Genomic DNA, 72,089 nt, shown 5'->3' with positions numbered 1-72,089 from the left:
GTGGCTCGAAGTTTGGGGTGTAGTCTTTCATGGTGTCCTGAACTTGAGGTAACATTGCATTCAGAAAACAGAAAGCCAAGAATGCTGCTGCTCACTTCTCTGGGCTTCCAGCCCAGTCAACTGTGCTGACTACATGTAGGGTGGGATTTTCTACTTCAATTATCCTAATCTACTAACTCCACATGGGCATCCTCAGCAGGTTGCTTCCATTGTGATTCTAAATGCTGTCTAGTCGACAGTCAAGATCAACCATCACACCCAACTTCAGGCAGAATTCCTCCATTTGCATCTGTGATCTACCAAGGATGGATTGAAGAGGTGATGTGTGTTCTTCTCCGCCACCTTTGTGAAATGGCCATCCTGCCCCCTCCTGCTTATCAGAGTCAAACACTAGTGTCCTGAGAGGATGGCTCCTTTCTTGGTCCCTGGACATGGGACTTCAGACTTTCAAGGCAGTTGCTTTCTCTTGAGACTGGACATATTAACCCTGAATGAGACGGAACGCTGTGGAGGAGAAGGACAAAGATTCTCAAGAAGTCACAGGGAAAGCTGGTTACATGCCTTGGTTCCCAAACAGCACCAGCAACAGCATCATGGTGTGTGTGTGTGTGTGTGTGTGTGTGTGTGTGTGTGTAGGGTGCCTTGTTCTCTGTGTATGTCTAGATTTATGAACCAGATCCTACATGGAGCATCCTTATATGTCCAAAGGGAAAGGATTCCTTTGGGCATTCCCAAGCTTGTGTTAGTCTAGAATAGCTAATTCTAAAAGATTTTTTAGGGGATACAGTCCCTTTCCTCCTTTATCAGGCAGTATGTCTCCGGATAGATTATTCTCAGTCTTAAGCCTGGCAGCCAAGACAGGAAGTAGGGTGGATTTTTGAGGATAAAAGGAACAGAGGGACACAGTGATCTTATTATGGAAAGTCTCTGTCATTTTGTGTCACAAGGAGGAAATGATAACACTATGGAGAGGAGTAAGGCATCTCTGTAAGTTCTACAGGGCGGGAGCCCAGACAGCCAAACTGTTAGGGCTTCCACCAGGTGTCTGGGCTCTCCCAACTAGGACCACACGCTGAGTCTCCATCTATTAAAATGTGAACAAGCTCTTCAGGCCCCTTTTGACCTACTTGATTTCTTGTTGTAGAAGATAAAGGCCCCTTGTAAGATAGTAAGGAGGTTCCTGGGTTTCACACCTAGGTTATAGCTGTTTACCAAGTGCCCTTACCTGTCCATTATCCTGCTGTGCAAATGAAAGACCCACAATGCTCTCAGGAGAGGTGACACCCCAAATCACTCCCAAAAAACAGTCTTGATGCAAACTGCATCAAGAGCGCTCTGGGGCCCACAGTCGTACAGGGGTAGAGGACTGTGTGAACCCCGAGTAGCTGGGTAAGGGGGTATTTAAAGGAAGAAACCACAACTCAGGGGGTGGGGAGGGCATTGTTGGAAAATACCAAAAATACCAGTTAAGAGTCACGAGGAAGTCACAAGTCACAAGGAAAAATACCTGATAATTGTGCGGTTATTTCTCTATGACCAACAATAGCATATTTGCATAGCGGGTTCCAGCAATGGTCAGGGTGGTCCTTTTTGAACAAACACTCCCTGAACCCAGGAAACAGGTGGGTGAAGGAATGTCACTATCTGTTTTATGATTAGCATACCTTGGAGCATTGAGTCACAAAGGTCACATTCTTAAGCCTGGGCCTAAAGGCCTAGTTTTTTGTTGTTGTTGTTTTTATGTTATGTTTTTTCACAATACTGCTTGGTATCAAGCAAGACACAGCAAGCTTGTATGCACTGTACACCCTAACTCCAGCCTTATCACATTCTACGATTAAATATCTGAACTGTGGTACCAGCCAGGATGTTTATATATGCTGGAATATTCTTCAAAAATCTCCCTGTGATTATCACGAAGAATTTAGATGTTGGGCCACCACCTTAAGTCAGATTATTGAAGACCTACATCCAGAAAAGATGGAAGGTTCACTGCTAATTAATTATGAGAGACATGGATCTCACACCCAGTATTTCTGGTTGGAGCAAAATACACCTAACATGAAACTCATCTTACTGTTGCAATGTGCAGCATCCAGTGGCACTGGGCTCACTTTAAATGTTTATGTATCCTGATTGTTATCCAAAACTACAGCTCTGCACCCATCAAACAGCAGAGCCCATTTCCCCATCCAGCGTCAGCCCTCAGTTACCATGGTTCTGATCCGTTTCTGAGCTTTGCTTTCCCAGATTCCATACTAAGGGAGTTCACAAAATATCTTATTGTGAAGGATATCCTCGTGGTTCATCCGTACTGAAGCACACAGAGGACAGAGTAACAATTCACTGCATGTATACACTGTAGTTTCTCTCTCCATTCATAGACACTTGGTTTAAACCTTCCCTCACCATCTGCTTTCTTGGTGTGCTACTGGGTTCTCCCTATCAATATATTAAATACCATGTTCCAAGGATGTATCCCCAAGTCTGTGTGCTCCCCGAGCCAGCCTCATGTTCTAACCTTTGCTGGAATATGCTTAGAGTTTTGTCCCCATGATGTTCCCAAAGAGCTGTTGTCACAGGTCATATATATATATTCTTTCCTTCTTTGTCAGATCCAGTGTGTTCTCAGCTGGATGCTGCGTGCAGGCATAACCCCAGCTGGGAGCTTGGCAGCCAGATGCTCAGGTAGAAAGAGTAATGAACAACTTCCGAGTAAGGGAAAGAGGAGAGCAGGGCCGGGCAGTGGTTCTGTGAGATTCCCAGGTGCATCTCTCACTGCCTTCAAGCCAAAGAGGGGTTTGGAGCAAAGACACCCTGTTACAGGAATCCCACTCAGTCATGGCTGGGGCCACTGTGAGAGGAGCCCAGCCTCGGCTTGCAAATATGGCAAATCGTAAGAGTGAATAACTGAGGGATAATGAGAATATTCTGGTTTTGTTCTGGTGCACACACATGTCTATGCGGACACATGTATGTGTGTTTTTATGTGCAGAGTCCAGAGATGAACCTCAGATATAATTTCTCAGAAGCCTTGGTTTTGGAGACATGGTCTCTCTCTCTCTCTCTCTCTCTCTCTCTCTCTATCTATCTCTCGGACCCATGACTTATTGATTAGGCTAGGTTGGCTGCCAGTGAGCCCTGTTGATTTTTCTGTCTTGACCTCTCTGGGATTGCAAGCACATTTCATCACTCCCAACTTTCTTTCTTTCTTCTTTTTTGTTTTTGTTTTTGTTTTGGTTTTTGTTTTTGTTTTGGTTTTGGTTTTGGTTTTATGAGACAGGGTTTCTCCGTGTAGCCCTGGCTGTCCTGGAACTCAGAAATCCGCCTGGCTCTGCCTCCCAACTTTCTATCATGGCCACCAAGGATTGAACTCATGCTTGATCCTCATGCTTGCACAACAAACATTTTTACCAACTGAGTCATCTGCCCCGAGGGCTGCTTAGATCAGCAAATCTCTGTGTCTGCCTCAAAAGGGTTATGAACATTGATAAAGCGTGAATTGATAAACATCTTCGATGTGTCAAAGAACTAGCCACTGGTTGAATTCTTTCCTCTCTTCCTGAAACGCACCCTAGTACTCTAAACCACCACCTTACCAGTTGACATCTTAGGTCAGGCCCCAGTGGTCTAGCTCCTGCCCATAATGTCATCTTCAGAGCCCACCATTAGCCAACTTGACTTCCTTCACCCCAAATCCCAGTTATTAACAGGAGAAAAACTGAAAATACTACCCAGGTTACCAAATCCTTTGGAGTCTTTATTCATATTTCAGAACTCTTAAAACTGTATCTCTAGTCACTTTAGATGGTTTTATTTGTACCCTTGAGACCAGTAAAGATAGATAGAATTGTTGAGTTTATAATCCTGTAATTTGAGGTCACTGGGTAGGTTTCCCATATGGGCTTGATCTCTGACAGTGTTGCTCCAGCTTGGAAACAGAGGTCGAGCAACAAGGTTTGCCCACGTCTTAAGATAGCAGACTCTCTCACAGTCTCTAGTGATTGGCCAGACCCTTCACCATCCCTCTTTTCCCACATGTGTAAGCCTTTCATTCCCTGGACCAGCCTCATATTACCTGTCCCTCTTCTAGTCTCCCCGTTTTGATTTTGGCTTTAATTACCAGACTGTTTGTGACTGTTCTGGGTTCCTTTCTCCTTTAACATCTGCCATCTCCCACACCTCTTTAATACACAACATAGAGAGAGACTTCGGACTTTTTAGTGTTGGATTCTCTTCCTCCTGGCTAGGGTTTAGAATCTAAAAGGAAACATTTGGATCCTTTGGTTCTCTGTAACTTCCTTGACTATATAATAAAGTTGATACTCCAAGCCATTGCTAGACCTTGTTCCCAGGACCATGTTTCATAGCTGAGCCTGTTACCCCGAATCTCTCAGGATTCTCCCCAGCTAGACAGAGCCAGTGATTCTGCCCCGTCAAGTAACTACCAATTATAAATGTTTGCTTAATGTTTATTAAATTGTCAATAATTGACGCCACTCGGCTGCAGCCACCAGATTGCAAAATGCTGAGACGCCAGAAGAAAAAGCTCTGAGGGATTCAGTAATTCATCCACCTCCCCCCTCATGCCAACCTCTGCTGCCCTGTCAGATTTCATTTCTGTCTCCTTGGGCTTAGGCCAGCAAGAAAAAAAAAATCCCTCTAAATTGACTATCTCCACATGCAAAAATGGGATCAACATTTTTGTCCGAGTTGAACAATCAATTCTTACCAAAAAAAAAAAAAAAAGTAAAAACAATCAGTTTGACTCTTTTTCCCACTTAATTGTGGGGCTGAATTGAAAGATCAACCAGCGACAGATTGTGAAGTAATGAAAAATAGGGCAGGCACCTCATCTCTGAATGCGAGAGGCTCTTCCACAAGACCTGTCAGACTCTTTATTAGCCTGCTGAGGCTACAGGGTCTTTGAATACTTCTGGTCAGGGGAGACTGCAGCTTCATCTTGCACTCTACTGAGTCCATTCCTGATAATTAATCTGGGTCAAGTTTCCCTGTGGAGACACTTAATGGACACATATCTTAGCCTCACCCCCAAAAAATGTTTCTTCTGATTCGGGACCAGAACAGCACTGGTAAAATACAGTGTTGCAGCCACTCAGGAAGATTTCTTTGGTGTCCATTTTCCCTGGAGTTCCCCATATCAACAATTCTTAGGACCTTCTGCTATACTCTCGAGGCACTGTCTTGGCACCATAGATGTGTCCTAGAAACAAACTCTTGGGAGTGTCCACTATCTGGGTAAGGGTCCGTTGGCTATTCCTATAAGCCATTTTTCTTTTTTGCTGTCACAAAATATCTGGCAAAAACAACTTAAGGAAGGAGGTTTTCCATTTGGTTCAGAGTTTAAAGGCACAGCCCATCTTAGGATGTCATCCAGGGCAGTAAGAGAGGCTTTTGCTACAGCAACAGTCACCAGTCCGCTGACATCATTGGAAACCTCTCACTGGCTTTCCTTTCTGATTCAGTGAAGAGGTCTGGCTCACAGTCAGCATGGGTCTTCCAACTCTCAGCTAAAAATGCCATTACAAGCACATCCAGAGTTATGTTTTAACTGTGATTCTCAATGAGGTAGATAGTCAGGACCAACCATCACGGATATGATCCCCCAAACACTCTCTCCCTAGGAGAAAAGTAAGCCCCAGGGACTGACACTATATTTATGGCTTAGTAGGGGCTGGTCAACTGCCCCAGCATGGTGTCAACATCCAACCAACTTGCCCCAGCATGATGTCAACATCCAACCAACTTTCCTTGCTGATGCTTCCATCCACCCTTCCATTCTCTATCTTAGGATTCATGACAACATACATGATGCATACAATAAGAAAAGATAAATATCAATTAACTGATTAAAAAAATTAAAGTAGTTAGTAGCAGATGTTAAGGGAAAAAAAATACAAGATGAGACTGAAGTCTAAGCAGGCAACAGTCTGTGTCCTGTCCGACCGTTGTTGCTGACAGGCATCTGAGCATCTTCTGAAAGAAGCAATCTCAAAGGAAGAACAGGTTATTTTATGACACATAGTTTCAGAGGTTCCTGGAATGTACCAGGCCATTCTCTCTTCTGCTGTGTGCGGGAGGCAACATCCAAACGTGGAGTTTCTCCACAGCTTATGGAGAAAGGAATCAGATACAGCTCCTAAGGACACAACTGCAGTGGCCGTCCAGCTTCTTCCAACTAAGTCCCATCTTCTGAAGTTCCCCAACACAGTGCCAGCCTTGGGGACCAAGCTTTTTAAGGCACGATCCAGGGGTGGCAGGACAGTTCATTTTTCAATCACAACAGAAACTAAGAAAACATCTCAAGGGTAACAGCCTAGACTTTTTCTTATAACTATAGCCCAAGTTCGTTTCTAAGCTCTCCCGCAGACACTCAGTTTGCTTATTAATTGAGCTCATAAAAATTAATGACTACTTACTACACACCAAGTATTTGCTAAGCCTCGTAGAAGGCAACAAATAACATTTGAATTACAAGATTCAATTACCAAACAATTACAAAAGCAAAATTCAATTAGTAAAGCAAAAGTCCTTGTTTTTCAACCATTTGATTGGCAAAGTTTAAAAAAAAAAAAAGCCGATTGATGCCTCGGACATTTTACAGCTCTGACACAGGCTTGCCATGTCACAGATGACGATGCAGAGAAATGTACTCCGTGATTCTGGAGGCCGGGAAGACTGGGAGCATCCGGCAAGCAGAAAACCAGGCTCCAGTTGCTGCTTCATCACGTGGTTCCGCATCATCACGTGACGACGCGGAGTCCTGTAGCAGGATGCAGATGGCACGCAGAGAAAGCGCTGGAGCTTCCAGATTAGCATCCTTTCACAAGAGCATCTGTGCGGTCCCGAGGCTAGAACCCTCCTGACCTGACCATCCCTTACGAGATCTACCCACCAGCACTTACATATTGATGGTTAGTGACTTGACACGTTCAAAGCATAGCAAATGGTTGCGCCCAGGTTCACCAAGCACGCTGGAGAATGTCACGGGCTTTCTGAGAGTTCTGTTTCACATCTATTCTCTCCCTCTTCCTTTCAGAACCTTATTCTTTTCCCTCAGTCTTCTGAGTCCTTCCTTCTCCAAAAGAAAGATGGCGCCCCCAGCCTCCTGTCTCTAAAGGGTAAGCTAGTCACCACTTGCTGCAGTGTGGCGGGGCTTCAACCCTTACTGTCTCTCACAACGCACATGACAACCAGGAAATTGTTTCTCCTTTTAAAAATCAGCCTGCCACCTGCTTGGGCTTTGGCAAACGCACTTTCGATTTGTCTGTGACTCATCTCGGGAGCCCAAATGGCGGGATGGAGAGAGAAGGCCTTGTCCTCTTCTCTTTCCAAGTCTTCTATTAGAACCAGGGTCCTGAGAGAGTTCTCACGCAGACTTCCTCCCTGGTGGTGTGTGTAGCATTTCTCCTTGCAACAAATGAGCGAATCAGTCATCGTAGGCACCGCATGGCTGGGGACCGCACAGAAACGATCTGAGCCCAGCACATACAATGAAGTTGCAGGGATGGATCGTGGTGAACGTGTAGTTTTCAATTGCACCAAATGCCTCATTAACTCCATTTCCAAAAACACATTTCAAAGACGTGCTTGACTACACGAGTAGATGTCAAATAATACTTACTGCTGTCTTATTTTCAATAGTGAAGACCTAAATGTCTGATCTATTGAAGATGTACTGAGTAGAAAGCTATGTCATTGCTCAAAATGAGATGGAACCACAGTTGTCCTAACCTTAGCGGCAATCCACAAGGTATCTAGTGTTTTTAGCAATCTCTCTCTCTCTCTCCCTCTCTCCCTTCCTTCGTCCCTTCTCTCTCTTCTTCTCTCCCGCCCTTTCTTTCTCCCTCCCTCCTTCCCTCCCTCTCTCTCTCTCCCTCCTCTCTCTCTCTCTCTCTCTCTCTCTCTCACACACACACACACACATCTGTCTCTCTGTGAATGAAAGTCCACATATGTCATGTGCCAGGATGTCAGAAGACAGCTTTTAGGAGTTGGTTCTGTCCTTCTACCTAGAGTTCTGGAGAGCAAACTCATGTCCCCAAGGCTAGTGACAAGTGCTAAGTAGCAAGTGATAAGCCACCTCACGTTCATGGGATCTGATTTTTAAAAGGTTAATAGATCATGCCTACTGCACTCAAATTTCTTTAAAAAAATAAGAAAACTAAAAAAAACCCTTAAAAGATACAGATATCAAAGATAACGGTGGCTGTTTCTAGATAGTAGGAATGGAATCATTATCTCTATTTTATTCATAATTTCCTAGATTAATTACTTTACAATTAAATTTTGCATTATTTTTGTTAGTAAAAGCAAGAAAAAGAACCTTGTTCATGCCTCTAAGAAATAATAGCACTTCTCCAGCCCAGTCTCTTTGTTTGTACAGACAAAGAAATTGTGGCCCAGGGAGGCCATCCTAAGATTTTAATAAACCTTTAATGTGTGTATAATTACCATTTTCAATATCTGCTTAATGGTCTAAATATACACAGTAAGGGGGAGTGCTGAATTCTAATCACCAGCTTCACACAACTGTTGGTTTTCCTTGACCTTGGCTTTGTGTTTGGTACAGGAAGAAGACCTGACCGGGGGGGGGGGTAGTTTTTCTCTTTTGCTTCTTAGTCTCAGCCTAATAACCAACAACTACAGCAGTGTAGTCTCCCCCAACAGTGACTCCACATAGACTTCAATTTTGCTCATGGCCCCTTCCACTCATCTGGAACCATCACTGTCCATAAGGTTGCTATCTATGTCTGGTTGGACTTCTGTCACTCCCTCTACAATGTAATGTCCCAAAGGAACCAGCCCAATATGTCTCTGTCCTCAGCTTCTTGCAGGAACAAATGGCTGGTACACCATTTCTCGTGAACATGAGATGAAAGCCAGTATTGAATGTGTATGTGAAGCATAGTGAAGCTGGCTTCACTGCCCTCCTCATGAACTAGCATGATTCTGATTCCATAAACAGGGAGCTTGCATGAAGGAGAGAGACAGATGAAAGCGATTCTCTTTAACCACGGAGATACAAGCAATTCCTTCTTTTCCCTTTTACAACATGGCTGGGCCGTTTATTGAGGGTGCCTTTTCATTTTCCTCCCCTATAAAAGATCAGATCTCCATAAAACATTTATGAGTAAACCATTCTGGATGGACTCAAGTATTACACTGGGCGCCACGACTCAGCCATTGTCCGGGGAAACCCCAGAGCTAAGGAGACTGGGGAGGGGAGTGGTGTTGCTAAAGACTCATTGGAACAAATGTTCTGAGAAACTGACCTAGTCTCTTCAGGCACGAGGACGGGGCTTCTGGGTGGAAGCATGGGGAGCTGGGACAGGTTAGAACTGACATGTCACACCTAGTCCTGGGATGCATAGAGGGACTCCAACAGAACACTGCTCACCGCGGATCTTGTTGGGTGCCAGTGAATGGGAGCTGGCTGTGTACAATATCCAAAATTAAAGGAAATGATCAGACAAGGCCTCTGAGTTTGTTTAGACTCCCTAAAGACTGGAGTCCATTCCCTTCCCCTGTACCCCTAGAATGGTTTAAGAATAGACAGAGACTTGGCCAGCTGGTTTGCTTCTTTGCCTGTATCCATCTCATGCCTAGGATCTAGAAGAATTGTCGCTGCTTTCACAAATAGCCTTATGAACCATCTCTCACTAGGACGCATGCAAGAGCTAGGACTCCAGTGGAATAGTAGGGTCCCCTCGAGGGGAAGGGAAGATACCCCCTCCCGTAGCTCTCAACACCCCCTATATCTAGAATCATTGTCCCGAGATATTTTTCTTCTCCTACCAAGATGTTGCATGTCCCTCTGTGTCTGCTCATCCATTCACATGTCATCTTAGGCATCATATGGCTGAGGATTGGATGGAAACAGCTGAGCCCATCCCCCTATCCCAACCTCAAGGACATACATGTGCCAGTGGAGTTGCAGGTGTTTAAGAACTGCAGCAATGAATTGATGGTTGGGATGCTGGCCTCTTCGTGGTGGTCCAGAAATGGCCTCATTCAGCATTAGTAGCTGCTCCTCTTCATTCATGAAACAGATTCCGTAGAATCTCTGGGACCCGGCTGAGGCTCTCTGATGGACCCAGGGGACTCATGCCAGGCCCTTCACACACCACCGTCGGATTCTCTAAGAGTTCCCCGATGTTGGGCCCTCATCTCTGACTGGCAAGTGGTTGAGACCTGATTTCATCAAGGCTCAGTGACCTGGTGGGCATGTGCTTTGTGAGCATAAGAGCAGGGGAGGAAGCCTCAGGGAGCCATCTTTCTTTTAGAAGAAGGAAGAGAACTGGGAAAGCTGAGGGTGAGGGAAGAGAACAGAGTTCCTGAAGAAGGAAGGGGAAGAGAAAGGGCGGAGAGCTCTACCCTAGTCAAGGAGAGTAAGCCATGGTTCCTTCTGCCCTGTGTCCCGACACCCAGCAGTGACCAGAATCGAGAGATGAAGTCGAAAGGACTGGAAGGCTTTTCCAGTGACATCCGTTGGTTCTAAGGAAGCCAGTGGAGGTGGCTTTCATCTCAGGGGGCACTGAGAGGACAGAGGTGACTTTCAAGCTTGTCCTATCTAGAAAGGGCCTTCCTATGGTGAGGCTTCCTGGAAGCTGCACTGTAACATTGCCTGCCTTTAAGGGTTGAAAAGCGTCAGGCAGGGCCACCCTTCTGAACCTGAGGTCTAGTCATCCACAAAGTTCATGCTAGAGAACTGTGCAACTGAGTCACACACACACACACACACACACACACACACACACACGTTTTGAGAAAGTTTCTGATTGCATATTGTGTTGTGTTCAAAGCTATCCTGGTTATAGCCCACAGGCTACAAGCTGAACATGCCTGCTAGTCAATTAGAAACATACAGATCTCTGTCTGTCTCTCTCCTAGTCTCTCCTCTCTTCTCTCATCTCATCTCTTCTCCCTCTCTCTTTCTCTTTCTTCCTCCCTCCTTCCCTTTCTCCCACCCCTCCCTCTCTTCCTGTCTCTCTTAGATAGTTTTACATTGTAGGCCCAGGCCTACATCGAAATTGCTATGTTGCAGAGGAACAGAGGATGGCTTTAAGCCTCTGGTCCTTTTGCCTCTACCACTTGAGTTCTGGGATTACAGATGTGTTGCCACCACGCCTGGTTTTATGTAGTGTCAGAGTTTGAAATCAGGGCTTCGAAGATATATGGTAGTTTAAGCCCTCTGTGGACTGAGGTATATCCCCAGACTCCCCCTGCCCTGTGTGTGTGTCTGTGTCTGTCTGTCTCTTTGTCTCTCCATCTCTCTCCGTCTCTCTCTCCATCTCTCTCTCTCTCTTTCCCTTTATTTGTTCTCCCTTTGTTTCTCTAACACCCTTCATTTACAGAACTCCTTTCTGAGCATTCGTCATCCCCACAGTTGTATTGGGGTTGAGGTCATTTTCATCCACAAGTAGAGTATGAGCCCAGAAAAGTGACCTAGCAGGTACAACCGGACAGATATCTCTTGACTCTAAGATTTTAATGCCCATCTGGCAGGGACAGATTTTAAATCCAGACCTTGTGATTAATCCAACACCCCTCTTCTTATTCCCTCTCAGGTTGGAAGAGAATGGAGAGACCTTGAACTTCAACCCTCCACTCAGTAATTTCTCTTGGCACACCCTGGCATTGAGGGGAATGGGTGCTTACACGCCAGCTCATTGTTTTTTTCTTTGTCACTTTGTGTTTTTTTGGTTTTTTTTGTTTGTTTTGTTTTAAGTTTCTTATTCGTTTACAGCCTCTCATTGCTCGCTCATAGGGCTCATATGAATGGAAGAGACGACGGCACTGCCGTGGATGATCCACAATCCGGCGATAGCGCCATCTACTCTATGTTAGCATGGTGAGTGGGATCCTTAGATTATGGCCACTCTGGGGTTATCTGAGAGGCCCCGAAGGTGAAGCTGTTGGTTAGAGGTGTGTGATGCTTCAGGTAATTGTGATTTCCCTTAAGACAGACAGACAGACAGACAGATAGATAGATAGATAGATAGATAGGTAGGTAGGTAGATAGACAGAGTGCCTTTGTGTGAGTGTAGTGTTGGGAACAGAACTAGGCTGTCTCTCTGCATGCCAGAAAAGCTGTTCCACCATGGAGCTATACATCCCCAGCCCACACGTGACTCCTTTGGAAGTCACCCCCAGAAATCTAGGAAAAGTCCACAAGAAGAAAATGCCACTTGAATCACTCCACCAGAGGCCAGTGAGCCACACTAAAATTAGTCATGGCAGTAGAAGACTGACTGGGGTAGGGGGTGGGGGTTAGGAGGAGGGCGTAAATTAGTGTTGGCCACGTGAGGGACTTCTGCTCTGGAGCAGGAGCAGCTGTGGAGTCCCCAGGGAGTTGTCTGGCGACATGTGATTTTACATATCTGACAGCTAAATCAGAGATCCAAATGCCAAGTCCTGCACTCGGGAACATTACGTGGATTTGTGACAGTCCCAAGGGGGACTCCCGGATCCATAAAGCAATGAGCGGATCACAATGAGGCGTAAATACAACATTTTCATCTGTGACATACAATCTTACCCTGTTATTTCTCACATTGTTACATAAAGGAAACCTCTAAGCACAGTCTTAGATCTGCTCTCAGAAATTAAAAGGGGGAAAAAGGTGGCTTAGTTTCTTCCGTCCTTCCTTTCTTTCTTTCTTCCTTTCTTTCTTTCTTTCTTTCTTTCTTACAAAGCATCTCAATGCATCAATAAATAGACTAGACAGTGTGATAATTGCACTGTGGTTCTTTGCAACTCGGGTGACCCTGGGAGTCACACCTGGGTCAGGAAGTAACCATGTTAGATGAGTTTATAAACTGAGTCACCAGCTGGCTGTGTGACTTTGAGGAAATCATTTATTTCATCTCTTCAGGTCTCAGTTCTCCGATTTTGTCTGGAAGATTCCACACCCTTGGACACACATTCCCATGAGTGCATGAGACTGTGGCCTTTTGCCTTGACGAAGGAAAACAAAACTTCTTTGTACTTTTGAGTTGTCTACCGGTGTGCATGCTTTTACAAACTCTTCATATATTCCTACCCATCTATGGTTTAGAAGTGAGAATATGTGTTCTGCAAGGTTCCTTTCTCATCCACATCCCTGCTTCAAGTTTGTGGTTGAGTCCGTCCTGATGGTCCCACAGATAGTGACCAGATTTAGCAGTCTATGGCTCTACAGATCTGAGAAGAATTCTTGGTTGTTTTTCTTTCCCCCTTTTAGGCTTAAGTGCCTCAGCTGTCCAAAAACAAAAGTCTGTGCCCATTTGTGTTGGGCCCCAGCTGTGTAGACTGAGAAACCACAAGATGCAATTAATGGCCCCCTTTGCACAGTTCCCCTATATCAGTACAGTGCGGCTCTATTTTGCAAATAGTTACAATCGTCTCTATTTGCCTCATGCTGGAGAGTTCCCAAATCAATTTCAAAAGTAATTTTATACCTGTATCCGGGAGTCAGGACAGGTAGTTTTCTCCTTTTTTTTTTTTTTTTTTTTTTTTTTTTTTTTTTTTTTACATAGGATGAAAAGAGATGCAAGCCTAATGACTTCCCTATGGTCACCCAGCTAGTAAGAGACAGAAATGCCACCAAAACACTGTTCTCTTGACACACCAGGGCTCCTTGCAGTGATAAGCCAAGTGCAAATGTGCTTCCCGGGTGCCAGGGAAAAGTTGACAGCAGTGTGTATGTAGGCCAATGGAAAAGCAACCCCTAGTCACTTAAAAATAATGCCACACTTAGAGCCCACTGTTGGAGGGCCAATAGCATTGTTCGTGAATACACAAGACCCCATATTATTCAGAGAGGCCTGGCAAGGAGAGAAAAGCAGACACACGGGTCCTTCGAGCCACCAGCTGTCATGGCTGGCTACGCCACAGCTCCCAAGAAGTGCAATGTGACAGTCTTTCTACACAGTTGCACAGAGCAGTTGATGGGATAGGAGCAGAAAGCCTTGTTCAGGGAGGTGTGAAAGAACATGAGGCACAGGGTGTGGTTTTAATAAGGACTTGGTTCTGCCAGGTTCCTTAGCCCTGGGAGGCAACAGGTGAGGCCACAGCCTGGGCTGGTCCTGCCTTGTACTGGCTGGTTTCATGGGTCAACTGGACCCAGGCTGGAGTTATCTCGGACAAAGGAGTTCAGTTGGGGAAGTGCCTCCATGAGATCCAGCTGTAAGACATTTTCTCAATTAGTGATCAGGGGGAAAGGCCCATTGTGGGTGGTGCCATCCCTGGGCTGGTAGTCTTGGGTTCTATAAGAGAGCAGGCTGAGTAAGCCAGGGGAAGCAAGCCAGTAAGTAACATCCTTCCATGGCCTCTGCATCAGCTCCTGCTTCCTGACCTGCTTGAGTTCCAGTCCTGACTTCCTTTAGTGATGAACAGCAATGTGGAAGTGAAACCTGAATAAACCCTATCGTCCCCAACTTGCTTCTTGGTCCTGATGTCTGTGCAGGAATAGAACCCCTGACTGAGACAGACCTTGGATGGGGACCAAGGCTTAGGTCAGCGGCCCTCTTCACCATCCCTCCTGTCCCAGGAAAAGTCACAGAAGCATCTTGCCATCCTGAAGTGGTGAAGTCGCTGTGGCTAAACACGTGGCTAGTTACAATGGCACTTAGAAGGCTGTAACTGAATGTAAATAGCTGTCTCCTTTCTTCTAGAAGTAGCAGCTCCCTTAAAGGCATACAGCTCTCTGTTACCTCTCCAGTTGCCTGCCTTCTCCCACTGTCTAATTCACAGGAGATGCTCAGTACCTATCCACTGAATGGATGCAGTGCAACCAACGTAACTGCCCCTTACAAAAATCTGTCTCCTTTTCATCCTTCCCCTCCCCCACTTCTTACATAGGACTCAGCACATCTTAAAATTCATAGTAAAGGGTCTTTCAAATACATTAATTATCTAAAAAAATTTTAAAATCACATTTATTATTCGTTTATTTCACTGTCAGGGACAGCGCATGTGTGCCACAGTATCTGTGTGCAGGTCAGAGGACACCTTTTGGAACTTGTTTCTCTCCTTCTTCCAGTTCCAGGGATGGAGCTCAGGTGGCCAGACTTGTGGACAAGCTCCCCTCCCCCAACACACACACACACACACACACACACACACACAGCCATTTTGCAGGCTCTTATTTTATTCATTAGCCATTCAGATCAACATCAGAGTGTGTGATAAGTAGCTGCTTCTTAGGGGCTGAAACATTGCTTTGTGGAAGAGGGCAGAGCACCACAGCTCAGGGAGCCTCACAGGGAAGATCCAGGAAATTAGGAAGCCAGTAAGACTCACCAGGATCCACAACTGCTGGGTAAGAGGAGACCCTTGAGTGATGTAGCTGTCTGCATGTTGCACAGGAAGCTCTGATGCAGATTGCGTGAGCTGGTATGGGGAGGTTTTTTTTTTTTGTGACGCAGCTGCCTGAGTCATTCTTAGTCCAGCAAGTCACTCTTCACACTACTCTCGTAAGTTAGCCCAGTAGACTCGGATGGAATCATCTCTTTGGTCTCTTGTTGCTCTTTCTCTCTCGGGTGAACAGGCCTCTCAATACAATTCTCAGGAAAAGAAAGTCAACAAGGTGTAAAGAGTGTCTACCACCCGACACTAGACAGACAAATAATCAAATAGAGGTATGTTGGCCGGAGAAGGGATTAGATAGGAAATCCAGGCAGAGAAACCCAAATATTGTCATCTATAAAAATATAAAACATAGAATTCCGTGCTAGGCACTACAGGAAAGCAACATTCTAGTTCAACAGCCTAGAAGCTGTGTTACTACTTCTGAGCAACATGCAGTTCCCAAGTCTGAGTGGCCCGCCCCCTTTCTGCCCCACCCTGTTGGCTCACAGTTGTATGGAGCTCTGGTCTCTGTAACATGGAGTCCACACTGAGTCTACATCTACAGCTTTTTGGTACCTCCAGGTAAAAGAGCCACTGTGCACAGCCATCCTACCTGCCACCTCTAAGAGGGATCACAAAGTCCCTCATGTTTTATGTTTGTTTGGTTTTGGTAAGGGGTTCAGCTCTCTCTCCTAAGGCAGTCATCACAGGAAGTGGATAAGGCTCTCCACTTCCTGAAAGAAGTTTCAGCATCTTTTAAATCCAATTACTCAGTTATCCGCCTTCATAGAAGGCACTCTAGTTAAGAAGGGCCCTGCTCATGGCCCGAACACAAGAAGACATGGAGAGCAACATTGAGAATAGCCCCATGGTAGTGTTTACAGCGGCAACATTGTAAAAGCAAACTAAGTAAAAGAAAAAACAAATGAGGGAATGCAAAGATTGGAATAGCAGTGAAGAGATAGATACTGCATGCACCAAAAATAATATCAATTATATATATTGATATATATAATTATATCTATATATATATAGACAGTGAAATAAGAACCAATTTGCAGTGAAGTGCACATGTTACAATTCTATTTCTATGAAATTTTAACACTGCTAACACACCATTGTTTATTGTTCTACTGAATTTAAAAAAAAAAATCAGTAGAAATATGAAAAACCGCAGGAGATGGATGGACTCCAGACAAAATTGGATCCTTTTATAGTCTTCGTTGCATTATTAGATAGTATGTTATAAATATAATTATATTGTTTATAATATATCTCTAGAACATGGACATATTAGGTACATTATCCTTCATATCATTTCCTATATATTATAGGAATATATATATGGTGCATCATGTAAAAACCAAACCAGGTAGGAAGCCCTTCCCCTCCCAGGTTGGTGCTGAAGTGGCTACAATGGAGAATCATGAGAAACGGAATTTCTCGTGAGGAAATTATTTTAGACAGAATTTGGTCACCTCCCTCCCACGTTCAAAAGCATGTGCAAGGATTTGAGTGTCACTTGACAATGTCTGCGATCCCTAGTCTGGCATTCTGATCATTCCTACTCTTGGGGCTGGCCACTTGAGAGCTAGCTCTTCAGGCCCTGGCCCTCAAGCACTGAGTGTTCCATTCATCTGGAGTGTTTGCTATTTTCCAACATCCATTTCCTTTCCATCATCTTGTGCTTCGGATGATCACATTTCCATTTCCCGAGAACTCCTTCCCTCATCCCTGCAATTTGACAGGATGTACCCAAAGCCTTAATAACACACGCACTCTAACACAGATTCTCCCAGAAGAACTCTATGCAGGAGGTGCACACTTAGCTAAAGGAAGCTTACGGCAGCACCCCTAATGGTTAGCTATTAAACATCGTCATAACATCAACGTGCACCGGGAACAGCACACACGAACCCACAGTCTCTGAAGGCGGACTACGTGGGTCTCGCCCTGGCTCTGGAACACTGTGAGACCTTTCAGCTATGTGAGCCTATACTTTCTGTGCCTCTGTTCTCTAACCTGTAACATGATAATAAACTGATGTGTTCTTCATAAAATTGTTACGGAGATTACATGTGTAGCAAGCACATTCTAATTTCTGGATATATCTATCTGAAATTCTTTCATTTAAAAATTTTTTTAAAGCACAGTTTTGCTAGGTAGCCCAGGCTGGCCTTGAGTTGCTGACCAGTTTTCCAGACACTGGGATTTATAGACACTTTGGTCTCTGCAAACTCTTGAAAGGAAAGAAGTCCACGGTCTATTTTGGTCTTCTGATTGAGACTTGTGAGGTCCTTGATGCAGTAAGGATTTAAGACATGTATTAAATGTTAGGCATCAATACCATGGTAGTCAAAAGTATTTGAATTTAGGGTTTGAAAGTAGTGAACTAGAATTTGAGTAATTTGTGTGTGGTGGGGTGTCATATAGAAGAACCCAAGGGTTATATGGACTCTACAAAGGAACTAGATGAAGACAGAAACCTTGTAGCCCTTGGATGTGTGAAGTAATGGGCTAAGGAGGAAGTACACAGACTCTGGAACCGAAGGGACCCTGCCTAGATCCCACCTTCCCACTGACTAGTTTGGTGGCCTTAGTCCATTTACCATAGCCTGTAGCCTAGGTTCCGCGCTGTCAAAGAAATACAGTGATATGTGTCTACTCCATTGACGTTGTTACAAAGTTTAGAAATGTAACCCCCCCCCCAAATATTGAAATTCTACTTTTGGGTGGTGGTATTCAGAGATGGTGTCTTAGCAGATAGAGTTAGTTAAATTAAGATGCAATCCTATGGATTACTATGGACCCTAAATCCAACACACTAGTGTCCTCATAAGAGAGGCCCTGGGACTGGAGACACAGTATCTGAAAGCCAGAGGAAACCAGGATCCTTAGCTACTCCTCAATTCTGGAAGACATAAGAGGTCAGCTCAAGTGAAAAAGAGAGCCGCCCCTTCCTGACCTCTTGATTTCAGAACTCTGCCTTCTAGTACTAGGAAAGAACATGCCTGCCGTTTAAGCCACATAGTTTGTGCTAACTTACCATGATGAGGAACTAACAGAGGTACCCTTATGTTCCTTATTGTATGAGTGCAGAAACTGAGGCACAGAACCAATGTTGTCCCTTCACCAGTAAATGAGCTAGGATTTGAACCCTGACCTGGCTATAGGGTGTGCAGTCTTAACTATTAGGTGACATTGCATCGGGTCTCTGGTGGTTCCATCATTTTCTTGAGAAACACACACACACACATTTTTATAGTCAAATTTTAAATTTTGTAGATTTTACCATCTCCTATCCCCACTGAGGTGGTAGTCTGCAGTAGAAGAGGGATGTTGTCACAGGGTTGTGTTAATAATTCCTGCCCTCCTTACCCAGTTGAATTTGTGCCCAACTCATCCAGTGTCCACAAACTTTGTCCCATACTCCTCTTTGCTCCAGCTCAGTTGGGTCTCAGCAGGTTGATGACTGAGGCTCTTCTATTGGAGAGCTCAAATGGCTTAGTCCAGTGATGTCAGAGAGCAGCACGACTCCTCAGGCGCTCTGTGTTCCCGCTGATAACTCTCCCACCGTAACCTGCTGCATACTGAATTTTTGATAGTTATTATTCTAGCTAGGATCTAGATGGCTCAAAGGGAGGGTGGGAATGTGAATGCATGAAGTCTGAATTACCCTCAGACTCCAATTTGCCCAAAAGCTGCTTCTTCCAACTGAAGCCCTTAGAGAGGTCTTCAGATTTAAAAAGTCCCCTTCACTTTCCATTCTGCTCATCCCCCACTCTAGAAGAGAGTCGGGAAGATGCACGTTTGGAAGAGAAGTGAAGAACAGAGGCAATCCCAGACAAGATTTCCAGCCCCAAATGGCGTAGTCATTGATTGTTTAGTTTTCGCTCTCTAAGGGCATGAAGCCTCACAGGGTGGCAGTATCTGTCTCTCTGCTTCTCTCTGCCTGGTGACCTAAACCTTCATCAAGATTCTTCCCAGCCTGATTCCCCTTGGGAAATGAGCACCAGGATCCTTTGCACAGGAGCTCCAGTTCGTGGCTGCTTGCAAGTGGGCTGAGAAACCTATTCACTGCCCTCTGCGGGCTCCAGGGTGTAGCGGGGCTAATTGTGTGTGTTGATAAAAGCATCCATTCCTAGAGGGTGGGGGAGGAGGCTCTTCTACCCCAGCAACTGTGACCTTGACTCCAGGGGTGTAAGCTGAGCCCAAGCACACCTGTACACCTGACAGAGGAGCTGGGCTTTGAAAACAGCTCCTGCTGACAAGCTTATCAGGGACAGACACCTGCAGAAGGCCCCCACCTGCCCCCACCTCGAGCAATCAAACAACAGCCTTGATCCCACCGGTCTGTGTACACGGTCACGGGGAGGTTACCTGGAAATTCACAAAGGGGTTGGATTATGGCGGGTTCACACGCCACGCTTGGAAGGAAATGCAGCCTATTCATATCACGCCTGCTTAGTGGAATTCGTTGCTTGGTGCTCACTGGTTTTATTCCAGATAAAAACCTGTGCCTGTCTAAAGGATAGGGTCAAAACAATTCAGATGGAGCGAACCCAGCAGGGGCCTCATGGGGTGGGGGGGATAGGAATTGAATATTTAACATCCTGTCTAATTCTCCCCAGATCCTATGTTATGGATTTTAGAGATAACACTAAACCTCAGAGAGTTTACATCACTTTTGGAGAGTACACATCTAACTGATGGCCAGGCAGGGTTTTATGGCCACTGGCCCTGTTTCCAAGCAAGTCAACCCAGGAAACATGAGACTTAGGGTCGTGCACTTGGCTTTTGACCTCTGTGAGTTGGGCGTATATTCAGATGCATCGGCTTATGGAGGGTCAATCCTACTGCTCATAACTTCAAGTGGTGGGGTAGCATATCCTGGAATAACCCAATAATAATAATAATAATAATGATAATGATAATAATAAATCAAAGACTGCTTTTAGATACAGTGTCATCCTGAACTAGAGGCAAGTGGTCCCAACGTGTTGCTATGGAAGCATGTCAGATTAGAGTTAGAAGCAATGAGTGGTCCTCATGTGGGGCAATGTCTGGAGAGGGGTTTTGGCATCTCATGGGTAGAAGTCAGAATGCTGCTTAGCATCTTACTGATGCCCAGGAAAGCTCTCTATGAGAAACAGCTTTCTGGCACAGACTGTCAATAGTGCTCAGAATGACATGGCCTGTGATGAACCATCATCTCAACAAATGTGTGAAATTCGTGCTATATGGAGATCAATGAATACCTTACCACTCAGCATGCCCTCCTACCTGAGGTCTGAGCTGGCAGCTCTTGGCAGGTGATGCTGGGGCCCTCCCTGGGGAAGCATGGGGGACTGGGCATCTTCCTCTGAGCATCAAGCACACCCCAGATGTAGCCCACCTGCTGGCTGTGCCCACCAGCTCAAGGGCTTTCATTCCTTATGAATCAATACACGCATTGAAGATGGTTTGTTTTTATTTTTCAAATAGAGGAGGCGAGACCTGTGGCTAGCCGTGGGTGGTGTGGGCTGATCCCTGGAAAAATGTTTGTGGAGTCTATACTCCAAGCCTTTGGTGGGAAAGGGCTCAGAGGCAGCCTTGACAAGGGTTAGGGTACAGACATGGGGGGCAGACTTAGCTTTGGGCATTTATTTTTCAGTTTTAAATTAATATTTTTATCTAATTCTAGTTTTAGTAAGCGGTTTGATTTATTAGATTGTCCTCCCAACCCCCATTTTTTTTTCTGGGTAAATACTTTAAATTTACAAGAGTCATTGCTCTGAAATTACCTTGATGCTAACAAAAGAGAATCCAAAACTCTGCAAAAATGGCTACAGTTGGCAATAAGAAGCAGAACTGAATACCATTATGGAAGGAATTAGAGTTCTTAGGAATTCCATATTCCCGAGCTAGGTGGTATAGGCATGAAATCCCATGACTTGGGAGGCTACTGCAGGAGGATCGCTCCATGGAAACAGACCAACCTGGAACACAAGGTAAGACTTCATCTCTAAATTAAACAAACAACTCCTCCCCCAACCCCCAAATCAACCACACTCACCTTGAGAAAACACAAACACCAAGGCAGCGTGGCTTCCAAAGGCTTGGTGTGTGAACCAGACTGAACCATAGCTCAGTTTCCTTTCCAAGTTGCTACTTCTTAATGCTGAAAAAATAAAAATATTCCTTTTCTTTATCTTTTCTTCCTCCCTCCCTCCCTCCCTCCCGTCCTCCCTCCCCTTCACAGTACCTGTCAGAAGGAGAAGATGAGGGCAGGCTGGCTGCTAGGAACTGAGTGTGTTCCCCTAGTAAGTTCGGTCCTCAGTGTGATAATCTTGAGCCGGTGAACCTTCCCAGAGTTCCAGCAGACCAGCAGAAGGCAGTTTGGTGAGAGAGGCATTGTCCTTGGAAGGGAACAGTAATAGTCTTACAGGAGAGAGCTCTTGGGAGAGCAGGTTTTTATAAAGTGGTAGTAATGTCCTTGGATCCTCTGAACACAGCCAGTTCTTCTGCATCTTGGGCAAATTGTTCCCTCACCAGGATGCTGGCACCATGATCATGAACCAAACAGATCTCTTTTCTTGATAAAGTACCTACTCTCTGGTGTTTTGTTATAGTACCCACTCTCGGGTGTTTTGTTATAGCAGTATAAAGCAGGTTAAAACACTGGCCCTGGAGACTTGTGTGGGGCACAGACTATTCATAAAGAACTCTGAATGCTTCTTGGTGAGCTCTGTTTACCCTCCCACTCATTAGCACCTAGGCACTTTCTTTGATTAGCACTATGGCTTGGGATAGCCTCTCTAAGACATCCAGAGATTAAGGCAGACTTTGCTGAGCTGTGTCTTGAAGATTGGAAAAATAATTCGATTGCCCGAGTGACTCAATAAGAGGGTATATTACATAGTCTATGACTCTGACCTTGAATGTGTCTTGGGAGATAGGCATGATGTGGGAGATGCTGTGTCATGAGTTGTGCAAACCCAGTGAGTGATTTACACCATGTGAACTTTGCTTTTCTTCTGTCTAAAATGGATCAAATTACCCACTTTGCTGTAGTTTTGTGCAATGGTGATGATGATGATGATGATGGTGGTGTTGGCCATGATTATGATAGTGGTGATGATAATAATAGTGATGATGGTGATGATGGTGGTGGTCATGATGATGGTGATGTGGTAATGGCTCATACTACTAGGAGTCAGATATAGCACAGCCACTTGGACAATGAATGAACGGGTTTGTTCTAACAAGTTTCTTTCCCCCCACCAAACTACTCAATGCCTCACCACCTGAAGATTTACTGAGTTGGCTGAAGGTACAGGTAAGTGGCGACCCCTGGTTTTCCACAGAGCTCCTTGGCACTACATGGGACTCTCTCAGATCAATGGTCGATTCTTGTGAAACCTAGTTATAGGTACATTCGCATTTGTCCAAGACGATGAGGACGGGACTCATTTTTCTCCTCTCTTCTTGAGCACTGACAACTCTATTGATGTTTCTGACAAAAAAAGGTACCACCCACTCTAGCTACTTCCTAGTGTTTGCCCAAATTAAGTATCCCCAACCCCTCTGATTCCCAAGAGGATTGTTATGGCTACCTTATGTACATATCGTTGTCTTCTACTATATTCACTTTAGGACTTCATGCTGCCTCTGCTGTCTTTGGGTCACTTCTCCTTTTGCTCTGCTCCCCACCTTTTGCTTTTGTTTTTAAGAGTTTTCTTCCTCTTGGGTATTTTGCTTAAGTGGCACTTACATCTTGGAGAGGGTGGAGGCTAAGAGCTATATAGTTGGGCTTATGGCCTGCTCACTAGGAGGGAATTCATGCCTGGTATTGCAATGCTAGCCAACTACCTGTGGCTCATGAGGCCATGGAGCCCAGGGATGAGCCTACTGTGGCCAGTTCCCCAAAACAGTATAATTTCTAACTGCACCCTAAATACTGATCCTTATACCCACATATACGTGTAGCTCCCATCCCTAACCAAAGAAGCATCTTTCTGCAGCGAATGGAGACCTTTAGAGAAGTCACAGCAGGTCACAAGTCAGGGGAACAGCTAACTATGGGTGCCCCGCCTCAACACAACTCTTACATCAAAGGCTCAGAGAACATCTCAGAAGAGTTTACAGGAAGTGATAAAAGCCAGAGGACCAGGGCACTCGATACAATATAGTGTCTTCTCTATCTGACATGGAAACTGTACCCATCAACTCTCAAAGATATGGCTGCCCAAAATAGACCTCAACAATGATACCATTTGATGTGCCAATGTAAATTTCACAGGGCCCCACCCCTAGACGAAGAGCTATAGGCAATTGATGGCTGCTGAAGGAGAGGTAATTATCAGTCTGCTCCCAGAAGAGCCCTGATAGGTTATTCAATCCCAAGTGGTCAGCCCTAAACTGATAGACACAAAGCTATAGTAAAAGGACTCACCATAAATGAACTCAGCAGGCAGCACTTAGATTTGCATATGTAGATTAAAGAGGGCGAGGTCACGTGGGGGAGGTGAGCGTCACATGGGAGGAGTCTCAGGAGGGGGAAGGAGATGTTGTAAATATACCACTTGTGTAAGAAATCCTTAAGAGAGAGAGAGAAAAAGAAGAGTGTTCTTCATGGTTGGGCTTAAGTTCTCCAAAGGCGCCCGATTTTCTCCTGCCTTGCTGCATCCAGGCCTCGACGTATATCAGATGCTCAATACATGGTCAATGCATGCAGTGGAGTTAAATGAAATCCTATCCTTCCAATTCATCGTCCTCTAAGCCTGTCCTTGGGAATAAGACCATGATACAGCCAGATAACCCTCGGTGGGGACTTTCAAAGGAGGACAAACCTCCAGGTAAATGAGGAGATAAAAAAAAAAATAGAAGAGGGAACAGGAAGAAGATTAAAAATACCAAGACTGACAACTGCCCACCTGGCCCTCAGTCCCTGATGAAAAAAAAAGAAAAAAAAAAAATGAAACCCAAACCATCGGATTCACTTCAATTGCTCCTGGACCGGAAATGACTCCCTCCCCCAGGCCTGTGGGAAAATTCAATTAAAGGGTCCATCTGTGAGGCAGGCGCTGAAGAGGAAAGGCTTTGGGAAGGCCCATATTTTCATTAAAAAAGAGCCCTGCTCCTCCCCCTCTTCCGCATCCTGCTCCTCCCTCTTCGCCCCCCCCCCCAACTTATTAGCTGCAGCCCTTACCTCTAAACTGCAATTCTCTCCAATTAGACTGGCTCCAGCAGCAGCTTTCATCTGCTAGTCGCAAATGCATGCAGAGTAAGGACTGTTACACTCCCACCCCAGCCCCGGCACTTGCTGGGAGAGAAGCAAGAGAAAAATCCACAAAGACCAGCCACAGAAGAAGCCAGGGGACCAGCGGCCTCCTGGCCCAATTAATTCCAACACGTCAGCTGGCTTCAGTTTTGTGCTGATGTGAGCGAGCTCCTTCCCGTGTGCCCTCCAAATTAATGCAACCTGATACAAATTAATAATAATAAGTAATATATCCACTGCCTGTAGGGATGGCTTAGCGGGTAAAGGGTTCACACGGAGGCCTGAATTTGGATGCCCAGTAAAATGTGTGGTACATGCTGTAACACCAGCTCTAGAGACAAAGACAGGAGGATTTGGGGAACTTACTAGCCAACTGGTCCAGGCAAATCTGTGAGCTCCAGCCTCAATGAGAGACTCTGTCTCAAAAAATTAGGTGGAGAGCAATAAAGGAAGACACCCAGTGTTGATTTCTAGACACACACACACAGAGGCACATGCATATGTGCACACACCCCAAATAGTAACAAGTCAATATTATTCACAGCCAGGTAAGCTTTCTGGACTCTGGCAAGAAGCAAAGAGAACAGTGAGGAAGGTTTAAAAGTGTTGATCTCCAAAGCAGACCTGCACCCTTCAAAATCTCCCGGCTTGGGGCTGTCTCCCTGCATCCATGTCTGTGTGGGATGGAGGAATTGGGCTGAGTTTCTGGCAGAGAGTGGAGCTTAGTTGTTCTGGCCAAGGGGTAGGTTAAACAAACAAACAAAACAATACCTGCTATCCCTTCACCAAATGTCAACTGCTGGTATTTGAGGGGGAGCTATGTTAGGAGTAAAGGCCTTTGCAGAGCCCTGCTTCCTCCGCCCTCTCTTCACACGTCCTTTATATTAACCAAAGTGCAGTGTCTGTGGGTGAGACTCCAGCAGTATCTGCCAAGGCCTCTCCCCGACACCCATGGCACCCCCAGACTCCTCAAGTGATGTCCTGTCTATTCTGAAGACTCCCCTTCTTGCTTCCTTCTGCTCTCCTGTGGTGATTTTCAGTCCGAGAAGGATAGGAAGAGGCAGCTCGCTGCCTTCCTTGACTACCACAAGTGAGAGAGAGAGAGAGAGAGAGAGAGAGAGAGAGAGAGAGAGAGAGAGAGAAGCCTTTTGGTTTGTGAAGGGGAAACTTAGTAAGATTGGTCCAGTGGGAAGTTCTGATGCAGTGTGTGTGTGTGTGTGTGTGTGTGTGTGTGTGTGTGTGTGTGTGTGTTGGAGGTAAAATGGCAGGCAGATTCCACAGTTATAGCTGCCACACCAGAGTACTGCAGGCTGGGTGCCTTCAACATGGAACATTTGTTCTCTTACAGGCTCTGGATGTGGTATCCGGTGAAGGTGTCCTCTGTGATGGTTTCTTCCAGATAGCTATTCTTTCCCTGTGCTTCTCCATGGCCTCCACTATGTGTATTTGTTCTTCCTAAGGACATCTGTCATATTGAGGGGTGAGGCTTGAGGGGGGGGGTAAAGTTCCTTCAGGCGACATCACTTAAACTTGCTCATGGATTGGGTGACTATGAGTAAAATACAATAATATACATTGTATGAAAATGTTATAACTAGACCCACTGCTGTGCATACCACATCAACAAAATCTGTCCCCACATGGCCATCTTCTGAGGGACTGAGTGTGAGAACTGTGACATGTGAAACTCAGCTCATAACAACATGCCTTATGGGTCTACCTAGCAGCAGATCCATTCTTGGTGGCTTTATCATGTCACCTTGGAGACTGGCCGTCATTGAGGAGACATCAGGTCTACAGAGGACAGGCACCTTCTAGGGAAAGACCTTTTCCAGCTGGTCTTAATGCACTTGTATTTCATTATGTGTAAAACAGGGATGGGGACATTCCTTGTGACGTATATGTCAAATTGGCTAGGTGAGATACTAATGTGTGGCCACCACAAATGTAATGAAGATGGAATCCCCCAAACCTGTTTCTCTCATACTTATGAATGGGGAGACCTCAGACCCCATTCAGGTCCTTTCAGAACCCACCCATATCACAAAACCAACCCCTCATCTCCATTCCTTTCCTTGAACCTTTGTGCACGTGCACACACATACACACACACACACTTTCTGAAAGGCCCTTTGCCTTCTTGTAAAACGGTGGAATACTCCAGAAGGAAAACAAAGAATGAATTCATTTTATACACCCTCTGCTTTCTCTCCTGAGAGAAATGGTATAAGGATAAACAGACATTGAATCCGGCTGCCTCAGGTCTGCTCGCCCGGCTTGCAGTTACTGGTGACTCATTGGAAGGTGTTATCACCAGGAACACGTTGTGAAGCTTTGCATCCATACAGCTCCATGCAGAGCATGCTCACTGCCATGGATCTCAGAAGCACCAGAAAAGTGCTCTGTTTCCAGCTGCTTTTCAGAGCACAAATGGCACACATATTGAGTCCAAGTAAGGATGCTTGTCTTGTTGCCTACTGTATCAACATTTTGACATTGGACGTACAGATAACCTTCCATTTCTCTAAGCTTGTTGGTGTCGAACTGTTCCAGGGAGTATCAGTCCCTACCTCCACATTTAAATCTTCTGCTCTTCGAAGGAGCAGTTTATGATGACCATGAATTCCACTATCTTACTTACCTCCTCTTCCCGGCCTTGGCCATACTTTGAACTTTATTCCTCTTGGAGAATAGCCAAAGATCTGGGCTTTCTTTCAGATGAGTTAAGTTCAAACTTGATTTTGCCCTTTTTAAATCATAGGACCTTATCCATTTCCTTAACTTCCCCGGGTCTGTTTTCCTCACATGCAAGAAGACGATAATGAGGGACTAGAGGAGGGTGTGCGAGGAGGCTGGTATACTGAGAGGTGACCAACCCAAGCAGACAAATGTGGGTGAGCAAGAGCAAGTACTGGATAACAATCCTATCAGCTCTGATCGTCCTGTGCAAGCATGTCAGAGTTTTCAGTTACCACAGCTTACCATGATGTATTTTGTACCCAGGAGCCCTGGAATGTTTGGGATTAATGGAGTTGCATGTATTTCTGGCAAAAACGATGCCCCCTTTTCAGCCTCCAGTATGGCGACATTCTGCATAGAGAGCCCTTGGTGACTGATGATCCAGACTAGAAAATGAGCTGGGATGTGCTGGCCCTTCCTTTCTCACCCAGGAATGGGACCCTCAGATGCTTCTCGTCTGTTCTGTGACCGTCAATGTCCTCACTGTCACTCTGAACCTTGCTGATCCCTGTTACTTCCACACAAACATATCACAGGGCAAGGCTGTTTGGAGCCGACGTTCCAAGTGAGAGGTAGGATTGTTCCTAGTTTGCCTTCAGTTTCTGTTTACGCAAACAAACATTAAAGTGCCGTGGGTACGCACACGTGGGTTTATACCCAAAGCACATTTGATTAAAGGACTTCAAATCTTGCATGCAGCCTTCACCCATCAGTTCTGCTCTTGACTTTCAGGCCCTTCATCTCAGGAAGCACAAAACCAGAGCCTTCTGGGGGCGTGAAAATGTGCTGAGCTGGCTTCTGTGACAGGTCATTTACTTTGGAGGTTTTCCAGTGACCTTTTTAGCAAGAGTCACATCTGAGACTATGACAATATATGAGCTAACACAAGAAGAAAACGTTGAGGGGATGTTCTCCTCATCCGTGTAAAGTGACATGGACAGTGACGCCGGAAGCCTCCGAGACGAACCAATGACAAATGGCACTGTGGATGACATAATCGGTTGTTTCTATCTTACCTTGTGAGTGCATAGTGTGTTCAGCAGTGGAACTAATTATACTGAAAGGCGTAAGAAGCTAATTATCTGATAAAATATTAACAATAAGGTTCCACACTTTAAAGTACATTGCACTATAACCCCATGCATGCACACATGCACACGTTCACTTGTGCACTTCCCCCCCTCCCCCCCACGTAGAGCAAAATTTACTCTGGATCTGGGTCTGCACAGGTGAAAAACTCAGAGCTGCTAGAATCTCATTCCCAGTGATAAATTGACCATCCTGCCTCCATGTCCCTTTTTGGTCCCTCATTCTAGAAGATAAATTTCCTTTTGATGGGGGCCTAGCATGCATTTGAGGGTTAGAAAGAGCCAAATTTCATCCAAGTCATTAAACCGGACAACTCCCAGCTGGTACTAAATGCCATACTGATTGTGTTTCAGGCGCTGGACGTGTCAATCACTCTACCTTTCCCCCAGGGATAGGAAAGGGGTCTGTTAGGGTCACCAAAGGGTGATAGGAGGAGGATTGGATCTGGTCCCCTATAGCATAATGAAGGCGAACTTTAGTCTACAATGTAGTTAAAAATAGCTGGAAGCGTCTAGTTACCAATATATAGAAATGATTAATGTTTGAGGAGTTAGAAATGCTAATTGCTCAGATTTGTTCGTTATATATTGTATACATGCATTAGATTGTTCAACATACCCTATCCTATAAATATGTACAAACATTTTTGTCTCAACCAAAGAAATTTAAAATTATTTTGGGAAGTCAGCTGGTAAAAACCTTCAAAATAGAGCACTAACCCACTAGGATTCAGAAAATTTTCTAGAAATGTCTGATAAAAATACTTATGTATACACTCAAAGGTAAATGTGCGAGGATGCTCACAGCAATACTTCATACAGAACCAGAAACAAGAAGAGCTTTAAGTGGCTTTCAGTGGAGGGGTAATTGTAACTTCACGGGCTGCTTCTGTTATACGCTATTATGTAGCTCATTAGTCGGCGAAAACTGTTAGTGGTCCTGGGAAGGAAAGGTGTCAGGGATAATTTTGGTGGGGATTCAGTTGCTCTAATTTTTGTTGAGTTTTTAGTTAGCATACAAACAAATGAGTTTCACTATGGCAATTTTACATGTGTGCTGTGTGTGTGTACATGTGCGCATGTGCATGTGTGTACGATGATATAATTCTTTACCCGTGTTTTATCTTTTTCCTTCTCCTGCGTTCTCCCTCCTTATACTATCCTCTCTTTTCATGACATATAAAACTACCAGTTAGATAACATTCAATAAAGCTCTAAGTGATCTCTATAATCTATAGTTATATCAAATCTATATCCATCTATCTATATCTCTCTCTCTACATATATCTTGTTTTTACCCAAGACAAATCTCTGTGTGTTCTTACAGGCATGAAAGCACACACGTGGTACACAGAAATTCAAAAAAGAGCCAGGGAGAGAAGGATAGTAGTGAAGGATAAAGGACGACAGTCACTTCTCGCTTTGAAAATTCTGCATTGTTTGAAACTTTCATAAGGGCCCCACAATACCTTTGTGAGCTTAAAAATAACTTTAAAAAAAGAAAGAAAGAACGAAAGAAAGAAAAACATCAGACAATGTGAAATCTTACAGGGTTCATAAAGATCATATTCTCATCTTATGAAGATCATATACTTGTCTTTTATTTAAGAAGAAGAAGAAAACAGCTCTGCCTGGGCCGAGAACATCAATGTCCTCCTCACTCCCCCCACCCCCTTTGGCTTTTCCCTCACTGTGTTCCTTTCAGATCACCGGGCTTTGTGCTGTTTCCTTTCAGCCATTTGTCAAGGCTGTTTTCTTAGGGATAGCGATGCCTTATTTGACAAGTGCAGTACCTTACGATGTATCTAGCTGATAGAGTTCACAGACAAGCACATCTGACAAAGTATTAGATATTACAAATTATGAAAAAGGTCTGTCTGCTGTTTGTTTCCCCAAACTAGCAGCTTCCAAACATTTCCCATCCAGGTTCCCCTGCAGCAGGTGTAACAGTGCATGCATACTGGTGATGAGTGTGCTCACGGTCAGGGTGAAAGAGGCACTTGGAAAGCATTGCACCATGAAGGGACTCTGAAAAAGGAGCTGTGTCCCTCATGCTTTAGGGGGCACCACACTGTCTTTAGAGGTTGTGCCCTAGCAAACATGAACAAGATGTGCACTTAATTCCTATAAACCAAAGGACAAACCCGATCCTGAGGATGTTCGAGAAAAGGGCAAACCAGGGAAGACTCAATTAGAAGGTATAACTTTGATTTTTTTTAAAACCTATTTTTAACAATGGTTCTTTAATGCTCTAACCACCCTTTTAGCCCATCACCCACCAGAGGTAACAGAAAAGTAAAGGATACGGGAGAGGTGGACCTGTTTAGAAATGGTTCATTGGAGCAACTTCCATCTATGTTGTCTGGAAATTGGCTGGTCAGTTCACATCAGCAGTTTCGTGCACAGTCACTGCCCATCTTTGTGAACATGAAAGTGGGAGGGGAATGTATGCACAGGCCTCAGATCCATGGAGTGCCGTCCCTGATAGACAGAACGCCATATTCACTTCTACTGAACAAATGGACAACACTGGTCTACACTCCAATCCAAAGTTTTCATCTGAGCACACACCCGGGGGCATTCTGGGGGTTGCAGTCTGCAGATGCATGGGATCTTGTGATGGCTGCCACCATCTTGAACATCCTACTGATTGTTTTACAGAGAACACACAGCCCTCTCATATCCTGGTGGTAAGGAATAGCTGTCTAATTGGATTTTAGGCTTGCTCAGCAGAAATCATGACTGGTCCTGGAAACCTAGCTAACTACTGGGGCTAGTGAGGCTATAAACCTTGTAGGAGGTTTATAATTACCACTTTAGTAAACACTCACAATTCTTAACTTCATTCTGGATATTTATCGTCTTACACACAGGTAAATGTAGCTCTCACCCCTCTTCAAAGAAGCTTCTCTTTGCAACAGATGGAGACCATTACAGAAAAACACAGCTGTTCAATAAAAAAAAAAAAAAAACCTGTTAATGAGGTGCACAGCCCCAGTGGATAGGTCTACAATGCAACTCTGGTACCAAAGGCTCAGGAAACATCATGGAAGACAGGAAGAAAGATGGTAGGAGCCAGAGGATCTGGAAGTCTGCTGTGAGATGATTCTGCTTGTAGAAATGATAGGGGAGCTACAACCATGGTACCTCAACAGTACTGGGGCCTAAATAAGATCTGAATAATGACAAAACCAATAGACATGCTAACGTTTAAGGGGAGCAAGTCTCACAGGGCCCCAACTGTAGACAAAAAACTGAAGGCAACACACACACAAACAGATTCATCAGGTTGCACTTATATTTTGAAGCACATATCTACATGACTATATAAATATACATGTATATATAATATATATTATATACATATATATTTAAAGAAAAAGAGACTGAATTTCAGAGGAAGGATTGGAGGAAAGAAAGGGAAGGAGGAGGGATTGAGATGGCAGTTTAATTAAAAAAGACAAAGGAAAAATGTTAAAAAGAAACAAAAGACTATTCAAATGTATCTAGATAGATAGATTATGGTATAATCAGAATAATACATATAATACATAATATATCATATAATATTATAATTATATAATTAATTATATAGTATATTATAATTATATAATTATATATTACATAATATTATATATAATATATACAATGTATGTGTATATACAGAATAATAATATATATACATATATATACACACACACATAGAATTCACTCTATCAAATAGCATTACAAAATGTATGAAAAAAATCTATGAAAAAAATCCCCTTTTCCTGCCCTTTCTATGCCTGAATTCCATAATTCTGAGGCAATTTAAATCATTTTAGTATCAATTCCTGCATTTACTTCTACTTTCCAAGGAACATTCTTATTACTTACTGTTTTGTTTTTGTTTTTGTTTTTGTTGTTTGATAGTAACGGTCAACTTTCTTATGTGTATTTTTAAATATACATAAGAACTCTTGCACAGAAAACGTCATAGCTATCCACTTCTTCTATATATAACTATAGACACTCCTCTTTCCCACGTTCTCCTCACGGAGCTATATGAAAATACCTGATTATATTATGATTAGATGTTTGTATTACAACTGTAAAAGCTTTGTTCACAGCAGCAGTAGCACCTGGTCTATGGTTTGATTTTCTTTCTTTCACAACTCTTTGTTTTTCTGGGAATTACGGAACAAACAAAAGCAATAGCTTTGTTTCTCTATTTGTCCCATCTTCTATGTCCCTACAATAACATTCCTATCAGATTCCCCAGCTATCTGCATCCTAACACAGGTGTCTGCTTCAGCATCTCGGAGACTGCTTTCACTATTCTCTGCCAGAGACTCTCTATTCCTGGACACCATGGGTTTACTGAGGAAGGAAGAGCACTGTGTGGTAGAAGAGCCCATGGAGGCGGTGAATATGACATTCTAGGCCTTGCGTATTTCAAGATGTCTCCGTTTAACCTTCACATTTGATTGATCTTTCTGTGGGAACAGAATTTGCAGTTGAGTAGTTCGTCTCTGTTCTTCTGAGGCATTGCTTTAACCATCTCACCTCCAGCGTGGCTGTAGAGAAGCCCACAGATGGCCTTGATTCTCCATCCTGTGTAAGGAACTTGTTTCAGAAAGCTTTTCTGAAAGTTTTAGAGTTCCTCACTAAGGGGAATCTCACATGCCCCTTTGTTTCTGTGCACTCCTTATCCTTCCATTCTTCCCATCATGAATGAAGAAAGGCTAAAAGCGAACGTTCTGAGTGTCTGCCTGCAAACACTGGAAAAAGGATGACAAGAAGAAGCTGAGAAGCCAGAGAGGGATGAGGATCCAGAAGCTGAGATGGAAGAAACGAACTGGAAAACACGAGCCATTGAGGAGGGGCAATCCAGGCTAGAGAAGGTTCTTCGGGAAGACCACGAGAGCAGCTAAATCTCTGGCAAGGCTTATCAATGAAGACAGAGAACAAAACACAATGAACCCAGTGAGTAAAATGGAGAGAATACCAGATACAGCAGGCTCTACACAGCCAGTGGGGAATGCTGTCAGTGAGCTGAGTCTGTGCTCACCTATAAAGGATGGAGACAACCGAACAGTGCGATTTCCATCAATGCAGAGAACCACAATTAAAAACTCACTTGGAATATGAAATTTCGGTAGCATCATGCCACTTGGTCACAGGCTACCTATACATATACTATATCTTATTCCTGAGGGTGTGTGTGAGCGTGTTTGAGGAAGAGCATTTGTACGAGAGACTGCAGAACTCCCCAGTGTGAGCATCTTTCGGTCTGAGGGCCCAGTAGAGAACACAAAGCAGGGGAGTTGAAGCCTCTCCTCGCCTGTCAGCTGGAACTGGGCACTGATCTAATTTCTGTTCTTCCCATTCTCTGACCTGTACTAGATTCTGTACCATCACCTTCTCAGCTCCCAGGCCCCTATGACACACCTCTGCTCTCTGAGACCTTCAACTTGCAGGTGGTAGAGTGTAGAAGTGTTGAACATACACTAGTGTGTGATCTGGTTTCATTTGTGTGTGTGTGTGTTATTCTTTAGAGGCTAGACTAATGTGTAATGTAATGAAGCATTGTTCAGCACGAGCTTCAGAATACTAGTTACTTCTAGTCATAAAGGAAGAGGGGCATCAATATGTGTGAATTATAGGTTCTTTGATCGATTCAAGAGATAAGTGTCGATATAATATTTACATTTTTAATAAAAAGAGTCTTTGCATGAGCAAAGATCAGAGCATTTCATGAAGGAAAAGTCCAATTTTGTGCAGCAGAGGCCTCAGAATAATCTTTAGAAAATAAAGCCACGGGGTGGAGGTGGGGGGCAATGGCTCAGGTAGGGGTGGGGCTATGGCTCAAAAAACCAAAATCTGTGTGGAATAAGCTCAGAGAGGCAACCAGTCATGTGTCAGCCAGTTTCTCTGTGACACAAGGTGATTCTCTGTGACCAGTGATTCGGTGTGTGAGAGGCTGAGCTAGGGTGAACTTGTACTATCTGCTCCAGAATGTGAAAGTTATTGTCAGAAGATGTTCCCAAGGCAACGGGGAACTGTTCCGGACAGGGTGTGGCAATACCATGCTATGTTCATTTTCTTCTGGCTGGCATAATAAATTATTCCTGGTATCTGTATTCAGCCACATTTGCTGAGTTACGCATTTTCTGGGACATGCCATAAGGTTCAGTGTTCTAAACCCAAAGTAAGTTGAGAGTCAGTGGTAACTGATTGTACATATCATGTTGTCTAGACCCAGACACTTGGTTATTTTGATTAAGTTTGTGTGAATCTTTCTGGATGAGGGTAATATGTAAGTCAATAGACTGAATACGACAGGTTGTCCATCATATGGGTTGGCCCCATCTCATCAGCAGAAGACCTGAATAGCACTGAGGGCTCCAGGAGGAGCATTCACCCTTTTTGTTTGTCTTTGAGAGAGGGCCTTGGTTTCTCTCTTAGCAGGATGTTACAAGATTAATCCTTGTAAACCAATCTCTCTCTTCCTCTCTTTCTCCTCTTCTTTATCACATTCCACCCCTCCCTCTTTCCTGTGTGTATCTTGTATTGATCCTATTTCTCTCAAGAGCACATCCTAAGACAAACTCCCACCTTATAGATTTTTTTCATGCGTATTGATAAGCTACCCACATATCTTCTTGGTAGCTCAATGAAAACAAATAAAGAAAAAGTAATTTGTAAAAAGGAAAGAGCCACTTGATTGCTACTAATCTGGCATAGGGTTTAATCACCATATCTAAATGAAAATGACAGCCCTTTTCTCTACCCCATTTTTTAAAATTCTGGATGGGATTTTTTTTTTTTTTCTGAAAGAGTTGAGTTGATCCTCTAGGCTTCCCCTTCAGTTCCTCATACTAAACTAGTACTTGCTGAGTAATGGGCTGGTGTTTTCTGGTCCCCTATTGTGTTTCAGAATGCTTGTATCACTATAGGGTCGTTATTCGCATCCCTTTATTGAGAGCCTCTTGTACCTTTTGAGGATGGATGGCATCCACACACCAGAAGGGAATCCATTCCTTTGCTGTGCAGTCATTCTAATTTGTAGGATCTTATAGGTCCACAGAGTATATCTTCAACAGGCAAAGGAATGGATTCCAAATAGGGCTGGGCTGGGCTGAAATCTCTGAGGAGACAGTGCAGCATGTGACTTGCTAGGATTCCTCCCTGATTCTCCGCTCCAGGCCCCTCCATTTGTTGGGTTTAGAAGGCAGCACAGAAACCCATGTAGGGCTCCATTTTTCCAAGGATACCTCAACGACTGTTTGAGCCCTGTGGGTGTCAGAACCCTCGGTGAGTGTTCAGCCTTAATCACACTTCTCCTCCGTAGTACTTAGGAAGGGAGTTGATGAATTTAACAAGAAACACATGTTTTCATTTAAATTACAATTAGCAATTAGAGAGTTAAGTGTGCCCTGGATAGAATACATAATCGTCATGGAGTCTGTGGTGGGGCTGCTTTACTCTTGGAATCCTGCGTTTATGTTTCACTTTATGATTTTAGAGCAGATTCACACGGACGTGAAGGGAGAGAGGTCCTAAGGGAATATAGCTGCCGGGTTGGGGTCATACCTCGTCTATAGGAAACCGTAAAAACGGAAAGAGAAAATATTTAACTCATCCTCTGAGCAGTCTGAGTTGGCTCATTTGTTGGTGAGGGTTGCATTAGAAATTATATACTTCCTAGCAACGATAGCTTGTATCTCCCTACTTACTGTTTGGGATAGTTTCTCTGAAAATCCACATAAGGAATAGCCAGTTCATCTCCCTGTATGTCTCCTGAAATATCATATAGTGAAATTAATATTTATTTCTGCCGTTTAATTTTTGTTTAAAAGGGGAAGCCAAGCTACTAAAATGTACTTGAAGCTTAAGTCAGGTGTAGTCCAGACGTTAGAGATTCTATGTAATGGAACCTCAAAGAATAAATGCACAGGGCAAATGACCATTGTACACCCATCCACAAAATGTTCTTTCAGCCAAACAGGTTGGCAGTTATAGTGAAGCCATAGCCAAAAAAAAAAAAAAGCAGGTCCTAGCAAAGAAAAGACCTGCCCCACCCCCATAAATAAAGTACAATTAATCAAATGAAATTGTCTCTGGGCTGGAGTATAGTAAGGAACTGAGCCAAGACAAGAAGCTGCATGAACTCGTGGGCCTGCGTGCATAACTCCTTGGCATCATCTCCGAACTGTATCACTGTCAATTTTAGCAAACCAGACATGGGTGAAGGGAGACTGCTCCCCAGGGTTATGTCAGGAACCTGAGACTTTTGGTGGTGCTCAGTGTGGCTGGCCAAGGGGCAGACAGCCACCCATTACTGTCAACACCAGAAAGAATAACTTCAGTATCTCCTTGAAGACAGGGGCTGCTGCCAGGGATGGAGGAATCACATGGTTTTGCTCTTCACTCTGTCACGGTAGACCCTGTCACTTAGGACAGTCCAAATTGATTCCTTTTCCTTGTTTGCTAGGGTTCAGTAAATGTTTCTTGGTCGACATAGAAAACTAATAAAAATAAAATAACTTTCTCTGTCTGTCCTCACAGGGGAAAAGAACATGGCTCAGGGAACACTACTGTTGGGTTCAAGCGCCCAGCTCCACTACAGGGCGAAGGTTCTTATGAACCCCAGGCAGCCAGGTTCGGCTTCCTCCCCCCTCCCGCGCTGGGTTTTTTCTCTTTTTCTCTCCTGCAATTGTTTGTCTTGAGCATCTGAGACGCGGAGTAAATTTTCCTTGACACTCTGACAGCCCTCGTGGCACATCTGCATAAAGATGGAATTTATTTTGTTCATTATGACTGTCTCGGATAGCACGGGGGGGGGGGCTTTATTTCACTCCCACAGACTAGTTCTGCTTTCATAAATTATCCAGTATGTTCCTCCCTAGCCTAAATGGCCGGTAATCTTCGGAGAAGACTGGTAAACAACCTCCGCCCTACTGCCACCTCTTCACACTGGTTATTTCTGTGTCATAAAAGTTACGACATATCAGACAGAAGCAGGATCAAGAAGGCGTCTAATAAATACTTTTCAACAAGCTGCGGACAAATCTAATAACAGAGCCATGGACGCTTCAAAGAATCCTCTAAAGGTGTCTGAGGCCTCGAGAGCTCAAAGGCAGATGGACGTACCTGTCTGTGGAAACTAGCGACTCTTTCTGCTCCAAGCATTTTGTATTGTGCATAGGGATGGGAGCTTTGTTTTGCTCACTTATAAACCGGTTGGCTCTGTAACCATCTTTGTGCTCTTCACAATGGCTCTCCCCTCTGATTTTTATTTTTTATTTATTTTTTAACATAAGGGGTATGAATAGAAGCATCCTGTCAGTACAAGGGCCACCGTATTCTGTATTTAAAAGCACAGCCCACGCAGGCGCTTCAAGTGTTCAACTTCGGTCAAGGCCTCCCATGCAACATTCTTCCTCCTCTTGTGTTCATTTATCTCTTCCTTGGGATTTGGCACAAAACCCAGCCTTAGAACTCAGGTTAAGTTCAAACAGATGATCTACAGCTCAAGCCGCATTTGGAAGGATTCCCTAGCATTGTCCAAATGAAATATGTATCTTTCTCTCCTGGCGTGGAAAGGTTTGATGAGGTGAGGAGAGTTGAGCATCAGGAACCGGAAGAGGCGGGGCAATGAAATCTGAGCCCAGCAAACATTCTGTTTCCGGTTTCTAGGAGCAGTCCTGGAAACAGAGGCAGTATTAGGATTTTCTGAGGAGACAGATGTCATGTATCCAATGAGATCTGAGCAGGGCAAAGAATCACATCACTGATTCATGTTCTCTGACGGCAGCCAGAAATTGTCCTAATTCTTCATTTTGCTCAAGATTTATTCAATTGTGGCACACGAGGGGTCTATTAGACAATATGTTCTTACGGTCTTGGGGTTCCAGGTTGAGGTAGAAGGGGACTAAGAGGCAAGGAAAGGAATCTACAGCCTTGCTTCTTGCTCTACAATGACCACTATCCTCAGAGTTCCCCATCTGACCTGCCCTATCATGCTTTATGTTAGCCGAGAGATGTTATGAGACCACAAAAGCCCTGACCAAGGCTCCCTAGGCCATGAAACATAAAGGGCCGCCTCTCAGGTAACAGTTAGCTAGAGCCATTTGGAGTCTTGACTTTTCCCAGGTGATGCCCTAGAGCAAGGCTCCTTTCTTAGCCAACCATGGCTGCCCTCCCTTCTGCTCTTGTTCTCCAGCCTTTCCAATGCACACAGTAGTGAACTCCTCTGACTTAGCTAACCAAAGTCTGTGTGTCAGGGTACGGGGAGATGGCTCAGTGGCTAATTTGCTTGTGTGAAGATCTGAGTTTTGGATCTCCAGAGCCCACTATCAACAGGGTAGTGTATATGTGTATGTATATGTATATGCCTATGCGTATGTATATGTAATGTACAAATGTATTATTACAGTGAGGTGGGAGGCAAAGATAGAATTCCAAAAGCTCATGGGCCAGCCAGCTTGGCATCTAAGAGATCATATCTCAAACAAGGGAGAAGGCTTGAGAGTTATTGAGAGTATCCTTTAACCTAGGCAAGTGAATGAATGCCTATACTCACACATATAAGAATGTATACACACACACACGTGTGTGTGTGTGTGTGTGTGTGTGTGTGTGTGAGAGAGAGAGAGAGAGAGAGAGAGAGAGAGAGAGACTTAAAAAGAATCCTAGGGCTTAGCCATTTTAAGTACAGACCTTGCAACACAGTAAAACGTGCTAACTCTGTCAGAACCAGAGATCACTAAGATCCATAAAGATTTGCAAAGATGAATAAGTCAGGAGAAGGGTAGAGTAGGGGTGGTGTTTAGAAATGAGAGCAGAAAAACATATTTATGATTCTTATTCCTTTCTGAAATTACAGAAGGAAAAACTAATAACAATAGTAAATTTCTCAGGCCCATCCCATTAAGTCCTAGCTATCTCAAACGCGGAGTTTGACACTTTCATATGTTTTCATTGAATCTTCATAACTTTGTGGAACAAATAACATTTCCCTATTATTACAAGGTTGGGTACAGAGACAGATAGAAGTTGCTGTTTTTCTTTTCCTTAAACAAAGTGTACTGTGCCGGGAATTTTGGATCTATCTTCATTACATTTTTACAATGATGTATCAAAATTATATCTGCTTTACAGGTAGGGAAACTGAGGCAGCCGTCCTGTTTCAGAAGAATGCAAAAGGCTTTCCATTAAGGGCACCCGAGTACTGAATTTGGAGAGCAAGGTCATAACACTGAAAAGCCAGCCGTGAACTAAGGTGCTCTGGACCTTGTCTCCCTTTGGATGTCTTTCCAAAAGATTTTCTGAACCAGTAGTCTTGGTATCATCCAATGGTGGTCATATGAAAGAAACAGAGGGGGAACAAAGAGGGGGAGTTCATCTCACCAAAGCCCCAAAACACAGTCCTCATTAATTAGGTACAACTAGCAGGCAAGTGACTACTAACTGGGACACTTTATTTTTAGCTCTCTCTGACTGCTCTGCACTCCCTATGGTCTAGCAACAATGGGGCTACCGTCTAAAGATGCTGTGTAGTTTCCTTTTCCCCATCATTGAACAGTATCTGTCTACGTGGACATGCCATTCCTGTAGACCAGCATGATAACTGCTGGCTGATGAATATACACAATTGCCTGTGGCTGGGGTCTCGAAGTTCTTGGGTACCAAATGTCGTGAAGTACTAAGTATTAGGAATCACTTGTCTGGTGTGCACTCTGAGCCATCTTTCCTTGCTCAACCAGAAAATCAGGCAGCATGGGGCCCATTTCCTTTCTTCACTCTGCACCCACCTCCCTCAAGCAATGGGACACTGGTCTATCTCCCCTAAACCACAGCCAGAACTTTTCCGGAAATAGAAGGAAAGAGTTTGGTCTTTTGCAGCTTGCCAGCCTTAGTCCTTTTTTCTGATTACTACCAAAACTTCAGTTGTCCTGGAAACCTCAGTGCTGATGGATCCCAAGAGTCCGACTTCAAGGAAAGCCCTACGACGGGCCACTCAGTCCTACCTAAGAGAGAGGAGGGTTCTCTTCTCCAGCAAGCCCTGGGGCAGGGCTGTTATCTGAGGAGCTCACAGGAGGTGGTTGGCCTCTCTCCCTTTCAAGGCAGACTTTCTCTGGTCAGGGGCAGGACCTTAATGTGAGGGGTCTTCGGCCTCCTGGTGCTTGGGAGGTGAGGGGAGCTGGTGATTCCCATCATAGATGCTTGAAGCTGTGAACATCAGAGGACACGCTCTGTCTGCCTGTCACCCGACACTGCTCACCTCTGACCAAAAAGTGCCCTGCTCCTTTATGAAGCTACTCCTTCCCTCTTCCTTTTTTCCCCCACTCCTTATTCACAGTATAAATGTCTTAAGGGGCAGTTCAGATGCTTTATCTATTTTTAAGAAGAGCAACGGAGCACAGAGACACGAACAAGTCGCTGCACGGTGTGCGCTACACTTAGAGAGCCCACAGGTGCAAATGTAATTGGTATCAAAAGTAATGTGAAAAGAAATACTCTCTTCTAAACATGTGCAGGTTCCTCTTGTTTGCCATTATTACTTAAACATACAGTATAATGACTATTTATGCCATATTTACTATACACGTATGCATACTTACCTATACGTGTATTAGGTGTTTCAGGTAATCCAGATAACAGTTGGACAGTGTGGGAAGAGAGCGCAGCAGTTAAGTGCTCATACTTGTTTTTGCAGAAGACCTGAGCTCAGTTCTTGGTGCCTGTATTGGGTAGGGATCTAATCACCCTTCTATCCCCTGTAGGGACACACACACCACAAAACACCAAACATACATACACACACGCACACACACACTCTTGAATATAAAAATCTTTAAAACTTGCTGAAGGATATAGATAGATTCTATGCAAATAATGTGACATTTTCTTTGAGTGACCTGAACATTTATGGATTAGAGTATCCTCTGGGGTCTTGAAACAAAACCACTAGAGGTCACGAGGGATTCAGCACTTGTTCATCATTACATAGGACTAAATTAGAACTAATCATTTGCTTAAATAGTCTCCGTTCATCCCTGGGAAGAATACAATGTGTTTTACTTTCAAACAAACTTTGCTTCCCAAAGCCCCATCATTACCAGTGAATCGGGAAAAATGGGATGATTTCCCCTTAAGGTGTAACTGCCTCTTTGCATGAATCTCAAATGTATCCAGGAATTTGGCAGTCTTTTCCTTCATGTAAATCAGCCATGTTACTAGTGATTTTCAGCTAATTCCAAAGCTAACTCCTCGCTGTGGTAACTAGCCTTTTAAGATGGCTCGCAATGAGCATTATGTTCCAGTATTTATGTCCTTGTACTTGCATCAAGGTTGTCTCTGCTGACTGTAGTATATGACAAGAGTCATGGTGTGGAACTTCCGAGACTGAGACACTTAAAGCCTTTTGCTTTCTTCTTGCTTCTTGGCATCACTTTCCCTGGAGGAAGACCGCTGTCATGACACAAAGACACTAAGGAATCGAGGTTCCTTGTCAACAGTCATCACTGGCTTAGAAAGCAAGTGCCTGCAAGATGGATCTTCCAGTGCCGTGGAGTCTCCAGGTTAACTGTCACTGGGACCCTGACATATGTATCACTGCTATAAGCCAAGGAATGTTGAGTACTTTGTTACACAGCGATGGCTGACTACTACACCCTCTGAACTATTTCTGTCTCACATCTCTCTCTTCTTTCTACAATGTCTGGTATACAAGTTCAGGGGTTTACGTGATCTTGGTGATAAAGGAGAAGAGTCTCCCTCTGTTTGGCACCCTTGTGATACTTACATTTCTTTGGTGATTCAGACATGGGTGGATACGGTTAGACCTCATTGATGGTCTGGTTTGTCCTGATAAGGACTTCGTTAGTGATTTTAGCCCTCCATGATCTTAGTGGAGAACTTCAACAGGGGGGAGAGCGTCCATGTCCAGTCTCTTGAGAGAACTCCTGGACTTCTTGAAGGTGAGCACTGATGGGCTCGTCAGAGGCAATGGCCCAAAGAAAGAAGAGGCAACCTGTGGATCTCCTTCCCTCGGCTGCCAAAAGTGAGATCCTCAGAAGAGAAGAAGTAAACAGAAGGAAAGGTTCAAGAATTTTGTGCTCTCCCCGTACATCAGAGGATAGACTTCACGTGTCTTTCAATACCCAGCATACTCAAGAATAGAGTAGACATGCATGTGCTTGCAAAACCAAAACACAACTGGGAGGTATAATTCTAGGTCTCTAAAGCCTTGGCAATGTCCCTCTATCTGTTTTATAGTCTGCACCCAGAGCAGACCTACACTGAACTCACAGGCAGCCTTGTGGAGATACTGGAAGGTACATTTCTACGTCTGGTTTTCTGAGACTGGACCCTTGTTAGGCAAACCTGATGACCTGAGTTGTTAAGTCCTTGGATCCATGATAGAAAGAGAGAACTGATTGTCCAAGGTTGTCTTTTGACTCCTGCACTCATGTTGTGACATATGTGCACCCCCTACTCTCTCTCTCTCTCTCTCTCTCTCTCTCTCTCTCTCACACACACACACACACACACACACACACACACACACACACACAAAGTGGTTTGCTACTCATGGGAAGGGGCAAATGTGCCTGGCACAGAGCTAGTGACTCCTTTTGTAATTAATGGCTTAAGGCCTTCAGTATTAATGACAGGACAAGAGAGAGCAATGAACAGTAGTCAAGCATGGGAGCCCTGACTCCTAAACAAAGAATTATAGACAACTGAAAGACTGGAACTGGGGGACATAGTCTTCCCCTGGGGATGAGCACCCTAATCTATGCTTATATGTAAACAAAGAAAAAAAGGCCAGGGATTTGAGGGGGTGAGGAGGTTGGGAGGAGTTGGGGAAAGAAAGAAAAAAGCGGGAGCCCTAGGGTTCCTAGGGTTCTCAGACTGGTATTGTGAACTGGAACATCTCTGCTGAGCCTTCTGTGTTCTCAGAGGCCTCTGGGTTAAAATGTAGATGCTAATAAAGGCACAACAATGTCTCTTCCAGATTCAGGGACAAGCTTTAAGGAAGGGAACATGCACACATAATACACACGCGGCAGGAAAGCCTGTTGCTGGAGTGGGGACTTGGGAACAGTGGACTGCTCTCCTGGCTACTATCACTATTGTGTGGATTCTCAGCGTTCAAAAGCAAAGCGTGCAGTAGCCTTCACTGAGGGCTGAAAGGGAACTAGGCTCTATTTACTCTTGCTTTGAAAAAAAATCACAGGGAACTATGGGCTCTTAAAGCACTAGTTCAGATGGACAGTAAGCATCCATGTAAGTCTATGCACAAGGTACCCAGGACCTGTCCCTGCTGTAAACACCTAATGGTGTTGTGCTATGAGTTCTTGGGTAATGAGGTCTCAGATGTTACTGCTGGAAAGTCAGTCTAGCCCTGCCTGGGTTAGCCAATGCACAGGCCATGCTACATGGACAACGCTGAGTATGTGTCTAAGTGGCCTCAAAGTGACACATAAAATCAAGTTGATTTTCAGACCTGTTTCTGCTAGCCCTGGCTCTCCTGCTACACGCCGATGTTGTCAACTGGCAGCTGAAGTCCCTTTTGTGACTTCTTCCGGAGTCACTTCAGCACAACTCTGGAGATTGTGTCTAAAGAGGCAGGTGAAATTCAAAGATTAGTTGTAGGCACAAACGCTGAAGAGGCCAAACATACATAGGGGACCACGTGGGAGGATGTCAGAGGAAGAAAGGAGGGAGGGAAGGAGAGAAGGAAGGAGGGGGGAGCCTGTTCGCCATAGGGGTCAAAGAGCAATACACATGTAGAAGGCAGAAGGTGTGAGTCTGTTTTACTCATAGGTTAAAATGATACTGTTCCCAGTCACGTAGGAGGACTTGAGTTGGGGACAAGCCTTATCAAGCCAGTGCACACCTGGTGTCTGGGTAGATGCTCAAAGACTGTCCGAGGCCATCAGAGAAATGTGACATTTGCAAACCTGGCAATCCAAAGTGTCACCGGGGCTGGCAGGTTGTGCATCTGCCTTCTTTTTGACACTCCTTTTTGACACTTCTTTTTGTCTTCTAGGAACACTGTTCTTCAGTGGGACAGTGTAGGCCAGGAGGAAGCAGGCTGGAAGAGGAGAAAGGATGCTCTGTGGTGCTCACTGAGGTCAGGCTCTTTCTAGAGCCACTGATGCTCAGAGCTGCAGTGTGAACTCTCGCAGCGGCAGCGGGACTGACTGAGTGATCTGAGGAGAAGCGAGCCTGAGGTCTGAGACTCCCAGCCTCGGTGAGAGACAGAGAAAGAAGGGAAGGGATGACGGCAGAAGTTCTCTTCCTAAGGGAGAGCAGAAGCCAAAGGTGCCCCAGAGACACCTCTCTCTTCACATCTCAGAGCTTTCCCTTGAAGTCAGTTAGAAACTGTGCTCGCCAAACGCACTCCGGGGGGCTCCTAAGTATCTCTCTGTATCTATCCATCTATTTATTTATTTGTACCCCACCCCAGCACCCTGTTCTTGAAACTTGTCTGGTTCAGCGTTTCAGCGGCTTGGTTAAGTATCATGTAAGGAAATCATTTCTAATAAAGCTGGTGTGCTCCGGTTTATCGTTTCTAAGTGCGGGTCAGGATTTAGTTCGCTGTGTTAAACTCTCCGCGCTGCGTGTGATTTGTCAAGCTTTGTCAGGAACAAAAAGTTCCGGGATGTGCAAAGCAGGACTGCTTGGTTTCCATGGAGATACTGCTAGTTGGGCTATGGAAATCCTGAAAAGGCCAGAGGATGACTGACAATACAAGGCTTTAGCGGCTGATCTGAAGAGGCAGACTGAATTAATGAGATTTTTCACAGAGCGTTATTAGCAAGGCTAGTACCGTATGGCTCTCAGGCCCTCATTTTCCCAGCTGCAATCTTGGAAAACAGACATGGAGAGATTTAATTGCTGATAAAACAACAACAAAAACTCTAACGTTATTTTAACTTATACCATTTTAAGGATGCAATTAAAAAAAATTTTTGTGTTCTCTCCCCCAGCTTCTGGTCCAGCTATTGCTGTGCTTAGGGTAGTCATTACCCTTCATCTGTGTGGAGATGGGACGTTCGGTGGTACTTATTATATTGCACAGTTAATTCCCACATACTGTGAACACATTAACTGTTCAAAGTAGGTTATCTGGCATCCCGTTTAGAGCAGAGGAAGAAAGACCACGTCACCAGTTTTATCTCTCCTGGGGCGATATTAATTATTTATTATAGACTGCTGATGTAAACTGTTATCTCTGGCAGGTCACGGTTTGTACATGTGTCTATTCAGTGCTCTGGGATTTGGGACTTTGGGTGTGGATTTCTGAAGACGAGCAATCTGTGTGGTTTGTAAGGCCCAATGTTGATCTGGTGCTGGTTGGCACTAAGACAACAGGGGCTTAGAAAAGTCTGTCTACCACCATGGTCAGGTATCAATTGGTACCTGAGACCTTTGTAAGAATTGATGCTCTAGCCTCTCTCCCAGCTCCTGTTGCTATTACAATAATAATAATAACATTATTATTATTATTATTATTATTATTATTATTATTATTATATTTAAGCAATTATGAGTTAGTCTCTGGGCTTAGAAAAGTGGGTGTGATCAGCGAAGTTAGTTTTTAATTTTTAATCTGTTCCCTGTGACAATTCCTCATTAAATGCCAGTGTCTGTCACCTTCAGAAACAATACTCCAAGTTGGTGATGAGCGGTGGTGCACAGTACAGGCAAGGCAACCCACCGCTCGTTGTTGCTCTTTCTTGCTGCTCCACACAAGGCCGCATGCCCATCTGTTCTTCGGAGATGGAAGACCGTGCTGCTGCTGCTGCTGCTGCTGCTGCTGCTGCTGCATAATCCACAGGAGAAGCACGTGCTGAGGGCATCCCCCGGATTCCTGTACAGTAGGCTAAGCCACTTAAATCTTACTGCTGGCTTCCCCAGGCGGGAGTTCCACAGTCTCCTTTGATTTAGTGGTTTGTAAACTCTACATTGAAGTGCTTTTGGCCTGCCTGTTACTTTCTCTCTATTCCCTAAATGATTTTATGAGGAAGTAATCAGGAAAACTGAGATCAGAGGCAGCAAGCATGCCTCCATCCTCCCCCCTCGCATCTCTTTTTCTTTACAGTTATTATTTTCACATTTGATGCACTTTCTTCCCTTTTGCCTTCTACATTATCATATTCATTTATTCAAATGACTGAGCATGGCCCCTTCTGTTTTGCCAATCTAGCATCTGAACTGATCTCAAATTTATCCCTGTCCCAGATTATGTCTCTCCATTCCCTTTTAGTATCTAAACATCTACTGCTCTTCGTGTTCTCAGAAGGGTCCGGGAAGGACAAAGATGAGGGAATGGAATTGCCTTGGCCCTGGGGCCTGCTTCTGGAATTTGTTAGCTAAATGGGAAAGTCTCTTAGCCTTTCTGGCATGATGTCCTCTTCAGGAAGTAAAGGTCAAATGTGTTGCATTATAGAAAGTACCTACATGCCTACACATAGTAGACACTCAACAAATTGCGACAATGATGGCTATCATTTATATTGGAGTGCCTATTTGCGCAGCAGTGACTTGTCTAGGAGTATTTTATTAAAGCCCATTTGGCATGTGTTTTTGTGGCATCTCTGCTTAGCTTGGCCTCTTGAAGTTAAGAGCCCAGGTTTTCCATATATTTTGAAATTACCCACTGCATTTATCCTCTGCTGTGGCCTGTTTCCCTGCCTCTTAAAAAATGCATATTGTCATGATCATTATGCCCAAACTCCTTCCATATGTATAAATAAATCCCACACACTCTCATTATTTTGTGCTGCCTTGGCAGGCACAAAAGGTGCTCTGGTACTCAGGAGTAAGTGATATAGGCTGTTGCTATTGTTTGCTTACTCTCTCTCTCTCTCTCTCTCTCTCTCTCTCTGTGTGTGTGTGTGTGTGTGTGTGTGTGTGTGTGTGTGTGTGAATCTGGGAATCAACCCAGGGCCTTGAAAGTGTTATATAAGTACTCTACCAATAAGCTACACCCCTGGCCATGGTTTTCAAAAAAATCTATTAACATAGCTCTGTCTGTGTGTGTCTGTGACTGTATGTGTATGTATGTGTGTGCGCACACGCACATGTACACATTCATACACTTGTGGGCAAACACGTGCTATGTGGAAACTGGAGACTGATGTCAGATGTCTTCTTTAGTAGCTCTCTACCTGATTTTCTGAGACAAAATCTCACTGAACCTTGTCTGGATCTCTTTGAACCTTGACTGGACCACCGGGCACTTGTCTATCATCTGGATGAGCCGGCCAGCTGCCTCCACAGTCTCCCTCCTCCCAGTGCTGGACTGCAGGCATGTGCAGGTAATGTGTGCTTCCTACGTGCTCTTAAACCCTAACCCATCTCTCCAGTTTGCCCCTTCTTTTAAAGCTTTTAAGTCGAATTACCAGCCACTCGGAGCTCTGACCTTGAAGAGAGGACCAGTGCTAACCAGTACAGATTTCTGTGAAGTAGGCAGGAAGGGGCTAAGCTCCATCATGGCATGACTGCCTGACCTAGTCAACATCACAACCATTGGGGATCCCAGTCTCCTCGTTGGTACAATGAGGGTATTAGCATCTCTCCTGTATGATATTAGGTTTCTGTAAAAGATTAAATGACATTCTTAAGTACAGGAAAAATGCCTGCTGATTATCATGTATTCAGAGAGCTTGCTTGATCATAACTTTGACCGTTATTGTTTTGAATTGAGAGTGTGACACCAGCAAAATCAGGGGATGGCATGACCAGTTACCATCTCAGATTAACTTGTTCTTCTGGCTTTGATGCTTCGTCCAAGACTTTCCTCTACAAACAGTTGTTGAGTTCCCAAGTGTACTATGACTATGTTTTACAATGGTCACCTAAACTAGAACTCAGGACTGGCAGACCTGTATGTGGAACTGTGACCAAGAATAAAATCCTCAGAAATCCATAGGCCAACCCCACCAAAGGATTGCCTGACATTCCATAGTGAAATGTGGGCAGGGCCCTTTCCAATCATCCACCTGCCTCACACCACTCTGGCCTCCTAGGCAGTCCAAGTCTGTACCTTAAATAAGAGCCCATTGATGCTCATTTGTAACAAAAGAAGCTCCCTCACAGATGGGGAACTCCCTGGTGGAACTGGGGTCCTAAAGTCAGGATGTGGTTTCAGTGTAGGACTGGGGCAAAGGAGAAGCATTGTGTGTACCTCTGTGATGTGAAGACTAAGGCTGCAGCCTGGGCACAGCAGCATTCTAGGGGTTGTTTAGAAGGAGTGACGCCATTTGTCTGTGTTGAGAGGCACTGTGCTCTTTGAAGTAGAGTACTATGGGGTTGATATGTCAGGACTGAATTTCTAGACCAAAGGCAGCCAGTCTACTAAGCCCAATTAGATACAACGATAGAAGAAGCCAGTAGCTTCATGGGTTTATCAGAGCCAGAGTTTGAGAGAATTCTGAGAGCAAGGGGGACAGGAGGGAAAATTATTATACCCAGAAATAAATAATTCCCAACTTTTAAATAACATTTATAATAAAATACTGCTATAACTTTCTGGTTATCGCTTGTTGCTCTTACTATGAGTTAAAGTTTATCATGGTTGGGTAGATGCATAGGAAAGCTATTTGTCCTTGGCTTCCAGTGGAATGTTCTGGAATGTACGCCACATGGATAAGGAAGGCTTGCCACACCAGGAGATATCTCTGTTCATCTGCATTGGCTTCTGAGATTTTCCATCTATGTCACTCAATCCAATCATCTCTTCATCCTTAAATTACTGTCCCCCAGTAGCCTGTTTGTCCCTCTTTCTAGTTCTTCATACCCCACATGCTTGCAACAATGTGTTATATATGTCAAGGCGGCAAACCCTTAACTCTTATGCATCTTTCTAAGGTGACCCTAAGGTTCCACAGCCTTACTCTTCGCCCTGGATCAATGCTAGAGTTGGAAAAATGAGCCATCACAGCATTTACACAACAGGTACATCAAAGAATGTTATCTAATTTAGAATAATGTGTTGACCCCAACTTTTCTATTTTAAAGCATTCTGAGTAAATTATCTAGCATCTCTAAGATACGCTTCACTTCTATAAAACGGAGAAGGGAGGGTTCTCTCTCAAACTTTGGCCTGTCTCTTTATCCTATTCTTATCTTCTTATACTTTAATTTTTTGATGCCACAACTTATCTTCTTCCATTCTTTTTGTTCTCTGCTAGACAAAGAAATAAACAGAAACCCAATCTTCAGATAAACCAGTGAGTGCTAATGGATGTTAATGATGATTTAAAGGGTTCGCCTCTCAAGGGGAAGTGCATTTTAATAAGTAAATTCAATTTCTTAGTTCAAAAATTATCAGATGTCTAGTGCCTATCAGACTCTAATTCCTGTGAATTTAATCCTTTAACCTAGAGGTTCCCCAAATATTCACTCAGAAGGAGTTCCATAGCCAAATACAAATTTAAACTGTGGCATGCCATGCCAAGTTCTGTTTCTCCTCAATACAGAATATAAGAATCTAGATTAGCTCTCATTCTTGAAGGAACAGTAGGATATACAAATTACATATTCAGGATGGCTCACCAGGTAACAAGATTCAGCAGTCCTAGAGAACAGTCAAGGAGGAGTCCGGTGAGCATTTCAGCTTTCTGCCTAGAGAAAACCTCCAGGCTGTGGACATCTGCAAAGATCCCACATGAGTGCACAGCAGAATACAGATCTATGTGTGAATCTGAGAAAACTAACTGGGAAGGGCAGAGGGGAACTGCAGTTTCAGTAATAAGAGATCACGTTCTTCTCCAGTGTCCGGCCAAGTAATGTAGCCCTCAACAAGGAAACTTCTCTTGGTAACAGATGGAGATCATTACAGAAAAACACAGCCCATCAAAATGTAGTCACTCGAACCCCACTCTCTGTGGATATATCTACATACCACAACTCCTGCACCCCGGGCTTATGGATCATTGCTGATGAGGGGGCACAAAGACCATAAGAGCCAGAGGAACCGGAGTTTAGTTTGAAACTGTGTCTAAGAACATTAGATTGTGAAAATAGTCATCTACATATTACAGTATGACCCTTAGATAATATGCTAAAAGGAAATACATGCATTTATATACATTTAAATGAATGTTTGTACTTATTCTTGGCGAATAGCTGAAAAGAGTGATGGTAGAAAAAGAAAAGAAAGAAAGAATAACAGAACAGTGGCTACTATGATTTTGATATAAAATATCCCGTGGGTCTGTGAGTTAAGCACTTGCTTCCTGGCTGATGGCAGGTAGCCTTTCGAGAGCTTCTCCATGGGGCTTTACTGGCAGTTGTAGGTCAGGGAAACTCTCTAAGGTTCAGCCTGGCTCCTGTTTTTGGTTGCTCTTTCTGTGCTTCCTGGTGCACTGTGATGTAGACAGCCCCACCTTTCCTACTATGACAAAGTAAAACCCGCTGACACCATGAGCCAACTCGAATCCTTCTTCCCTTAAATGACTGTGGTCAGATGGTTGGTCACAGCAACAGGAAAGTAATAGAGGCCACACCTCTGGTACAAACTGATGGCAAATACATGCTGAGAACTGTACTATTCGGTGATTTTACTGTGTGTGGACATCATAGAATATATCACCATGTATGGGGCTCAAGTTTGACAAAATAGCATCATATGACATTGCTGCTCACAGATTCAATCTAGTTAGCTTACATTAAAAATTACACCCCCACAGTGCAGGATATATGGTTTCTTTTAAATGCTTAAGGAATAATAGTTCACTAAAATCGGCTGAGTGTTGAACAAGTCCTGATATATTCTCAGGGATATAAATATTACCAGATAGGATATATCCTCTGACCTCAAGAGGAATGGTTAACAGAATCATAACTAGCAAATGTCAAATGTTTGAAAATTATCAATGAAATATCTTTGTAACTAAAGATCAGAACGTATGGAAATCTGAGGCTATTTCAAACCAAAGGAAATTAAAAGTATTATGTATACATAGAAACTTGTGACATATAGCTGGAATAGTATTACACTAGAAATTTGTGGTTTCCAATGCTAATATACAAGCACTTTAAAAAGTGCTTTGGGATGAATTAACTACTGGTTTTAAGCAACTAAAGGAAATTAAGATGAAAGAATAATGAAAAGTTTGTAATGATGAAGTGATAGCAAAAATCAGTGAAAGAAAACCAGCAATGAAAAGACTCAACAAAATAAGGTGTTTTACATTTTACAAATGATTGACAGGTTTGCAAACCCTGACAGGTCTGAGCTAAAAGGGAACAAAAAAGGCACAAATTTTCAATATGAAAAATGTAACATGAGACATCATCAAATTTCAAGACATAGAAAAGGGCTTTATGTTGACCAACTTGAAAATTTAGAAGTAGACAACTGCTCAGGAATTCTAATTTAAACACCGAGAGACGTGGAGAAACATGAGTAATGTGTCTATTTTAAAACTTCAAGCAAAAAATCTTAACATTGAGGATTAACTCCGAGTCCTGAAAACTTTGACCTGAAAGAAATAACAAGTTCTCAAGCTGAAGATAGAAATGTTTGTCTATCGTCTACGCTTACAAGGTTTCCATGGCATTGGAACTAAAGCTGACAGACATGACCTTAAGACACAGGAGATGCCTGTAGTGGTTGCTCAGTGGTGGAGTACCAGCTCTGTATCTATGAGGTTATAGACTTGACCTTGGACTGAGGGTTTGGGGGTTGAGTGAATTGCATGACTCCTCTCATAAAAAATAAACTTGCCAGCAACCATTTTACTGGCCCTAGAAACGATTTAAAAAAAAAAAAAGACCTCTATATTTTCCAGAGCTCTAATTTTAAAAATATCTAAATAAATGAAGGGACATACCATGTTCATTGACTCGACCATGCCGTGTTGGTAAAGGCATTCTGTAACTAAATTTCTGTGTGTAAAAAATAAATAAATCTGATCATAACGTTGGCATGGAAAGGCAAAAGGCAAAAATGTATCCAAGATTATCTTCATCTTTAAAAAGTTAAGATAAAGTATTAGATGCTAGTATTTTAAAGTTATTATAAAGCAAAATGGTATTGGTGACAGACCACAAGAACAGAATAGCAACCAGGCATAAATCCATGTATTTAAGTCATATGACTTCTAACTAAGCGCATGCTGCAGAGAGATAGCACCTATAGTATTCTGACATGATGGTGCTACTATTACTAATCAAATGCTAATACACTTCTCAGCATATGTTAGGCATGAGTTTGTACCAGAGGTGTGGTCCTTATTAGTTTCCTGTTGCTGACCAAAACATCTGACCAAAGCATTTAAGGTAAGGATTCGAGTTCGCTCACGATTTATATGGCTGCCTGGGTCCTTGAGCACATTCGCTCTGTAAAAGGTCATTCAACCCACAGTACCTAAGCTAATTTGCCTGTGGAATTAATTTTCATGATTGACAAACGATCCGGCTACCAATTCCACCTTCTTGCGCTTATGGCATGAGACGGAGGCTGAATTTTTAAACTTACTGTCTTTCCTCTGTTTTAGCCTCTCTCGTGCGTCTTCCTCAGCTCCACAGTAGGCAAGTCCCTGCACTGATTCTGGTCCCTAGCATTCTCATTACTTGAGACTGTCAATCAGCACTAATGAAGTGCAACATGAAGACCAGCTCAGAGACCTCTTTCTTCTTGGGCATATCAGTGACAGGAAGGAGCTGCTATCCTCAACACAGATCCTTCCCTGAAGGGTAAGGGATGGTTAAAAAGTAGGAGTGCTACAGGGACCTGTTCCGTGTTGTCCTCGTTGCGTGTATTCCAGGCTGTGAGCACTATACTAACTCTCGAAGTGTGGTAACTTACTTAACACATACCATTTGCATAACTTACTAATACCTGACAGCAGTGTGAGACGAGAGTGTTATTTGTCCTGTGTTTCTGTGAGGAAATGGATTCATATGCAGGGAAGGAGCCAGGCAAACATCACACAGCTACCAAGTAATGAAGAGCGTGTGGTAGGCAGGGTGTTCCTAGAGTCTTGCTCTTTACAAACTATGCAACACACAGAGACTAAGTTTAACACTGTGTGTAGTCCTCTTTGTTTCCTTCACTTTCAAAGTGAAGGAAAGAAAGACCAGGAAAGGACGACCAGGGCCTAAAGACATTACTCTACAGTCTCTGTCTCTGTCTGTCTGTCTGTCTGTCTGTCTGTCACTCTCTCTCTCTGTGTAAGTGTGTGTGTGTGTGTGTGTGTGTGTGTGTGTGTTAGAGGCAGCAGAGGGCAGGGCTGGGTCTGCACAGTGCATGTCTCACAGTGAGGACTGACCCTTCCATATCGCTTGCTTTATTAGAGGGATGGCTGCTCTCTAGTTGCACTGTAGATTAGGGGTTGGGGAGGAAGCAGATAAAAAACAGCAAAGGCATCACAGAGAAACGTAAGCATTAATAAAGCTCGAGGCTAACGATATTTTTTTTCTCTTTTTCTTTCTTTCTTTCTTTCTTTTTTTTTTTAGGAAACAGATTTTGTTTCTTGGTTGGCTTTCTTCTGGCATCCACCCTGTTCTTTTCCCAGAACCTCCATTTTCTGAGCTCTCAAAGGTAAACTTAATAAAGATTAAAATCAGTGACAAAGTCTGTCAGCTTCTAACTGGAAAATGGGCCAATGCATGATGGGGTGTATATATATACTGGTGTCAATATTGAGTGCAGAGAAGTTCAATGAAACAGAAGGAAAAAAAAAAACTTGAGCAATGGTCGGTCCCTTCACCTTGGAGAATGGTAGACCGAGTCTTCTGCATTGATTTTAATTCCTAGGCATCTCTCAAGGTAGAAGTGTACGCCACAGGCTAAACTATAACTGCTAAGATTCCAGAAGTCATTCTCAAAGAAGCATATACCTTTTAGTTCAGTAACCAGTACCACTGTAAAAATAGTGTGGTATATAGAAGATATTGAGTGGATATAGAAAAATAGAGAATCATGAAACAGGGTGTTGGCTGTGAACAGAGCTGAGACCCTTTTTCTTCTGGCATACACAGTACTAATTCCTAAGAGGCTAAGAGGCTAGTATTTCAGTTTCTGGGTCTGGAGTCAGATAGAATCTACAAGTACATAAAATATAGTTGTATTTCTTTTCATCCAAAAGGTGATTACACTTATCCCTCAGTGTCTGTGGAAGGTTGGTTCCAGGATTCCCATAGAGAAAGCAACATTCAAGATTGCTCAAGTTCTTTATATAAGAGGGCATGGTATATACATAGACGCTACCCTCATCCACCTGGAGACTTCAAGTCAGCTTTAGTTACTCATAATACCCAATGTGATGTAAATGCTTTATTCATAATCATTCTACTATATTATTGTGGGAGATGAAAACAGAAAAAAAATAACCTTTACATGCTGTTTTTCAGAACTTTTATTAGAATTTGCCAATCAACAGTTTTAATCCACCACAGATGTGAAAGACTTAATGTATTAAGCCAATGGTATTGCCTACAAAGGAATATCGTATAAGAAATATATTACCATATTATAGATTTAAGTTTTTTCTCTTTATTGTTTGTTAAATATACACAAATGGTATTATACAGAATGCCAAACAAAATTTGCCTCTTTAGGCATTTTAAGTATATAATGTAGTGGCCTTAAGTACATTCATTCACAAGGCCATAGACTCACTACCACTGTGTATTTCCAGGATGTTTTTTATCAACTCAGATGCTAGCAGCACTCATTAAATGTTACCTGTCCCTTCTCCTCTCCACCAAACCTTAGTAATTGCTGCTTCTCACCTCCATGAATCAGTCATCGTAATTCGCCCTTCTGTCTTCGCTGTAGCATGATGTTTTCCAGATTCAGCTATGTTATTATAATATGGACCACAATAATGCTCATCTTTTGGTCTGAGTAGTATCCCATTGTGTCCATGGCCCACGTTTTGTTTATCTGTTTGTCAGTCAGTAGACATTAAGGTTGTCTACTTTAGGGCTACCAAGATGATTGCTACCCTGGACGATGGTGTAAGAACATCTGTTTGTGCCCCTGCTTCTGGTTCCTTGTGGATGTAGCTAGGAGCTGAACTCTAGGATCACATTCTTTGCGATACTCTACGGCAAATCCATGATTCTATTTTGAGCAAATGCCATTCTGTTTTCCATAGAAGCTGCAGTATTCTACATTTTCAGCAGTGCATAAAAATTCTATTTTTCACAGCTTTATTGATATTTGTTAGCTTCCGTTTTAATAGCTGTCCTCCTGCATGAAAGTCAGTGGACCTAGTGTTTTGAAACTTTCTTCTAATGATTTGTATGGTAAGCAAATACATTTCTTCTATGATTCTGATGAGCTACAGTTTCAAAATTCTTAGATTATTCAGCTATATGTGAATACAGTCTTTAAAAATAACCCGGCATTATTGAATACTTGGATTGTCTGTAGTTTTTCATATAATAAATTATGAGGAGATGAACATAGAATTTTTTTACACAATTATTATTTCATTGGTATAAGTTTGAATATATGCTATCATTGAATCAGAGAGATGACCACATAAGATGTAATCTCTACTTCTAAATTACATCTATTTAGTTATAAAAAACAAAAACAAAAACAAAATCCACAGGACAAGAACCCTTTAGTGATCGAATACCCACACCACCACTGTTAACCCTAAAGATTTCACTGGAATATATTTACACCTATGAGATATAGAAACCAGTTTATCAATTTGGTCAATAAAATAAAAATGGCATCAGTCAGGCCTTTTACCAGATGACCTGGCATTCCAAAATGAAGAAGTTTTTTATTATTCTAACCCAGAGTTGGAGATGAAAGTTTCTTCAAATATGTGTGATCACTGTCTCTCTGATTCAAGTTTCCTGTATCTCATCTGCTGTCTCTGCCTGGAAGCATGCAGAAGTAAATCCTTCACTACCGTGCTTTGCTTGTGGTTATTTGAAACCGAGAGCTCAGAAACGAGATGATTTCTATAGAAGAGAATCAGCGCATCTCGATGAGTGCACACAACACACCAAGTCTAAATTACAGCCATTAGCTGGGGAATTTTCTTCCCTCTGGAACATGTTTACAAAACCATCCCCTTTGGCTTCTCCCTGCTTGCTAGGGTGGATGCTGTAAAATTTATCAGAAGACAGGCCTGTGAGCCACAGACTGAACGTTCCCCATCTCAAAATTAAAAATATACTATCCTCCCATAGCCAAACCACTCTCAATGCTGACACCGGCACTGTGAGTGGGAAAAAAAATCCCACAACTGGTCTCATATGACATGTGGCATTGCAAATAAAGGTGTACTGAAAATGTCTAATGCAATTACCTTTAGGCTATGGGTATAAGGTATACATGAAACATAAATGAAGTCTCGTCCCCAGGATACCTCATTATGAATCTGTAAATATTCCAAAATCTTACAAAAATTTCAAATCTGAAAGGCTTCCGGCCCATGCATTTTAGATAAGGTATGCTCAACATGTTCCTGCTTCATCTGAGTCACCTCTGTGAAAACCACAGACCTATGTACTGGTTCTCAGAAGTACGCACAGCACCTCAGCATTGCCTGCTAAAGCACACCCTGAGATTCTTAATCAATGAGCATAGGCAGAGCCTGCAAATCTGCCTGACTTCTAGATTGCTGTTGCTGCTTAAGAGATGCTCATTAGAGGCTGGGGGTGTAGTGCAGTTGGTAGAGCGCTTGTCTTGCATGCCTGAGATCATGACTTTGATGCCCAGTACCACATAAACCACATGTACCACTTTGGTGCTGGTACATGCCTGTAACCCCCGAGGTCAGAGAGAGAAGAAGGAGGATCAAGAGCTCAAAGTGATCTTCAGCTACATGCAGAGTTTGTCACTGGTGTGGGCTGTATGACATCCTCATTATAAGAGACACTATTTTAATTGATGCTACTATCACTTATTGGTGACATTTTTTTGGATGATCATTTAGGTGAGTTAAGAGAAAGTGGCTGTATAGTTTCTGATAGTCACGACAAATAGCCAGCCATGCATGAGGACTGGAACTAGGTTTTATCCTCAGGGCACCTTATTTGCTGAAAACTGGTGGCATCCTCCACATAGATTTGGCATCAATCAATAACTGACTTCTCTACAGAGACCACGAATCAATCTGTGTTTGCTTCAGACACCAGAGCAGCTCCTATTTACGTGAGATGCACAGACCATTTGAAGCTTGTGATTTCTTGCTCTTTTAGTACAGCATCAAATATACACTTCTTGAAGCAAGGATTCTAGTTTGTACCATGCTGGGGCACTGGGCATCCGGCTACTCCTGTTGTTTAACAAGTCAAGGTAAGGAAGTTCAATCTGAACGTGAGACAGAGATGTGTTTAGCAAGGACAAGAGGTGCCACAGAATGTGAGATGTGTTTGTGTGGTCCCTTTGCAGCTGAACTTGGCCGCAAGACTTGATTTGGCACAGCAGTAAGTGTGACAGAACTAAGGCATGGTAAACACTTGCGGACCAGGGATTGCCCTCCAATAAAACCTCTCTCAGAACAAGCAAAGGCTTTGTAGGTTAAGAGGTGATGATGGGTAACCTCGAGGAGGAAAATGGTGAAGAACTGTAGTCCATCTTCTTACCCCAGCTCAGCGAGCTCAGCCCTGCAGGAGACCTCAGCTGTGCCCTTAGTGCTGGGAAAAGGTGTCTGAGCGCTGCTCACCACCCAATTCTTAATAACTGAAAGAACTTGCTACAAAGCAATAGATAGAAATAGATCAGGAAGGATAAAAAAAACAGATTTTAAAATCTGAAAAATAGCAGCCACCTACAGAGAAATTCCTGCTTTTGATGTACCTGGGCGATCCTTTTGTTGGAATCTTTGAGAAACAAACAAACAAAAACATGGTGTCAAGACAAAAAAAAAAAATACCCTGTTTATCTTCTCATCAGTCTTCTACTGGTTCCCTGTAAGATTCAGGCACTGTCAGTCAGATGAGACAGGGGAAGGCAAGCAAAGAGCAATCCAGTACAAAATGGGGCGTGCTGTGAGGGACAGTTCAGGAAAATGGGGTTGGAGCATAGCTGAGAGAGAGCCTCCCAAAATAGGTAACCTCAGAGAGAACACTCCTGCTGGCTGCTGCCTTATACAGAGCTCAGAGATGGCTTAATCACAAGTATTTATGTAAAACTCAAACTTGGTGGGGGGGGGGGGGGGGGAGACCTAGGGAGGTGGGCAAGAAGCAAGGCCAGCTTTCTTTACTAGTTTAAAAATTTCAGAACACACCTTTGCAAGATTGACGCAATCCATTCTGGCTTCCCTTAGTCACATCCTGAACACGTGGCCAAGAAACTGTTTCCTTCTATCACCTTAACAGAGGACTCATGTGACAAGGTAGCCTGTTCCCCCCCCCCCATCCCCCTTCCCGGCCATGACACTAACAACCTGGAGATGATGAAGAAGAAAGTGTGGCGTGTGTAGGAGCTACCCCAAGAGAATCAGTCCCCAGAAGAGACGAGCTAACAAGGTGAGGACATATGACTCACAGCACTGTCTCCTAATTCTAAAGGAAGGGGAGACTGGCACCAGGCCAGGAGACAGAAAAGGCATGGAAGAAAAAACTAATTTGGAGCAGGCGAGATGAGTGTTTTCTGGCTTATTTAAAAACACAGATATAGAATCTGACTGCCAGATGGGACTGCTGAGGGAGCTGGAATGTCAACAATGGAGTCAACCATGCTGAAGCATGAAAGGATCTATTTTGACAGTAGGGAGGCCAAAGCCATGGAGAGAATGATGCTCAGTGGATCGGGTGGGTGCATCTCCAACTCTGTATTTTATTTCCATTTCAATTTCTTGGAGGCAATGGCTGAGGGTATTAGCTTGGCCCTGTATTAAGGGAAAAAGATCACTACTGGTTCCTTCAAACAACTTCAAGGCTAACTGGGAGAATAAGTCAAACAGAGAGCTGATTAACAGATAGACAAGCTTCCAGTGTGAATTTGCTGAGTGTCAATTGTAGGGTGAGCACTGAGGTCACACACCTGGGCTTGAGGAACAGAAGCAGCCCATGCCTCCCTAGAGCCTCCATTGTAACAGTCACTTAAATGTGGGGAGTATGGGGAGATGCGTCATGAAGGGCCTCCGCTCTTCTTGAAAATTCCGTGGCAGATGGGAGAGATCAGCAGGGCAGCTGTGGTGTAATGGGAAACTCATGGGATTGCAAGCTTTATGTTCTCTTAGCAGTCTCCTTGCTCTGTGACCTTTGGCAAGTCCCTGAACCACCTTGAGGATGCTTCGCCACACCCTGCTCTCTTGTCTGCAGAGAGGTGACAAGGGCATTTGCTTTTTTATCATAATGATGCTGTCTCTGTGGGAATGTGAGCTAAGGGGTTGCTGGAGGGAGGATGAACGGTAAGTCATTGTAGTGTAGAGAGCTTTGAGTTTTATGCTGTTGGCCAAATGGAAACAGAGAACCCCACTGTGGGGTAATTCTCAAGAGATAAGAATGCCTCCCGGATACAAGTGTGGGAATACATTAAAGAGACAAAACCAGAAGATATGCTAACAAGAAAAAGCTAGAGGGAAGAATACTGCCTATTCACATCATCATGTGGCAGAGCCTAGAACTCAAGGCTAGCAATACTCCCTGGCTTCTCCGGGAATGTGACATCATGTGCTCTGTGATGTTTATTGCATGGCATTCCAGGAATGAAACACAGAGCCACGTCCAAGGTCAAAAAGCCTAGAAGACAGTCCTTTGTTTAATTCTAACTCTCTCTATAAACAGTGACCTAATGTGATGATGTCTCAGTCTGGTCAGGCATCCCTGACCTCCACACCTCCCTCTCTTTACTCCCTCCTTCTACCCTGAGTCAAACTGTCTGGCCTTTGTCTCACATATGGGCTTTGCAAATGAGCACGAGTGATTCGTGAGCTCAGCTAGCTGGAAAGGAGCAAAAGCATGCCAGCAAAGCAAACACTCCAGCCAAGCCATCATCCTCTGCAGGAGGGGAGTCACCTCCTTTTGTCTCAGGGTGCACTGTTGAAGAAGGGAACACAAGGATGAAGCAAAGGACTCAACTGCGCAGTGGTTGACCAGTTGTCTTGAAGACAGCTTTGCTTTAACCCAGTCCCAGCTATAGAGGTGATTTATGTTTTCTCCTTCATTCTATGGTCTCTGTTTGCTTTCTGCAAGTTCAGGATCTTATGAATGCCATGTGAGGCAGGGGTATGAGTCCATAGTTTGTGGATCCTGGTTTCATCACTCTGTCAGGCTACCATAAAGGTCAAGTTCTATTTCTTTTTATAAGAGATGGCACCTCTGAGGACGCAGAGACGTGAGATGGCCTTGCTGATCATTCACATACAAACTCAGAAGCTGAGCAACTCAGCGGAGTCACATTCGTGGAAGATGAATTCTGACTAGAAACCAGTGATGGACAGACATGAGATAGAGGACAGATGAAAAGTCTTGTTTGAGTGTGATGGGGTGAAAGATATGGGTTAAAATGTCCTCACATATGTTGACTGAGAAGCATCCACCTAGGTTGACAGTCAGGTAATATACTCTGGAAAGTGCCAAGCAGTACATAACCTGTGATCCTCCGGTGCAGTTACTTGCCTGTGCCATGGGGCAAAAGCAGCCAGGGCAGCTGGTGAGTAGGTGGGCATGATTGTGGGCATGATTGTGTTCCCATAAAAGGTGCCTTACAGGATCAGGTGGCAACTGGGTTTTCGTTCTCTAGCCTCATCTAGATCTAGAAGCACACATTCCTCTTGAGTTCTACAATGACACCCCTACCCCCTGCCCATTTAGCTATGATGTCCTGGCAAGGAGGCCAGTTTGACTCTCTGGTACTCTTCTTTTTGCCTCCCTTTCCTTATTCCTTTGTATTCCTTTATTATTCTATGATCCATTGCTCCTTGCACACACACATACACATACATACATACATATCCACATGCACCCACACACACCACACATGCACACATGCACCTGCTGTTGGCACATGTCTATTTGAACAGAGAAATGTCCTAAGGTGAGGCCAGCAGGGATGGTGGTTTTCTTAGCAAATTCCTCCAGTATCAGGGGTGGGAGAGGTTGATGTGGCAGGTGCTGAAACCCACCCTTGTCTGTCAGGTCACAGGGTGGTTAAGGCCATTCTTTTCTCTCATTTCTCTTCAACAAAATCTCCCTTTTCTCCACCTCTCTCTTTCCAGCATCTAATAATCTGAATATTGACTCTTCTACACTCTTCTCTAAAGTTCTTTGATTTCTGTTTATATTTTCTGTCACTTTAAACACTGTTCATTCACACTTTCAAGAACAGTCCTTCCATCCAGTAATCTACCTCATAAGTCCCTCGATTGCTGTGCCCACTTTAGCACCTTGCCTCTTCCATTGGAATCATCAATGAATCATGAAAATCAGTATGGTCGTTAAGAGCTGGTCTCAGGGATTAGACTTCTAGTTTCAAATCCATAATCTGTCTGTCATTGTAGCTGAGTTCATTACCATCGCCCTGCCTTGAGTGTCTCAACTATAAAATAATGTACAGTACTCAACTCATACTATGTAGGTAAGCAACTGAATATCTAGTGCGGATCCCTTAGGATAATAGTTTATTAGAATCCATATCGATTTCACATTATTTCATGTCATGATATGATGTCATAACACCTTGTATTGCTTGCTTGTGATGGTACTGTTGCAAACAAATCTATTACACTGCCCATTCTATCACATTCAATGTGTGAATGATCATGATAGTGAATGACTGTGTTTCTGGTTTATGTATTTAACCATTCTTTTATCATGTCCCCTATGTACATACACATGTATGTATGTATGTATGTATGTATGTATGTATGTATACGGCTTACCATACGTTTTGTTGGTGTTAAAAGGCCATGTTTGGTGATCTACAGGTGCATTTTAGGCTTGCATAGGACACTGGTGTTTTTCACATACAGAGAAAATTATCTAATATTCATTTTTCAGAACGAAAGAAGCCTCAGTATAGTGGCAGGTGATTCTCCTGATCCAGGTAGTAGCCATGGGACAATCTTTGTACCTTCTCAACAGGAGAAGCCTTCGGGGCTCTAGTTATATTCACAGGAGCCAGCAGTCCCCTGAGAAGAGGTGCTAGACTTCCCATGTCCCATGTGTTACAGATGCCCATAAGTCTGCCGAGGTGAGCTTGAGGAGGTCCTGAGCCTCTGGAAGGGAATTCAGCTACACCGGGCACCATCCATCACACCACAGGGAATTCTCTGGTTAATTCTAACTTTTAAATCTTCTGCAGTTTCCCAGATACCCCGTCACCAGCATAAGGGACAGTGGGTGAGGGGGCAGTGAGACACCTAAGGCAGCTGCCCACACAACCTCTGTCTTCATCAATTGTATTTTGTATCATTGCACTCAGCACTGCCTTCACCTCAACACTGCAAATGAAGGGGTGCCAACACTGAACCATGGCAGTCAACTTCTATGGGGAGAGTTAAGGGCAGCTTTCAGGCAACACAGAAGCCGGAGGGTGGGGGTGGGGAGGGGGGAGATCAGAACAGTCCTCAGAAAGCTTCCTTTTTATCTCCTCTTCCAGTGCCCTTCAGTCCCCTCTGAACACCTTCCCCAGCACTGCACTGTCATTTCCTAGGCTCCGTCTTTCTTGCTTACCTTTGCAGTTGATTCTGGGGTAAGGGCTCCCACACCACGCTAATTCCTTTCCTTAGGAAGAATCAGAACCATAACCTATAAGAAACTGCTCTTAACCGCCTTTGGTTTCTAGCCCTGAGTCTCCTGTGGTTACTCAGAAAGATACCACTGGGCCTCTATTTCTACACATCCAACAAGAGGCCATACAAATGGGAGGAGATGGGCTTATCCATCTGTTCGTTTCTAAAGCTTCGTATTGACAAATAACAGACATTCAAAAAAAAAAAAAAAAAAGAAAGAAAGAAAAACAAGTCATGTCTGATCAGCTTTCACAAACAGAACACGTGTAAATGTTCTCTTCCAAAATGTAGCAATTTCATAAGCAGATTAGTTAATTTTAATATGACTAATGCTTTTTTAAAAAAAAAAAAAAAACCTTATTAGCACCAAGAGTTCCTTTCTTATAAATCCCACCAACTGTTTCAGCTTATTTACACAAAATCACTCCAATATTTTATTTTATTTAAACATTTTCACATTTTTACACATTCGTCAACTTATAAAAATACCAATCTCCCCACACCAAGTCACACAACTTTAGCTATAACATGGTGGTGTTATTTGGAGAGATACAGGCTTGGAGAACTGCCTTATGCAAAGAGATGTGAGGAGAACAAAAACCATATTCTGGTCTGGTCAGTAGCGGCACGGGGAAAGAAAAAGAAAAGAAAAGAAAACCCAGAGCCAGGATGTTGTATTCTGTAAAAGAAGCCAAGATTCTCTCTGCTTGGTCATTCTGCAAAGTCCGTGTCTTCGTTACTTTTCTATGGCTGTGCTAAGACACCATTACCAAAGCAACTTAAGAAAAAGGTTTTTTGAGCTTATGGTTCCAGAAGGTGAGTCTATGACTAACATGGAAGGGAACATGGCTGTAGGCAGTCTACAGTGATGCTGGAATAGTAGCTAAGAGCTGGATCTTGAGCCAATAGCCACGAGGCAGAGAAGAACAGAGAAGAGGAGGGGAGGGGAAAGGGATGGGAAGAGGGAGAGAGGGAGGGAGGGAGAACTGAAATGGCACTGGCTTTTGAAACTTCAAAGCCCTATTCCTAGTGACACACCACCTTCAGTAAATCAAGCCCTCCAATCCTTCCCAAACAGTTTCACCAACTAGGGACCAAGTATTCAAACAAATGAGCCTAAGAGGGCCATTCTTTTTTTTTTTTTTTTTTTTTTAAGATTTATTCATTTAATGTATATGAGTACACTGTTGCTGTCTTCAGACACACCAGAAGAGGGCATCGGATCTCATTACAGATGGTTGTGAGCTACCATATGGTTGCTGGGAATTGAACTCAGGACCTCTGGAAGATCAGTCAGTGCTCTTAACGCTGAGCCAAGAGGGCCATTCTTATTCAAACCACCACAGTATGATTGCTCCAAGCTGGGCACACTGGGGAGAGAGGAAGCAAGAGGCACTGACTATTGCACCGACTGACGTTATTCAGGTGACAGGCCAGACTCCCAGGAGACATCATCAAAGCTAATGGCTAAGAGAAAACAACTTGGCTGAAGTAGAGCTGAAAAGCCCCAACTCTTTCCAAGCCGGAACCAACATTCATTCAGGAGCAAACTTGGGAAGCCTGTGCACTCCACGTTGCCACAGAGTGGCTCACCAAAGCCTCCAATGGGCTAGAAGACCACATGGATTAGATTTATAGGTGTTGGTAGCAGAAGAATCCATTCTTGGTAGCCAGGTACAATCTAAATACTGATGGGGGCATGCACAGACTAACTTTAGGTCTCATTCAACAGCTGGCATTCCAGAGCCATGGAAGGGGCCTGGGGCCTGGGGCCTGGGGCCTGGGGCCTGGGGTCTGGGATGAGAGCCCAGTGGCATGTCAGAGCTCTGAATGTAAGCTCTCTTCTGGATTGTTCCACAATCCATGGACCTTTCAATATATGTCTTCTAAGAAGCAGAGGTTATCTGTCCCACAGGAGTCTTCTCTTCCTCTTCCTGCTCTTCTGCATCCCCTCCCACATGCCTTTCATCTTCTCTTTAAATATTGAGTCAGTTTAATGCAAGAGATGAAAAGAGGGCTATAACTTGTATTTTCCTTGTTATGCATTACATTAATGTGTAAATTTATGTGACTATTTCATATATTCTTTTCATACTATTTCTTTTTAGATTTAAATGGTGCCATAGTTAGGATTTTACTGCTGTGAACAGACACCATGACCAAGGCAACTCTCATAAAGGACAACATTTAATTGGGGCTGGCTTCCAGGTTCAGAGGCTCAGTCCATTATCATCAAGGCAGGAGCATGGTGGCATCTAGGCAGACTTGGGGGCTGGAGGAGCTGAGAGTTCTACATCTTCATCCAAAGGCAGACAGGAGCAGACCGTTTCCAGAAAGCTAGGAGGAGGGTCTCAAAGCCTAGCCCTACAGTGACACACTTCAACAAGGTTACACTCCTAATAGTGCCACTCCTTAGGCTAAGCATATCCAAACCACCACCAATATGTGTGTGTGTGTGTGTGTGTGTGTGTGTGTGTGTGTGTGTGTGTGTGTAAGTAAGGAGTGCTTGAAAATAGAAGCCGTGTATTTGATGTCCCCTATGTATAAAAATCACTCCTGATTTTTCTCCCTTGGCTATGTGTTTATAGGTTCTCCTGGGTATAACTTCTAACCTTTGGTTTCCTGAATTTTAGTTACAGTTGTTCAAAAAGAACTCATCTATAGCTACATGGCTAACTTGTTGCCTCTAGCTATATTATCTTAACATCCCATAGCCAGATAATTTAATTTTAACAGAACTTGGGTATTGCCAAAGGAACACTGAAAAAGTCTCCGGAGGAGGGGGGATAATGTTAGTTAAGCAAAACCAAGTTTGTAAGACTTGTTACAATAAGGAGACCAGTGGCCTGCTTGATGGAGTCCAGTGGCATCGCAGAAGAGATAATTCACAGGACGATTTTACGGTGGGTCTTATATGACTGAGACCAGGTTAAAACTGGAAAATGGTAATGACAAGTAGCATAGGACTGGTAGACCTAGCAAGTAAGGGGACCAAAGAGAGCTCTGATGGGAATGTATTAGTCATGAAACTAGGTTACCCTGAGGACTCTACAATCCCCTTTCCTAGAACCTGAAAACCAAGAAGACAAGCTCTATGCCAGAGTTGTTCAACCCAGCAACAGAGAAATAAGTTAGATCAGTTCTGATGAGATTGCAAAGTTGGCTTAATTGCAGTTTCAGTACCCAGAGAAATCATGGTTTAACCTTTTGCTTCTAAGTGATCTGATGCCTTGGTGAGGAGATTGGAGAGAAAGTAACAGCAAGGCCAGGCATGTAGTGGTTTAAATCCTCTTCCAGCCTTCATATGTCACCCTATGACAAGCAAGAGGTAGAGCGAGGAAGAACATAAGAGAGGGCTGAATTTGTTTTAACAGCAAACCCTTTCATTAAGTCACTCACAATGGCAGAGTCTTTAGAACCTAGGCCTTTGAGAAAGGCCCAAGGCTTAACACTGCTACATACTGCGTCCTAAATTCCCACTCGTGAGCATAAGGGGACATATTCAAATCATCATGAGAGACATATTTGGTTTTGTCTGCTTGGAACCAAGTTGGAAGCAAGGACAAAAATTAAGAGGAGGGAGCTATAGGTTATTAATCAGCTCTTTCCTATTTTGTGCTTGCTGTTGCTGAAGCGATTGTTTAGATCCCTTGATCGATGCTAGTGATAACAATTGAGAGACCTTCTTAAAGCCTGACTCAGAGCAAGATAGAGTCATAGATTATTTATTGCAGATAGCAGGGCTCATTTTTTTCTTGACAGGCTGTCACAAGTTGTGGGTCAAAGCACTTATATTTGAATATAGAAGGCCATTGCCTATTTGTATATTTTATCCCTAGCTGCTAGCGTCCAGAAGGGAACCAACCAAAGCATACTGAAGCACGTGTTGGGCTTTGCCAATCTCACTCCAGCCCCAGAACAAGGCTCTTATGTCTTATCCTGGTGACTCTGGGAAGGAATTATGCACTGAGCTCTGGCTACCACAGGGAAAGTCACGCTATGTACCGAGCTCTGGCCACCATAGAAAAAGTCACCCTAGCTGCCATCCCTTTCCCTCCTTTATAGACTGTGCTTTCTAAACTGTGAGCCAAATTTAAACCTCTTCCCCTTTAAGTTGCTTCTATCCGGTATCTTGCCACAGAGGTGGAAGAAATAACATAGGGTGCTTGCAGTGTTATTATGGGATACTTCTTCATCTGAATAGACAACCTAATGCCTGTGTCTATACCCATATGTCACGCTCACAGGACACGTGTATTTACCCTGGAAAGCATCCTATGTCAAATTTATCTCTATCATTATAGATACTCTTCAGGAAAACCCTGATCAAGAAAGACATTAGGTTTGGATATTTCAGTCAGGTGAGACATAGAAGAACTAGCCTAACAAAACACATAAAATAACAGGAGTGGTATATTACACACAGATCCCAGAGAGAGGAGGGCAATATATTATACAGGGCCCATGGGAAGTGGGCAGCTGTCAGGAACACATGTATTCAATCACTGCGAGTTGTGGGGAGAGCACCAGAGAGGAAAAGAGACCTTTGGGGGTAAAGATTTTGTTGGAGTCCCTGACACGTCGTCATGGGGAGTTCTAACTGGTAGGACTGGAACAAACCAGTTCATGGTCATGCCATAGCTGAGCAGTGGTCACTGTAGTACATTTGTTCAGTGCATGCAGGTATGGGAGTAAGTGGCATGACTCAGACAGGTTGTATCTGTATGGGAAGGTTGTCACTGGGAGGCAGTTGGTGAAGGCATATGATCATCTTGAGAAACTAGGGGAAGGCAGAAACTAGAAACTACATTAGGGTGCTTAAGCCCTGTATTGGGTAAGAGAAAAATCCAAGTGAGTAGCAAGGCAGTATAAAATTATACAAATTCACTTCATAGGCAGAAGAGGACATAAAAGAGTTCAAATGAAGGGCAGGGAAAGAAAGTTTTCTTCTAAGACCATTACCTGATTTCAAGTCTTCCTCTTTGAATCGAGTATGGCACATCCACAGGGCAAATGATCTTGGAGCCAATTAGGAAGAAAGACCTAACTTGAAAAACCCCAAAGAGAACATTGCATTCATATTTTTTCTTCTAAATATAGTTTCAATCATAGAAGGTATTCTTTAAGATGTTCTCGCAGAATTCTTTTGTCCTGGCTTCTTTTGGGGGAGCAGAGGCTAATAGGGAGGAATGAAGCTATTTCTAATGCTCTGTTTAGAAATGATCTCTTCCTCTTCATTTTAACTGCTGGGATATAGTCTCTTTCATCTTTTTAGCCTAGGGCTCCATCTTCTCAGAGGGGTCTCCATCGACTGTTCTATTTCTTCCCTGTAATTTGAACTCTCCACCTCCACTTGCCTGAGTCTTAATGGAAAATCAATCCATAGCCCATCACTTTTGAGGACCCCTACCTCTCACTTTAGAGTGAATTCTTCAGACACGTCATGTGCACACAGACACGCACACATGTGCCTGCAATGATGGGCCCTCCGTCCCTCCCTCGCCCTGATGGCTCTTGCAGACGGCATGTAATAATAATTTTATATCTGACGCTGGCTGTTATTCCGTTCCTTCTAGTTCTAACTATTATTTTACATTTGCAGAAGCTCATTATGACTCATTGGGCAGCCAAAGAAACATAATGAGTCCACGATGATTATGCATGGCACTTGCTCCACAAATAGATATTAAACAGCTCATGAAATCTATAAATGTCCTTACTATCCTGGGTGTGTTATAAAGCTTTGAATCGATAATTCAGGCGAGCTTTTCATGCTCCAGAATGTAGCTTTTTAACTTTTTCTTCGTAGAAATGCTAGTTATTCACATACAGGGATGGGGGGAAGACTATAAGGAGTGGGGAGGAAAGAGAAATGGAGGAAAAGAAAGAAAACAAATTTGAAAGATACAGCTCTTCTTTCACACAGCTGGCTGCCAGTTGCCCACACAAGAGATAACCAATAGTACACACAAGTCATAAACTCAAAAGGGATTTGGTGAGTGTGCAAACAAATTATATGTCTGCAGTAGGGACTGGATTGGATGTGGCCACTGGTGTGGGTGATAGGCTTTCCTGATGGTTTACTCTGAGCCTGCACTGAGTATGGGTCCGTTTGCTATTTCTCCAAAAGCAAGATGATGCTGACATTATCCTCACAGATGGTAACACCACCTTCATCCATCAGAGAAAATCAACGCGCTTGCTGAATGGCGGCAAAAGGCCAATGATCAGAAGATGTTCGTGAGGGTTCTTGACTAAGAAAGAGTGATTGGATTTGACTGCTCCTTTATGGTTTATTCTGGTAAATGAATGATTTTTACCAACTACCGATTTGCCGAACCCAAATGACTGGGTATGATCTAGGCTGACATCTGTCCTGGGTCTTCATCAGATTCCCTGTTCTCTTCAGTTCCCATAACCCTCACTTACTGTTCCTTCACCTGCACCAAATTCCTTCACCTACGCCCTGCTCTTAGTCATGGGAAGAGCTTGTCAGTCAATCTCCTGGCCTCCAGTTCTGCTCTCTTCCACACTGAACACCAGCATAATGTTTGGAAAGCCATTCCTGGTGATGTGGCTTCTAAGTACTTATCAGTGAATTCCTTTGGCTTGAGAATAGAATACACATTCATTTGCATATAGATCATTTATGGTCTCCTATGTGACTCTCCTCCAGCCTCATCATCCCACCCCACTTCTCATCGGGCCCTCCTTCCAGTCTCCTTGAATGTTTGCATCTTCCATGTCTCTGGGCTTCTGGCTCGCTCCCTGAAAGCATTTGCCCATCTGATCCTGCATGAGATGGCTACATACAACTATTTCAAGACTTCTCATTTCCTCTGGCAGTTTTTCTGATCTAACTGTTCTGCTCATCATCTTCAGAGACACACAACTCAAAGGTGAGACCCATGCCTTGATTAGGTCAATAGAAAATAGAAGACACCCTCTGCTCAGTCCAGATCTGAGGATGGTTCATCCACAGGACCATATTTTGAAATTATGAAAGGATACAGGATCAGACATAGAAACTTGAGGCCAGAAGACACACCAAAACTGTCACAAGGCCAAGGACAGGAAAAAAAAAAGAAAGAAAGAAAAGAAAGAAAGAATGAATGTGTTCAATATACTCATTGAGATTTGATTGCATTATTCTCCCAGTAAAAGAAATAATGGGTTCCCTGATGGGGACTGAGACTGATAAATTAATGACACAAACACAGAGATTTTTATTTGATGCTTTCTTTCTCCCTCCCCTCCCCTTCCTTCCCCTCTCTCCTTCTCCCTCTCCCTCCCTCTCTCTCTCTGGAAACAGGTACAGGAATCTTCACAGAGAAGAAATGAAGATCAAAAGCACTGAATAGGGTTGACGCAGTACATATCACCTCAGCAAAGGGTAGTCAACTGTGGGGATATGACAGCACAGAAGCAAAAGGCCTTGGAGCTCTGGCAGTAAATTGTGGATACACAACTAGGAGTCAGATAGAGGAAACACTTATAAAAGATAAGGAGGAGTGCTCTAGTCTTATTTGCAAGAATTCATCTGGGCATCAGATACTTGTTTCTAGAGATCAGAATATCCCCTCCTCTTACAGGGAAGGCATCTTTCTTACCAGAAATTGACTCAGTACTTTAGAGAGGAAGAGGTAGGTCAGACAGCCTTGTGCACATCTACTGTTGCTCAAGGGCTTTCAGCTCAGAATAACCAAATAGACCAGTGGGAGGTGCATTTGAAGTAGCAGGTCCTGATTCATAGGAAAAGGGTCAAGAGTGGATCTGGAGGGTAAAGCACCCATCTGTGCTACGGCTCTGTAGTCACACATGCCCTGCAGAATTCTAGCAGCTTAGACCCTTCACTCCTATGTTGGTCTGCTCTTGGAAGAAAAGTGAACCAGTCACCTCTTCCCCCGTGCCCTTTGAAGTGGCTACAATGGAACTATAGTCTCAACAAGTAGTTTCTAAAATGAAATAACAATATTTTCAATGTACAGAGTGACAGAATAGTTAAAGACCTCAGGGAGCGTTTAGTCTGCTCTTCTTGTTTCAGGGGTAGAAAAAGTAAAGACTAGAAGCAAATAAATGCCCTGTTCGAGGATTACAATTCCTAGCAGCAGGCACAGGACTAGATCTGACTTTCCATGATTCCCTGTCTCCCTCTCTTCCTCTACCATTTAATTTTTATCACACCATCTCGAGTTATTCCTTGGAAGGAAAGTTTCCCATAAAACCAAGAACCGTATGTTTTGGCAACAAAAAAGAGACAGCAAGAAGAAGAAGAAGAAAAAAAAGAGGCTGGATATGCCTGCTTTGATTCCTCTGCCAAAAGCAATTTCTGAGTTCTCAGGATAACAGCACTTGTAAGCCCAGCAAAGTGCCACAGATCGGAGCCACGCAACGAAGTGTGGAGCCCAGGAATAACGTCATCATACAAACTACCTCTGGAGCTGGGCTGTGAGGCTGCTTTCGCTTTAACATCCTATTAGCTTGTTATCTTTAGCTTTTAAAGTCTTTCCTGGTTCCAAACCTACAGGCAGTGATGGTGAGTAGGAGGGAGGTTGAGTAAGATGTTCCTTAGTTGGGAGGCATAGCTGTTGGTGCCTTCCCCCTCAGTGATTCAGTCGTTGGCTGCTGTTGGTGTCGCTGCTGCCACTGCTGCTGCCACCGCTGTTATTTTCTTCTAGGGCAATGCTTCCGAAATGAATGCACAGTGGTAGCAAAAGTCATACAGTGTACTTAGCACAATAGATTCAGCCCTGTGTTTGTTTACCTGCCCTTACTAAATCACACTCTTGAAATCATCCTATATGCCTTTTGTCTGGATAACCTCAGATCTCGTTCAAGTGTCTACTGCATTGGGGGGCCGTTCCAAAGAATAGGGGAGATACTGGGTGGTCTTGAAAATGTGTTCAGTGGTGCAGCGCTAGAGGACTGAAGCTGGTATTGCTCTGAGCACTCACAAGTCCCCTTCATTTCACCGAC

At 43.7% G+C, this 72,089-nt stretch overlaps 2 long non-coding RNA genes across 2 annotated transcripts; one reads left to right on the top strand and one right to left on the bottom strand.

The window, feature by feature from the left end:
* Positions 1-20,806: 20,806 nt before the first annotated feature.
* On the bottom strand, positions 20,807-24,819 carry Gm5083 (predicted gene 5083). The gene is made up of 5 exons (NR_045285.1): positions 24,545-24,819; positions 23,789-23,932; positions 21,599-21,752; positions 21,410-21,514; positions 20,807-21,332 (listed from the first exon to the last, which is right to left on the bottom strand). It is a non-coding gene; the product is annotated as a predicted gene 5083 (long non-coding RNA).
* Positions 24,820-46,014: 21,195 nt separating this feature from the next.
* Gm33630 lies at positions 46,015-54,025 on the top strand. The gene is made up of 4 exons (XR_382284.3): positions 46,015-47,765; positions 49,318-49,404; positions 52,953-53,151; positions 53,914-54,025. It is a non-coding gene; the product is annotated as a predicted gene, 33630 (long non-coding RNA).
* The last annotated feature ends 18,064 nt before the right edge of the window (positions 54,026-72,089 follow it).

The sequence above is a fragment of the Mus musculus genome, chromosome 13 (assembly GCF_000001635.26).
Source record: "Mus musculus strain C57BL/6J chromosome 13, GRCm38.p6 C57BL/6J".
NCBI classification, from domain to species: domain Eukaryota; kingdom Metazoa; phylum Chordata; class Mammalia; order Rodentia; family Muridae; genus Mus; species Mus musculus.
Note: the sequence above shows the minus strand (reverse complement) of the source record. Positions and strands in the feature narration are given on the sequence as shown.